The sequence below is a fragment of the Pseudophryne corroboree genome, chromosome 3, assembly GCF_028390025.1.
Source record: "Pseudophryne corroboree isolate aPseCor3 chromosome 3, aPseCor3.hap2, whole genome shotgun sequence".
NCBI classification, from domain to species: Eukaryota; Metazoa; Chordata; class Amphibia; order Anura; family Myobatrachidae; genus Pseudophryne; species Pseudophryne corroboree.
The window spans coordinates 271,729,603-271,801,691 of NC_086446.1; the positions used below are offsets into that span (position 1 = coordinate 271,729,603).

At 47.3% G+C, this 72,089-nt stretch overlaps 1 protein-coding gene across 1 annotated transcript; it reads left to right on the plus strand.

Annotated features, from left to right (window-relative positions):
• The first annotated feature begins 7,817 nt into the window (after positions 1-7,817).
• REM1 (RRAD and GEM like GTPase 1) lies at positions 7,818-30,345 on the plus strand. Its single transcript, XM_063959093.1, has 5 exons — positions 7,818-8,085; positions 17,360-17,639; positions 26,373-26,446; positions 27,115-27,316; positions 27,650-30,345. The coding sequence occupies exons 2-5, from the start codon at positions 17,360-17,362 to the stop codon at positions 27,922-27,924; spliced, it is 831 nt and encodes a 276-aa protein (XP_063815163.1). The 5' UTR covers positions 7,818-8,085; the 3' UTR covers positions 27,925-30,345.
• Positions 30,346-72,089: the final 41,744 nt, after the last annotated feature.

Consider the following 72,089-nt stretch of genomic DNA (forward strand, 5'->3'; position numbering starts at 1 on the left):
GCGGAATGTCTCGGATGGATGAGCGGCACATGTGACAGCCGACTACCCAACTATGACAGGGAGCAGGAGACTGGCCCTGCTGGGATCGGGTGGGGAGTAATGACACGTGCAATGATTCCGTCGCTCCGGGACCCAGCCGCAGCTGGGGGAGGGCGTGATGTGCATACGGAGGTGATTGCTGATGATAAGGAGCGATGGGGTACGGAGGGGCATGTACTGAGTGCATGGGCGTGTGGGGACCATAGGCAGGGGGTGATTAGAGCCACACTGGGTTAAGGGGGGGTGACGGCCTCAAGATGGAGATGATGGGAGCCCCACTTGGAAAACAACTGTGTGTGAGGGCCACAGGCTGGGGGTAATGGGGGCGACAGTGGGTGAAGGGTTGTAAGAACTACACTGGGTTAGGGTGTATGTGTGAGGGCCACAGTGGGTGAAATGAGAACACACTGAGTGCAGGGTCTGTGTGTGAGGGCCACTAACAGGAGAGTGGGCTGATTGGAACTTATGGTGGGGACACGGAGTACAGGGGTGTGTAATGGTGCTGTGGTTGATATCATGTGGGTGCAGACTTCGTACAGGTTTTGTGTGACTGCAAGAAGTCTGAACGGCGATGGGTGGCATAGGTATATGGGGGCCTCATATTAGGGCGAGTAGTGATGGGGATGTTTGTGGGGCTCAGTAATGGTGTTGTTTGCCCTTTATTTTGGTAATTAGATACGCTCTGTGGGACTCGTGTCAGCCGGTACTTATAGCCATGATTGTGCTGGCTCAGGGCGACACTCTGTACATCTCACACTCTATATGGCAGACACGGACAGTAGTTAAATACTGTAACTCACCCGGTAGCTGACTCCAGCCAGCAGTAAAATAAGTTGGGATGGATGGGCCATATGGTTCTTACCAGCCATCACACTCTATATTTATGTGTCCTCCAGTACAGCCAACACTCCTAACATCCGTTTGCCAGCAGGAACTTCCCCACCACAGAGGCAGCCTGTACTTTGTTTACCCCTAAGATGCAAAATATTTGTGGTTGTTGTGTGCCACCTCCACAAACCTCTCACAGCTAGGGGATATCCACTGCCAGCTCCCCCTAAAAGAAAAGTATAGATCCACCACTGCTTGCACTGTTATTCGGGGACAGTTCTGCTCATCTCAGCCTCCGGCTATTGGGAGAGCTGCTGCTGGTGGCGGAGGCTGGGGATGAGCAGAATCGGTGCCCACGCTGCCCAAGGGGAGACTCAGGGATCTGCCCCCACTGGAGGAGTGCAGGTATTACCTGTACTGCTGTTGTTGCCGCCTCATGGATGTGCGATGCAAGGAGACACAAACACAGCAGACACATCCAGGGGAGGTGATGACAGGATATAGGGCTATGGATTGTTTTAGGAAGGAGGGCCCCAAATTGGTTTCTTGCTTAGGGCCCTATGAGGTCTAAATCCGCCTCTACTGCTAATAGTCCTTCATAGAGTGGGACAGTAAACAATCGGAAGCTGCTTTAAGTACCTTGGGCCCTAGTCATGTAGGGCTTTGAAAGTGAGTAAGCCAATCTTGAAAAGGATTCACCATCTTACAGACAGCCAGTGAAGGCAGTGTAACGTGTAAAGAATTATTAAGTCATTCAAGACAAATGCATAACCTTGTAACAATATCATGGATTTCTTTCCAAACCTTTAAACACATCAGAGGTACTTAGAATAAATGTACATAGTTTAAGGGGTACTTGAGATTAATGTTCACATGACAAGAGATACTTGGTGGCCATTTACCATCACGACAGGTACATAATACTAAGAAATATCTGGATTTAGAGCGCAAGGATGACTTTTCTATGTTTCAACACTGGAGTGTGCTGCGATGTGATAATCAACACCATATTTTCTCTGACGTCCTAGTGGATGCTGGGGACTCCGAAAGGACCATGGGGAATAGCGGCTCCGCAGGAGACTGGGCACAAAAGTAAAAGCTTTAAGACTACCTGGTGTGCACTGGCTCCTCCCCCTATGACCCTCCTCCAAGCCTCAGTTAGATTTTTGTGCCCGAACGAGAAGGGTGCAGTCTAGGTGGCTCTCCTGAGCTGCTTGGAAAAAAGTTTAGTTTTAGTTTTTTTATTTTCAGTGAGACCTGCTGGCAACAGGCTCACTGCATCGAGGGACTAAGGGGAGAAGAAGCGAACTCACCTGCGTGCAGAGTGGATTGGGCTTCTTAGGCTACTGGACATTAGCTCCAGAGGGACGATCACAGGCCCAGCCATGGATGGGTCCCAGAGCCGCGCCGCCGTCCCCCTTACAGAGCCAGAAGAGCAGAAGAGGTCCGGAAAAATCGGCGGCAGAAGACGTCCTGTCTTCAATAAGGTAGCGCACAGCACCGCAGCTGTGCGCCATTGCTCTCAGCACACTTCACACTCCGGTCACTGAGGGTGCAGGGCGCTGGGTGGGGGCGCCCTGAGACGCAATATAAACACCTTAGGGGGCAAAAAATGCATCACATATAGCTCCTGGGCTATATGGATGCATTTAACTCATGCCTGTTTTTCCATAAAAAAGCGGGAGAACGGCCGCCGATAAGGGGGCGGAGCCTATCTCCTCAGCACACTGGCGCCATTTTTCCTCACAGCTCCGTTGGAGGGAAGCTCCCTGACTCTCCCCTGCAGTCCTGCACTACAGAAACAGGGTAAAACAAGAGAGGGGGGGCACTAAATTGGCAGATAAATCTATACAGCAGCTATATAAGGGAAAAACACTTATATAAGGTTATCCCTGTATATATATAGCGCTCTGGTGTGTGCTGGCAAACTCTCCCTCTGTCTCCCCAAAGGGCTAGTGGGGTCCTGTCCTCTATCAGAGCATTCGCTGTGTGTCGGTACGTTGTGTCGACATGTATGAGGAGGAAAATGGTATGGAGGCGGAGCAATTGCCTGTATTAGTGATGTCACCCCCTAGGGAGTCGACACCTGACTGGATGGTCTTATGGAAGGAATTACGTGATAGTGTCAGCACTTTACAAAAGACTGTTGACGTCATGAGACAGCCGGCAAATCAGTTAATACCTGTACAGGCGTCTCAAACACCGTCAGGGGCTCTAAAGCGCCCGTTACCTCAGGTGGTCGACACAGACCCAGACACGGACACTGACTCCAGTGTCGACGGTGAGGAAACAAACGTATTTTCCAGTAGGGCCACACGTTACATGATCACGGCAATGAAGGAGGTTTTGAACATTTCTGATACTACAAGTACCACAAAAAAGGGTATTATGTGGGGTGTGAAAAAACTACCCGTAGTTTTTCCTGAATCAGATGAATTAAATGAGGTGTGTGATGAAGCGTGGGTTTCCCCCGATAAAAAACTGCTAATTTCTAAAAAATTATTGGCATTATACCCTTTCCCGCCAGAGGTTAGGGCGCGTTGGGAAACACCCCCTAGGGTGGATAAGGCGCTCACACGCTTATCTAAACAAGTGGCGTTACCGTCTCCTGATACGGCCGCCCTCAAGGAACCAGCTGATAGGAAGCTGGAAAATATCCTAAAAAGTATATACACACATACTGGTATTATACTGCGACCAGCAATCGCCTCAGCCTGGATGTGCAGTGCTGGGGTGGCTTGGTCGGATTCCCTGACTGAAAATATTGATACCCTGGACAGGGACAATATATTATTGACTATAGAGCATTTAAAGGATGCATTTCTATATATGAGAGATGCACAGAGGGATATTTGCACTCTGGCATCAAGAGTAAGTGCGCTGTCCATTTCTGCCAGAAGAGGGTTATGGACGCGACAGTGGTCAGGTGATGCGGATTCCAAACGGCATATGGAAGTATTGCCGTATAAAGGGGAGGAGTTATTTGGGGTCGGTCTATCGGACCTGGTGGCCACGGCAACGGCTGGGAAATCCACCTTTTTACCCCAGGTCACCTCTCAGCAGAAAAAGACACCGTCTTTTCAGGCTCAGTCCTTTCGTCCCCATAAGGGCAAGCGGGCAAAAGGCCACTCGTATCAGCCCCGGGGCAGAGGAAGGGGAAAAAGACTGCAGCAGACAGCCTCTTCCCAGGAACAGAAGCCCTCCCCCGCTTCTGCCAAGTCCTCAGCATGACGCTGGGGCCTTACAAGCGGACTCAGGCACGGTGGGGGCCCGTCTCAAGAATTTCAGCGCGCAGTGGGCTCACTCGCAAGTGGACCCCTGGATCCTGCAGGTAGTATCTCAGGGGTACAAATTGGAATTCGAGACGTCTCCCCCTCGCCGGTTCCTGAAGTCTGCTTTACCAACGTCTCCCCCCGACAGGGAGGCGGTATTGGAAGCCATTCACAAGCTGTATTCCCAGCAGGTGATAATCAAGGTACCCCTCCTACAACAGGGAAAGGGGTATTATTCCACGCTGTTTGTGGTACCGAAGCCGGACGGCTCGGTGAGACCTATTTTAAATCTGAAATCCTTGAACACTTACATACAAAGGTTCAAATTCAAGATGGAATCACTCAGAGCAGTGATAGCGAACCTGGAAGAAGGGGACTATATGGTGTCTCTGGATATCAAGGATGCTTACCTCCATGTCCCAATTTGCCCTTCTCACCAAGGGTACCTCAGGTTTGTGGTACAGAACTGTCACTATCAGTTTCAGACGCTGCCGTTTGGATTGTCCACGGCACCCCGGGTCTTTACCAAGGTAATGGCCGAAATGATGATTCTTCTTCGAAGAAAAGGCGTCTTAATTATCCCTTACTTGGACGATCTCCTGATAAGGGCAAGGTCCAGAGAACAGTTAGAGGTCGGAGTAGCACTATCTCAAGTAGTACTACGACAGCACGGATGGATTCTAAATATTCCAAAATCGCAGCTGATTCCGACGACACGTCTGCTGTTCCTAGGGATGATTCTGGACACAGTACAGAAAAAGGTGTTTCTCCCGGAGGAGAAAGCCAGGGAGTTATTCGACCTAGTCAGGAACCTCCTAAAACCAGGCCATGTGTCAGTGCATCAATGCACAAGGGTCCTGGGAAAAATGGTGGCTTCTTACGAAGCGATTCCATTTGGCAGATTCCACGCAAGAACTTTTCAGTGGGATCTGCTGGACAAATGGTCCGGATCGCATCTTCAAATGCATCAGCGGATAACCCTGTCTCCAAGGACAAGGGTGTCTCTCCTGTGGTGGTTGCAGAGTGCTCATCTTCTAGAGGGCCGCAGATTCGGCATTCAGGACTGGGTCCTGGTGACCACGGATGCCAGCCTGAGAGGCTGGGGAGCAGTCACACAGGGAAAAAATTTCCAGGGCTTGTGGTCAAGCATGGAAACGTCACTTCACATAAATATCCTGGAACTAAGGGCCATTTACAATGCCCTAAGTCAGGCAAGGCCTCTGCTTCAGGGTCAGCCGGTGCTGATCCAGTCGGACAACATCACGGCAGTCGCCCACGTAAACAGACAGGGCGGCACAAGAAGCAGGAGGGCAATGACGGAAGTTGCAAGGATTCTTCGCTGGGCGGAAAATCATGTGATAGCACTGTCAGCAGTGTTCATTCCGGGAGTGGACAACTGGGAAGCAGACTTCCTCAGCAGACACGATCTCCACCCGGGGGAGTGGGGACTTCACCCAGAAGTCTTCCACATGATTGTGAACCGTTGGGAAAAACCAAAGGTGGACATGATTGCGTCCCGCCTCAACAAAAAACTGGACAGATATTGCGCCAGGTCAAGGGACCCTCAGGCAATAGCTGTGGACGCTCTGGTAACACCGTGGGTGAAGTGTATGTGTTCCCTCCTCTGCCTCTCATACCCAAGGTACTGAGAATCATAAGAAGGAGAGGAGTAAGGACTATACTCGTGGCTCCGGATTGGCCAAGAAGGACTTGGTACCCGGAACTTCAAGAGATGCTCACGGAAGACTCTACCTCTAAGAAAGGACCTGCTCCAGCAGGGACCATGTCTGTTCCAAGACTTACCGCGGCTGCGTTTGACGGCATGGCGGTTGAACGCCGGATCCTGAAGGAAAAAGGCATTCCGGATGAAGTCATCCCTACCCTGATGAAAGCCAGGAAGGATGTAACTGTGCAACATTATCACCGTATTTGGCGTAAATATGTTGCGTGGTGTGAGGCCAGGAAGGCCCCTACAGAGGAATTTCAACTGGGTCGTTTCCTGCATTTCCTGCAAACAGGACTGTCTATGGGCCTAAAATTGGGGTCCATTAAGGTTCAAATTTCGGCCCTGTCAATATTCTTCCAAAAAGAACTAGCTTCAGTTCCTGAAGTCCAGACGTTTGTCAAGGGGGTACTGCATATACAGCCTCCTTTTGTGCCTCCAGTGGCACCTTGGGATCTCAATGTAGTTTTGGGGTTCCTAAAATCACATTGGTTTGAACCACTCACCACTGTGGACTTAAAATATCTCACATGGAAAGTGGTAATGCTGTTAGCCCTGGCCTCAGCCAGGCGTGTCTCATAATTGGCGGCTTTATCCTATAAAAGCCCTTACCTAATTTTTCATACGGACAGGGCAGAATTGAGGACTCGTCCTCAATTTCTCCCTAAGGTGGTTTCAGCTTTTCACTTAAACCAGCCTATTGTGGTGCCTGCGGCTACTAGGGACTTGGAGGATTCCAAGTTGCTGGACGTAGTCAGGGCCCTGAAAATATATGTTTCCAGGACGGCTGGAGTCAGGAAATCTGACTCGCTGTTTATCCTGTATGCACCCAACAAGCTGGGTGCTCCTGCTTCTAAGCAGACTATTGCTCGTTGGATTTGTAGTACAATTCAGCTTGGACATTCTGTGGCAGGCCTGCCACAGCCAAAATCTGTAAAAGCCCATTCCACACGGAAAGTGGGCTCATCTTGGGGGCTGCCCGTGGGGTCTCGGCTTTACAACTTTGCCGAGCAGCTACTTGGTCAGGGGCAAACACGTTTGCTAAATTCTACAAATTTGATACCCTGGCTGAGGAGGACCTGGAGTTCTCTCATTCGGTGCTGCAGAGTCATCCGCACTCTCCCGCCCGTTTGGGAGCTTTGGTATAATCCCCATGGTCCTTTCGGAGTCCCCAGCATCCACTAGGACGTCAGAGAAAATAATAATTTACTTACCGATAATTCTATTTCTCATAGTCCGTAGTGGATGCTGGGCGCCCATCCCAAGTGCGGATTGTCTGCAATACTTGTACATAGTTATTGTTACAAAAAATCGGGTTATTATTGTTGTGAGCCATCTTTTCAGAGGCTCCTCTGTTATCATGCTGTTAACTGGGTTCAGATCACAGGTTGTACGGTGTGATTGGTGTGGCTGGTATGAGTCTTACCCGGGATTCAAAATCCTTCCTTATTGTGTACGCTCGTCCGGGCACAGTATCCTAACTGAGGCTTGGAGGAGGGTCATAGGGGGAGGAGCCAGTGCACACCAGGTAGTCTTAAAGCTTTTACTTTTGTGCCCAGTCTCCTGCGGAGCCGCTATTCCCCATGGTCCTTTCGGAGTCCCCAGCATCCACTACGGACTATGAGAAATAGAATTATCGGTAAGTAAATTCTTATTTTTATTTCTAAACACTTTTTTTCTTTACGTAACTTGTGCATTAATTAGCATCAGGTAATAACTATAATCATTTTAGTTACTGTGGGGCAGATGTATTAAGCCAGGTGAAGTGATAAAAGTGGAAGGTGATAACGCACCAGCCAGTCAGCTCCTAACTGTCATTTTTCAAACCCAGCCTGTAACATGTAAGTTAGGAGCTGATTGGCTGATGCGTTATCACTTTCCACTTTATCACTTCACCAGGCTTAATACATCTGCCCCACAGTGTAGTTCTGTGGGTGATGCAGGAGGAGGAGTTATACTGTTGTAGCCTGTACTGTATAAAGCACAATTGGGTGACAGGATACAGTTGTCAGCACAAGAGCCAGATGCACTGGAAGACATACGCATACAGCACAGGGAGCCCAGAACCTGTCCTAGGACAAGGCTGCTTCATAAATACAATTCACGAGAGAGATTCATCAAGAAGAAAACTTGCCTGAAACACTTTAAAGTTTACAGTGACAAGTGGAGACCAATTTCAGGACACAGAAAGAAAACAGATTCAGCATACGCCACGGGGCAGAGGTAAGAGCAAATTCACTTTAAAGATTGAAAAAGTAAAATCACTAGACAGATCAGTTCTTTGCTTGACTTGTAGAATGGAGACGTGTTCTGGGGTCTGCGTTTATCCATATTGTAGTATAATTGTGCACACGGAGGGAGCATGCAGGGAACTTTATCTCTCCGTACTGTGCACAATACCTCAGCTGTTTCAGTGCTCTGCATGTTATTTCACAATTATCTGAACGTTTTGAACATTATCTATTTAGCTCAAAGCTCTCCGCTAAATTTTCAGATATCTCAAAGCTCCGCATATGTTTTCTTCTCAGCTATCTCAAAGCTCTGCAAGTTATTTCACAGATGGCTATGTGCCACATGTTATTAGAGTGCTCTGCACATTACCTCCGCTATCTCAATGCTCTGCTTACATCTGTCTCAATGTTGTGGTTGTAATTGAATGCACCACAACTTATTTCACGGCTCTACCAATGATCCACACATTTTCACGGGATGTAGTTAGGAGATCGGCGCTCGGGATCCCGGCAGTCAGCATACCAACGCCAGGATCACGTCCGCCTTAATGCCGGCAGGGAGTCGAGGGCTATTCCCACTCATGGGTGTCCACGACACCCATAGAGTGGGAATAGTACCTGTGGCGAAGCACCAAGTCCGCAGCATGGCAAGCACAGTGAGCCCGCAAGGGGCTTTGTTGCGCTCGCCCCCCCTGCCGGCATTCTGGCCGCCGGGATACCGGCCGCCAGCAAAGCATACCCAACGCACCTCGGTGCTTTGCAAATGATCTCACAACCACCGCAGTATGCTGCCATTGATCTCATGGCAACATCAGTGCTCTGCAAATAATCTCACGGCCACCTCAATGCTCTACAAATGATCTCACAGCCACCTCAGTGTTCTGCAAATGATCTCACGACCACCTCAATGCTCTACAAATGATCTCACAGCCACCTCAGTGTTCTGCAAATGATCTCACGGCCACTTCAATGCTCTGCAAATGATCTCACAGCCACCTCAGTGTTCTGCAAATGATCTCACGGCCACCTCAATGCTCTACAAATGATCTCACAGCCACCTCAGTGTTCTGCAAATGATCTCACTGCCACCTCAATGCTCTGCAAATGATCTCACAGCCACCTCAATGCTCTGCAAATCATCGGACAGCTACCTCATTGCTCTGCAAATAATCTCACAGCCCCCTCGTTGTTTACATAATCGCATTATCTGAGAATTATCTCAGTCTTCTGCACATTTGTTTACATGGCTGTGTCACTGCTCTTTGTGTATTATTTCACTATCTCCAAGCTCTGTACATCACGTCCCAGTTATCCCTTATTAATGCAGATCTATGCGGAGTTGTACGTTCTTTCTACTGCGCATGTGCCAGTCACACTGTGCATGTGCTGCCATGGTCTTGCAACAGTGGTCGTAGTGTGGATTAGGACGCAGAGTGATTGACAGGCAGTGACCGTTAGTGGGAGCTAATGGGAGGGGGAGGTGGCTACAAAAACAGGCATGTTGCAACTGTTTTGGGGGCGTGTCGCAGTTAGCATCTGTGTCTTTGGACGTAGTATCGCTGGCATCAACGTCGTCTGAGAGTTGCTCAGAAGTCCGATGGTGCAACCGATGTGCATCCAAAGCTGTGTCTTTGTACGCAAGCTGACGGATCTGAGATGGTGGTGGTGGGTGTCCCTATACAAAAGACAGTGGCTGCAACATTTGCATATCTTATCGTGCAAAGCTGCAGCAGCAACGCGATTAGCGCCCACCTCTGAATAATTATCTGTCCGCTCAGTCCAGGTGGCATTAATTTACAACGATAGCAGCGCCTCACATGTTATTTCACATATTGTGTCTGAGTCATCTACATGTTCTGCACCTTATCTCACAGCCACCACAGTGCTCTGTACATGATTTTATAGCTGCCATAAGGCTCTGCACATAAACTGACAACTATGGGGTCTATTCATGAAGCAGTGATAAGAGTGGAGAAGTGAACCTGTGGAGAAGTTGCCCATGGCAACCAATCAGCTGCTCATTGCAATTGTATAGTATGCAAATTATAAATGTTACTTCAATGCTGATTGGTTGCCGTGGGCAACTTCTCCACTGGCTCACTACTCCTCACTTTTCACTGCTTCATGAATAGACCTTTATGAGTGCACTCTGTATTATCTGTTATCTCAATGTTCTGCACAATACCTTGAAGTTATATCACAGATATCTCGGTGACCTATACATTCACACAACTATCTTAGTGCTGCGTAGATTGGGCCTGATTCATAGTTGTACGCCATGCTGATGTTTTTGCAGCGATTATCGGTGGTCTGCGCATGCGTCACTTCCACAATGTGCATGTGCAGCGATTGAATTGCAATGATGGTCGCTGTGATTGACAGGCAGTGGCCGTTTTGTGGGAGATAAAGGGCAGTGGTAGCAACCACTTATGTTGGGACTGATTTCGGGGCGTATATCAGCCGCCAACTGCGATCGTGTATGCAGGAAATGTGTCTCTGACATTTCATTTGCGGCGGCCATTCTGAATGACATAGTTTCCTGGAACTCCGTCAATGCTGTCAATGTGTACGCAATCTCAATGCACTCTGTATTTCACAGCTATAACCAGAACTAGATTAACCACTTGCCTGGCATGGTCGCATCAGATGCGACCATGCTTGCAGGTGCTCTATCTGACCTAGTCGCACAGAATGCGACCAGTCAGATAGAGAGTGTTAGCAGCGGCAGGGAAGAGAAACTTCCCTCCGCTGCTGCTGTCAGAGGGACCGGTAGGTCCCTCTGTCTCCCTGCACTCTCCCCTACTGATTGTCGTGCTGCCGATCACTGCTGATCGGTCAGCACGGCAGGATCCCCCCCTTCCAGCGGCTGCAGACTGGCAGCCGCTGGGAAGTGTAAATTAACCCTCCCAAGCCACCCCCAGACCCCCTCCTGTATACCTGGAGGCTGTCCCGTCTTTCAAAATGAAAGGCGCGATGCTCCGATGGTTGCGATGTTCCCAATCGATGTTTGGGGGGGGGTAAATATATATATCTTTCTAGCTAAAATCATTTGGGATAGGGTTAAATTCATGTTCTTCACTTAATTCATCCATTAAAAAACCCGACAATTTTGGAGCTTTTTTTGGCAAAATAAATTGTCAGTTAAGTGGTTAAAACAGGGCAGTCGGTGTGGTCACACACACAGGATGGGGTGTAGGGGGGGCATACATGACTACATAATGTCACAGTGCATGGATGGCTCTGTGGTTTCTGGGTGACAACTGTGCGGGTACTACAGTGTGTTTAACACATTTGTGGTGCTGGGAGTATTTCCACATTATACTTTTTAAAACCCAGCATATCATATTGACAATTTATTTGGTAGGACAGTGGTTTCCAAACTTTTTTGAATCACGGCGCCCTAGAATATCAGAATTTTTTTCACGGCACCCCTAGGCCAAAAATTTCTTAATGTAATATTTCTTTCTAAATTTCTCAATAAGTAGATCGCGTTTATGTGTCATCCTTAGGGTCAGTTGTGTGGTGAGGGACAAGATTTGCTTCTGTTTGGCCACATATTTTATGACTGGCAGCCACCAGCACTGGTTTTTCCTATTATATTGACCATGAATAATTTGAATTGGTCCTGGACCACCAACCCAGGGCACCCCTGCAAGTGTCTCGAGGCACCTCAGGGAGCCACGGCACACAGTTTGGGAACCTCTGTGGTAGGGGCTTCCACAAGTTAGTTGCCTTGGGGTACCACCAAACCTTAATCCAGCCCTGGCTGTCACAATGCTCCACATGCTTCTTTACAGCTGTCTCATTGCTCTGCATCTTATTGCCACCATCTAAATGCTCTGCATGTAATTTCACAACCCTTAAATGCTTTACATATTATTTGGCAACTATGGTGGTGATTCCGACTTGGTCGTAGCTGTGCTAAATTTAGCACAGCTACGATCAGGAACACAGACATGCGGGGGGACGCTCAGCACACCTGCCCCGTCGCAGAAGTGCAAAAGCATCACACAGCGGCGATGCTTTTGCACTTCAGGAGTAGCTCCCGGCCAGCGCACCTTTTGCGTGCTGGCCGGGAGCTACTCGTCACGCAGTCGCTGCGGCCCACCCCCCTCACGGTCCGGCCACGTCTGCGTTGGCCGGACCGTGCCCACAAAACGGCGGCCAAACGCCGCCATGCCGCCCCCTCTCGCCTCTGCCTGTCAGTCAGGCAGAGGCAATCGCTAGGCAACAACAGCTGTTGGCGCCGGCGCTTGCGCAGTTCTGACCTGATCGCTGCGCTGCGAAGAACTGCAGAAGTGATCAGGTCAGAATGACCCCCTATATCAATTCTCATTCCTCATCAACAATTTCCCTGCATGCTATTTAGGAAGCAGTTGTCATACCGCTAGTCGGGATCCCGGATGTCACAATGCCGACGCCGGAATCCCGACTAGCACTGAAATACAGATGCCGGAATCCCGCCGCCACAGGCTTTTCTCCCTCTATGAGGGTCGTGGACACCCATAAATGGAGAATAAATCCTGTGGTAAGCGCAGCAAGACACTCGGCCCGCAGCATGGTGAGCACAGCGAGCCTGCATGGGGCTTGCTAACGATCACCCCGCTGACGGCACACCGGTGGCCAGGCTCCTGCTGCCGGTATACTGACAGCCCGGCCGCCGGTATTACAAACTGATCCCAGCTATTTTCTAGAGATGAGCGGGTTCGGTTTTACACATTTTTACTCAGATTTACTCGGTTCTCAAAACAGCATCTTATTGGCTCACGGATGTCACGTGTTTTGGATAGCCAATAAGAAAAATCTGGATAAAACCGAACTGGTGCTAATTCTGGCGTTAAATCCAAACCCGCTCATCTCTACTATTTTCACAGCTTTCTCCATTTTCACGGTTGCAATTTCAAAATATGACAGGGAAATGTAGTGTGAACGTTTATTTGGTAGTCTTGTGGCTGATAAATAGCTCACAGCTATCTCAGTATTCTGTGCATTATATTACATCTGACTCAGGGCGGGATGTACTAAAGCAAAAATGCGGTAAAACCCCCGAAAACGGGGGTTTTACCGCATTTTCATATTTACTAAGACCCTACCGCAGCGTTTTCGGCGTCCAGGGTTTCGCCATCTCTGGATGGCGAAACCCTATAGAAGCCTATGGGCTTCTTTTCGCCGACCGCCGCAACCCGCCGACACCGTCGACCCCCGCCGCAGACGCCGACCCCCCTTCCCCCTGGCTTACCTTCCTCCAGGCTGCCCTGGACCCGGAAGGTAGTGTCCTCCTCCCCCTAGCAACGCAGCCGGACGTCCTTCCGGCTGCAGGGGGGAGGAGGAGGTGCCGGGGGCAGCCTGCTGCTGCTTCCCGGCATCTAGCCAGTGTGGGGACCCCGGGGAGGTGACGGAGACCCCCCGCAGACCACCTAACAGGTATCGCGGGGGGCCTCCGTCACCGCATCGCGATGTTAATCGCATATGTTAGTACATATGCGATCAACATCGCTGCGGTAACCGGCGAGGGGCGGCGATGTATGTTAATACATCCCGCCCCAAGTCTTCTCTTTATGGGGGCTATTCATGAAGCAGTGAAAAGTGTGGAGACGTGAGCCAGTGGAGAAGTTGCCCATGGCAACCAATCAGCTGCTCTGTATAATTTTATAAGATGCAAATTATAAATGTTACATCAAAGCTGATTGGTCGCCATGGGCAACTTCTCCACCGTCTCACTTCTCCACAGTATTCACTGCTTCATGAATAGACCCCTATATCACAGTTAACTCTGTTCCTTGCATCTGTCTCGGTGCTCTGAGAATGTTATCTTGCAGATATCTCAGTGCTCTGCACAATTTCCCATTGCTGCCTAGTGCTCTGAACACTTGGCCTGATGTTGAATTGGACAAATTGAACATAATTTATGTTTACAAAATCTGCTCAGAAGAATAATGTTTTTACGCCCATATGCTAAGTAGCATATTCGCCAGATTTACTTCCGTCATCTATCCCAAACATTTGTTTTGCTTGCATAATATGCATTCATTATTAGTCTGCTAGATCCTCTCTAATACTTTGGATATAACTCTTCATCTCATGTATGATAAAAAATTGCTTATATATGCATACAAAAAAAAAAAAAATACACGCACATGCAACAAACAAATCAAATGAAAGTCATTGTGAACCCCACATATGCTTTAGAGGCATATTTGTATCTCTGTGTCGGCCTACATCTTTTCACAATTACACAAACATGCCCTTAATATACTCTGCATAACATAGTTAAGCCGTACATTGGCTTTATTCTTTCCTTCACCTTCCAAAAAAAACAACACACTTCATATATATATAATAACGATTCAGACAACTGAACTGCAATTTAAAGAGGTCACAGCCAAATTAGAATTGGTACTCTAAAAGTGGGTGGCGAGAAAAGCAGTGCGTGCCCTCGGCTACGGCTTCATTCACATGCTTGACCTAAACACAGCATTGGGGCGGAACTGTAAATCCCGCCCCTTTGCGATTTAGCTGAGCGGTACCATACCCTCCAACTGTACCTTTTTGGCAGGTACAGTACCTTTTTTTTATGGTCTGTACCGATTTTTGGCTCTCCAAACTTCCATTGAAAGTACAGGAAAAGGGGTGTGGCCACGCCCATTTTTACCCGTGGCCACGCCGCCTTTCCTGGTTTGTACCGATTTTTATGTTTAAAATGTTGGAGGGTATGTAGTACCACTTCCCACCTAATGGCATAGCACTGGTCCACCCTTAAGATGACGACCAGGTCGGCCCTTGAGGCCATGACAAACTCGCCGCTTATCGGGGGGGAAGTGCCGCCAACCGTTGTGACGCTACTACAGACCGCTGAGGAGCACTGTTTGCTGCCCGGCTGCGCCTCGCCTGTCAGGTGATAATTTAACTCTAGATACACCTGACGATGTTTGCCACCATAATACTCATAAAACATGTAACAGATGTCTTGCACAAAAACTCATGTAATGATTCAACATCTTAATTAATATCTTCTTGGACTCCTGACCATAAAAAGAAAGCTGGCTGCCATCCCTTAACCTTTTTTATCCCCCCAGGTAATTCTCCTCCCCCCTTTCTATAGGTTGCTGCCCTGTGTTATCTCTCCTTCTACTCTCCCCCTTCTCCCCTTTCCCCTTCCTCTGGCACAGCACCATGTTTCTTTACATAAAAGCCCATTTATTCTCATACCTATTTGGTATTGAAATTCTTTTAGACTGCTTCTTCCCTTCTCCGACTCACCTCTCCAGCTGCAAGTGGTTGTGTTAGATTCATGCATATAGCGGCTTGTTTTCTGGCCATGCACGGAGCTATTTTGTGCATTTTACGTTATGCAAACTGTATTGTGTCTAATGCAGCCCATTTATGTCACAATAGTATCTGTACGCTGCACATTATGGGGGTCATTCCGACCTGATCTCTCGCTGCAGTTTATCGCAGCGCAGTGATCGGGGCGGAAGTGCACATGCTACGGTGCTGCAGTGCGCCGGCGCATGCCAGCCGTCGTTGCCTAGCGATCGCCTCCGAGGCAGAGGTGGTCGCTGGGCGCGGTCCGGCCAACACAGGCGTGGCAGGACCATTGGGGGGGAGGGCCGTGGCAGCTCCATGATGTCACATGCAGCCGCTGCGGGCCGGAAAGCTAAAGCTGCGCTGGTCGGGAGCTACTCTTGAAGTGCAAAGGCATCGGGTGCGGCACTGACATGCGGGACGGACTAGCCCTGTGCTGGGCACAGCTACGATCAACTCGGAATAACCCCCTATGTCAGAGCTAATGCAATGACATACATATTTATCAGCAATTGGGACACTCGTGGATTACACAGGTTCTGTGGCTGGCTGACTTCAAGCCTACATTTCAGCTGGTTTTAATCAGCCATGGAACCTGTGTAACCCATGAGCGTCCCAGGTAAAAGGGATAATATGGTCACTCTAATTATTCAGATGTGGAAACAAACCAAATAAGCAAGCAACTAGGCAAAACTATGTTGCACTGCAGGGGGGGCAGATGTAACATGTGCAGAAAGATTTAGATTTGGGTGGGTTATATTGTTTCTGTGCAGGGTAAATACTGGCTGCTTTATTTTTACACTGCAATTTAGATTTCAGTTTGAACACACCCCACCCAAATCTAACTCTCTCTGCACGTTACTTCTGCCCCACCTGCAGTGCAGCACAGTGTTTCCAAGTTGTGTGCAGTTTTGGTTTGCTTGCACACCTGAGTGAGGCCCTCAAAGCTATTTCATATCTCAATGACCTTATAGCTAATTCAGTGCTTTCTGATAACTATATCAATTTCTTAGCAAATTATCTCACATCTAAATGCTCTGCACACTATCTCAGGGCCGTGTAGATACTCTGCATGTGAAGTCAAAAGTATCTCAACAATTTGTGTGTGGGGGGGATCCATTTGTGGGCAAATGGTGTGAGTTGCTGCTGCAGCAGCAGCATTAAAACACAAGGAACCTGACCGCATCTTGCAGCCCGTTCGCCTCCCTTCCCCGAATTTTGTACACAGCCTTATGGGGCTACGAACAAAATTGTATAGTCTGAGCTTCTATAAAGTGCACTAACTCACAGGGGCCAAAACATTGGCCACAATTGGATATGCCCCTTTGTCTGACAGCGAAGTCTGCAGATCATCTCAGTCTTCCCGATTTCCTACCAGTATGACTTGTGACTGTAATGGGCCCTACACACTGGGCGAGAATACTGAAAGATATGACCGATCTCGTTCATTAATGAACGAGATACCGTTCATATCTTTCAGTGTGGAGGCACCAGCGATGAACGATGCGCGGCCCCGCGTTCGTTCATCGCTGGTGCCCCGTCGCTTGTGCATGCAGGCCAATATGGACGATCTCGTCCATATTTGCCTGCACTGCTCCCCCCGTCACTGCCCCCCCCCCCTCCCACCCCCGCCGTATCCGCCGTCGGGCAGCTTGGCGGCAGATCGACAAATGTGTAGGGCTCATAACACTGATATTTTACCTGTTAATATTCAGCTTGTGACATTTTTGTAATGTAGTTTAGAAAATAAAACGTGCTTGCTTTAGATTACATCTTAGTTTCTTATGCACACCAGTTGTCATAAATGTCCTGGAGGGTATCATGTCAAGGGTGCACAGGGGGAATTTTACAATGTGTTTAGAAAACAGGTCAACAACTTATTAAACAAATAGTTGTTAGTTAGTAGATGGAAATCGAGTATGCAACATGATTGATGAGTTACTCTTTTTGTGCCTATATAGATGTGTGCCACTCGTGTCCCCTTGCGAAGGAGAGCAAGCACACCCTTGCCTTGTGCACACCAGAACCGCTCACAGAACACTCATTTCGTAATGGAGGTGCCCACACCCCTGCAGCCCACACTTGAGCCTCATGGTAGTGAATCACTGGAGTCAGCAGGCTCAGATGGAACATCTGAGGGCTTCTTCAGGGTTGTCCTGCTCGGAGATCCTGGGGTTGGGAAGTCCAGTCTGATTGGTATATTCAGAAGAGAACAAGACAGAGATACACAAGAACAACAAGGTGAGAGCAGGAAGGGCCCCAGAATTTCCGCTGTTTGTCATTTTGCTGCACAGTGATCCCTGCCATTTGGGTCATATGGCACTGAGGGCCTCATTAAATGGAATACAATGAGAGGGAAGCTACAGTTTGCTTGACAGTCAGTGGCAGGAATGATGGTACTCCGCTTAGATATAGCTACTTGATCAGACCTGATAGCACAATGGTGGCTCTGCCTTGCGCTTGCCTTTGCTTGTAGTTAGACATCAGTGATCAAAACTTCCTGCCAAGCTCAAACACAGGTGTGCTGCATCATCTCTGTAATATCAGTCATAAATTCATTCACGAGTGCCTGCCCTCTATGCAGCAAGCCTAATTTATGAACCACACTCAATACGTAATACACTCTTGGGGGAGAATGTTCTAAGGGGGTAATTCCGACCCGATCGCACGCTGCAGTTGTTCACAGTGGTGCGATCGGGTCTGAACTGCGCATGCACCGCGACCGCAATGTGCAGGCGCGTCGCTGCCCGGCGACGGGAAACACCGGGTAGCGTGGGACCTTACGAAGAACGCAATTGCAGCGGCAATCGCAAGGTGATTGACAGCAAGAAGGCGTTTTTGGGTGGCAACTGGCCGTTTTGTGGGAGTGCCGTGGAAAACGCAAGCGTTTGCAGGGTGGGTGTCTGGCGTCAATTCCGAGACCTGACAGGCTGAAGTGATCGCAGCGGCTGAGTAAGTTCAGAGCTACTCAGAGATGCACAAAAACTTTTGCACAACTCCCCTGCACAAGCCATCGCACACTTGCTAAGCTAAAATACACTCCCCCATAGGCGGCGACTATCTGATCGCACTGCTGCAAAAAACTGCTACCGTGCGATCAACTTGGAATGACCCCCTAAGTCTTGGAGAGTCATAAAGTGGGGAGAGATAAAATACTAACCAATTAGTTCCTAACTGACATTTTTCAACCACAGCCTGTAACATGGCAGTTAGGAGCTGATTGTCTGGTACTTTATCTCTCTCCACTTTATTACTCTCCAAGGCTTAGGCCATCTGTCACTTGGCCTTGCACCAGTGTTGGTGCACTCAGTGCACATAAACTTTCATGCCACCTCTCTGCGCTCAGAAGTAGCCCCTGCATGCTGACAGTGCACCCTATATGCAGAGAGGTGCACCAGAATAGTGGGAACCATTTGCAATGGCTCTTGCCATCTGTACTAACAGGGTTCCCATGTACAGTGCCATGTTATAACAAATAAAAAAGGAGCAGCATGCCTCTCTCTCACCAGATCAGCAATCCCAAGTGCTAGATAGTGGGGTCTGATTTCCACTATGACAATCTGATCAATAAATGGGTCTTCTCTTCTAGAAGAAAAACCAGTTCTGCCAGGTGTATCTATGGGAACATGTGGGTTGGCATTATCTGGAAAAGAACATTACCCAAGAGCACAAACCAGCTGCTTCATTATGACATAAAGTATTTATTTTATGAAATAATGCACAGTTGGCCTGAGTCAGAGATGTACACAAATGCATTCACTGCTGCCAATTTGTACGCAGCGACTGTGCGAAAATATGCTGCAGCCGCTGTCTGGATTTATACTGAGTCGCCCACCAGCAGCTTTGGGAATCCCAGCAGCTGCATACAAAGACGCGGCCCTATGGTCATACAGCATGGCCACAGGAAGTAAGATGGCAGAGATTTTTCAGTGGTGTACGGGATCGCCGTTGCAGCCTCAAACTTGCCCCAACATTCACGACACACCTGGTTTTTGCCACCACACACCATTACCTCCCCCAAATGGTCACTGACTGTCAATCACTTATTAAATCCTCCCAGTGACCACCATGGAAAGACCATCGCTGCTCATGACCTAGGCTGGGTACACACTTGCCAATGTCAGTGACATCACGCGAGATCCCCCCACAAACAATATAGTTCATACACACTGAATATTGTTTGCGTCTCGTCAGTGACGACATGCACCCGTATCGAGGTGCATATTGTCTCATACAATACAGTATCTTTAGATTTCAAGTTGAAAACGAAAGATATTGTACCTCATTAACGACCCGTGGGAGCGCGCATTGCCAATGCATACAGTATAACATCCGATCCGCCAGTTCGGACGATATATCGGATGCACATCGGCACGTGTGTACTCAGCCTTAGATGCAAGAGAGCAGACCGCCGATAGTCGTTCAACTGCAAAACATCGGGTTTGCTTACATCTCTAAATCAGGCCCAGTGTATGGAGAATGTTTTGTGTTAAAGTAATCTACTCATATAGCAGGCATAATGCTGTATTTGTGCTTACAGGGTGTCCGATGTGACCTTCATACGGACCTCTGTAGAAGCATACATTTTGTGGGTAGATCCCAGCATTTAGCCTGTGAATTCTCCTTGACCTATATGCCTCATATGTCAACGATGTTACATTGCCGATGAATTCATAGGCAGTTTGTGATCATTGGTTCAGCTCACAAAATGACTGCCTCCACTACAATACATACAGTATGAGAGCTTGCATTGCAGCTACACTCCTCCGGAGTTTGTTTACCTTTGGGTCTAATTGCTAATGATTAGAGATAAACAAAAACATTCAATTGCCATTGAAGAGGTAGGAGGAATATTAGCGGGATCAGTACTAAATGCCGCCAGCCGGAATCCCGGCGATCGAAATACCGACGCCGGAATCCCGACCACACAATCCCGACAGGGGTGGCGAGCGGAACGCAGCCCCTTGCGGGCTCGCTTCGCTCGCCGCGCTGCGGGCACGGTGCCTCGCTACGCTCGGCACACTATTATATTCTCCCTCTATGGGTGTCGTGGACACCCACGGAGGGAGAATATGTCGGGATTGTGGCGGTCGGGATTCCGGCGTTGGTATTTCGGCCGCCGGAATTCCGGCCGGCGGCATCTTGACCGCATCCCATATCAGCATTCTAAATGAATTGCTTAATGTCTCAAATATAATTGGTTTAAAAAAAAATATATCTATATTTCTCTAACGTCCTAAGTGGATGCTGGGGACTCCGTCAGGACCATGGGGAATAGCGGCTCCGCAGGAGACAGGGCACAAAAATAAAGCTTTAGGATTAGGTGGTGTGTACTGGCTCCTCCCCCTATGACTCTCCTCCAAGCCTCAGTTAGGTTTTTGTGCCCGTCCGAGCAGGGTGCAATCTAGGTGGCTCTCCTAAAGAGCTGCTTAGAAAAAGTTTTTAGGTTTTTTATTTTCAGTGAGTCCTGCTGGCAACAGGCTCACTGCATCGAGGGACTTAGGGGAGAGAATTTCAACTCACCTGCGTGCAGGATGGATTGGATTCTTAGGCTACTGGACACCATTAGCTCCAGAGGGAGTCGGAACACAGGTCTCACCCTGGGGTTCGTCCCGGAGCCGCGCCGCCGACCCCCCTTACAGATGCTGAAGATTGAAGGTCCGGAAACAGGCGTCAGAAGGCTCTTCAGTCTTCATGAAGGTAGCGCACAGCACTGCAGCTGTGCGCCATTGTTGTCACACACTTCACACCAAGTGGTCACGGAGGGTGCAGGGCGCTGCTGGGGGCGCCCTGGGCAGCAATATTTAATACCTTTATGGCAAAAGAATACATCACATATAGCCATTGAGGCTATATGTATGTATTTAACCCATGCCAGATATCTAAAACTCCGGGAGAAAAGCCCGCCGAAATAGGGGGCGGGGCTTATTCTCCTCAGCACACAGCGCCATTTTCCTGCTCAGCTCCGCTGTGAGGAAGGCTCCCAGGACTCTCCCCTGCACTGCACTACAGAAACAGGGTAAAACAGAGAGGGGGGGCATTTTTTGGCGATATTTTGATATATTTAAGCTGCTATAAGGAACAACACGTATATAAGGTTGTTCCCATATATATTATAGCGCTTGGGTGTGTGCTGGCAAACTCTCCCTCTGTCTCCCCAAAGGGCTAGTGGGGTCCTGTCTTCGATAAGAGCATTCCCTGTGTGTCTGCTGTGTGTCGGTACGTGTGTGTCGACATGTATGAGGACGATGTTGGTGTGGAGGCAGAGCAATTGCCGATAATGGTGATGTCACCCCCCAGGGAGTCGACACCGGAATGGATGGCTTTGTTTATGGAATTACGTGATAATGTCAGCACATTACAAAAATCAGTTGACGACATGAGACGGCCGGCAAACCAGTTAGTACCTGCCCAGGCGTCTCAGACACCGTCAGGGGCTGTAAAGCGCCCTTTACCTCAGTCGGTCGACACAGACCCAGACACAGACACTGAATCTAGTGTCGACGGTGATGAAACAAACGTATTTTCAAGTAGGGCCACACGTTATATGATCACGGCAATGAAGGAGGCTTTGCATATCTCTGATACTGCAAGTACCACAAAAAGGGGTATTATGTGGGGGGTGAAAAAAACTACCTGTAGTTTTTCCTGAATCAGAGGAATTAAATGATGTATGTGATGAAGCGTGGGTTAACCCAGATAGAAAAGTGCTAATTTCAAAAAAGTTATTAGCATTATACCCTTTCCCGCCAGAGGTTAGGGCGCGCTGGGAAACACCCCCTAGGGTGGATAAGGCGCTCACACGCTTATCAAAACAAGTGGCGTTACCGTCTCCTGATACGGCCGCCCTCAGGGATCCAGCTGATAGGAGACTGGAAACTACCCTAAAAAGTATATACACACATACTGGTGTTATACTGCGACCAGCCATCGCCTCAGCCTGGATGTGCAGTGCTGGGGTCGTCTGGTTGGATTCCCTGACTGAAAATATTGATACCCTGGATAGGGACAGTATTTTATTGACTATAGAGCAATTAAAGGATGCTTTCCTTTATATGCGAGATGCTCAGAGAGATATTTGCACTCTGGCATCGAGAGTAAATGCGATGTCCATATCTGCCAGAAGGAGTTTATGGACGCGACAGTGGTCAGGTGATGCGGATTCCAAACGACATATGGAAGTATTGCCGTATAAAGGGGAGGAATTATTTGGCGTCGGTCTATCGGATCTGGTGGCCACGGCAACTGCCGGAAAATCCACCTTTTTACCTCAGACCCCCTCCCAACAGAAAAAGACACCGTCTTTTCAGCCGCAGTCCTTTCGGTCCTATAAGAACAAGCGGACAAAAGGACAGTCATATCTGCCTCGGGGCAGAGGAAGGGGTAAGAGAGGGCAGCAAGCAGCCCCTGCCCAGGAACAAAAGCCCTCTCAGGGTTCTGCAAAGCCCTCAGCATGACGCTGGGGCCTTACAAGCGGACTCAGGAGCGGTGGGGGGTCGACTCAAGAATTTCAGCGCACAGTGGGCTTGCTCACAGGTGGACCCCTGGATCCTGCAGGTAGTATCTCAGGGTTACAGGTTGGAATTCGAGAAGTCTCCCCCTCGCAGGTTCCTAAAGTCTGCTTTGCCAACGTCTCCCTCAGACAGGGCGACGGTATTGGAAGCCATTCACAAGCTGTTTTCTCAGCAGGTGATAGTCAAGGTACCCCTCCTACAACAGGGAAAGGGGTATTACTCCACGCTATTTGTGGTACCGAAGCCGGACGGCTCGGTAAGACCTATTCTAAATCTGAAATCTTTGAACCTGTACAAAAATTCAAGTTCAAGATGGAGTCACTCAGAGCAGTGATAGCGAATCTGGAAGAAGGGGACTTTATGGTGTCCCTGGACATAAAGGATGCTTACCTGCATGTCCCAATTTGCTTTTCACATCAAGGGTACCTCAGGTTCGTGGTGCAAAACTGTCATTATCAGTTTCAGACGCTGCCGTTTGGATTGTCCACGGCACCTCGGGTCTTTACCAAGGTAATGGCCGAAATGATGATTCTTCTGCGAAGAAGAGGCGTATTAATTATCCCTTACTTGGACGATCTCCTGATAAGGGCAAGGTCCAGAGAACAGCTGGAGGACGGAGTAGCACTAACCCGACTAGTGCTGCAACAACACGGGTGGATTCTGAATTTTCCAAAATCTCAGTTGACCCCGACGACACGTCTGCTGTTCCTGGGAATGATTCTGGACACGGTTCAGAAAAAGGTGTTTCTTCCGGAGGAGAAAGCCAGGGAGTTATCCGAACTTGTCAGGAACCTCCTAAAACCAGGGAAAGTGTCTGTGCATCAATGCACAAGAGTCCTGGGAAAGATGGTGGCTTCTTACGAAGCGATTCCATTCGGCAGATTCCACGCACGAACTTTTCAGTGGGATCTGCTGGACAAATGGTCCGGATCACATCTGCAGATGCATCAGCGGATAACCTTATCGCCACGGACAAGGGTGTCTCTTCTGTGGTGGTTGCAGAGTGCTCATCTGTTAGAGGGCCGCAGATTCGGCATACAGGACTGGGTCCTGGTGACCACGGATGCCAGTCTGAGAGGCTGGGGAGCGGTCACACAGGGAAGAAACTTCCAGGGAGTATGGTCAAGCCTGGAGATGTCTCTTCACATAAATATACTGGAGCTAAGAGCGATTTACAATGCTCTAAGTCTGGCAAAACCCCTGCTTCAGGGTCAGCCGGTGTTGATCCAGTCGGACAACATCACGGCAGTCGCCCACGTAAACAGACAGGGCGGCACAAGAAGCAGGACAGCAAGAAGCTGCAAGGATTCTTCGCTGGGCGGAAGATCATGTGATAGCACTGTCAGCAGTATTCATTCCGGGAGTGGACAACTGGGAAGCAGACTTCCTCAGCAGACACGATCTACACCCGGGAGAGTGGGGACTTCATCCAGAAGTCTTCCACATGATTGTGAACCGTTGGGAAAAACCAATGGTGGATATGATGGCGTCCCGCCTCAACAAAAAACTGGACAGGTATTGCGCCAGGTCAAGAGACCCTCAGGCAATAGCTGTGGACGCTCTGGTAACACCGTGGGTGTTCCAGTCAGTGTATGTGTTCCCTCCTCTGCCTCTCATACAAAAAGTACTGAGAATTATACGGCAAAAGGGAGTAAGAACGATACTAGTGGCTCCGGATTGGCCAAGAAGAACTTGGTACCCGGAACTTCAAGAGATGCTCACGGAGGATCCGTGGCCTCTACCTCTAAGACGGGACCTGCTTCAGCAGGGACCGTGTCTATTCCAAGACTTACCGCGGCTGCGTTTGACGGCATGGCGGTTGAACGCCGAATTCTAAGGGAAAAAGGCATTCCGGAAGAGGTCATTCCTACACTGGTAAAAGCCAGGAAGGAGGTGACTGCACAACATTATCACCGCATTTGGAGGAAATATGTTGCGTGGTGTGAGGCCAGGAAGGCCCCCACGGAGGAATTTCAACTGGGTCGATTCCTACATTTCCTGCAAACAGGATTGTCTATGGGCCTCAAATTGGGGTCCATTAAGGTTCAAATTTCGGCCCTGTCGATTTTCTTCCAGAAAGAATTGGCTTCAGTTCCTGAAGTCCAGACTTTTGTAAAAGGAGTACTACATATACAGCCCCCGGTTGTGCCCCCAGTGGCACCGTGGGATCTTAATGTAGTCTTGGATTTTCTCAAATCCCATTGGTTTGAGCCGCACAAATCGGTGGAGTTGAAGTATCTTACATGGAAAGTAACCATGCTACTGGCCCTGGCTTCAGCCAGGAGAGTATCAGAATTGGCGGCTTTATCATATAAGAGCCCATATCTGATTTTCCATATGGACAGGGCAGAACTGCGGACGCGTCCTCATTTTCTGCCTAAGGTGGTGTCAGCGTTTCACCTGAACCAGCCTATTGTGGTGCCTGCGGCTACTAACGATTTGGAGGATTCCAAGTTGTTGGACGTGGTCCGGGCATTGAAAATATATATTTCAAGAACGGCGGGAGTCAGAAAGTCTGACTCACTGTTTATATTGTATGCACCCAACAAGATGGGTGCTCCTGCTTCTAAGCAGACGATTGCTCGTTGGATTTGTAGCACAATTCAACTTGCACATTCTGTGGCAGGCTTGCCACAACCTAAATCTGTCAAGGCCCATTCCACAAGGAAAGTGGGCTCATCCTGGGCGGCTGCCCGGGGGGTCTCGGCATTACAACTCTGCCGAGCTGCTACTTGGTCAGGGGCAAACACATTTGCAAAATTCTACAAATTTGATACCCTGGCTGAGGAGGACCTTGAGTTCTCTCATTCGGTGCTGCAGAGTCATCCGCACTCTCCCGCCCGTTTGGGAGCTTTGGTATAATCCCCATGGTCCTGACGGAGTCCCCAGCATCCACTTAGGACGTTAGAGAAAATAAGAATTTACTTACCGATAATTCTATTTCTCGTAGTCCGTAGTGGATGCTGGGCGCCCATCCCAAGTGCGGATTGTCTGCAATACTTGTACATAGTTATTGTTACAAACAAATTCGGGTTGTTATTGTTGTGAGCCGTCTGTTCAGAGGCTCCTACGTTTGTCATACTGTTAACTGGGTTCAGATCACAAGTTATACGGTGTGATTGGTGTGGCTGGTATGAGTCTTACCCGGGATTCAATATCCTTCCTTATTGTGTACGCTCGTCCGGGCACAGTATCCTAACTGAGGCTTGGAGGAGGGTCATAGGGGGAGGAGCCAGTACACACCACCTAATCCTAAAGCTTTATTTTTGTGCCCTGTCTCCTGCGGAGCCGCTATTCCCCATGGTCCTGACGGAGTCCCCAGCATCCACTACGGACTACGAGAAATAGAATTATCGGTAAGTAAATTCTTATTATTGTAGTGGCCATTTAATGCATTTGCCATGAGGGATAAATCAATGTTCAAGTGACAAACAGTAAAATACAGTATATCTTCTTTCAGAGCTGTACCAGTGCACACTAACGGTAGATGGTGAGGATACCAATCTGCTTCTAATGGACATCTGTGAGGTTCAGGTAAACAAACCTGTATTGTTGGAAGGCTCCAGGCCTTGACGTAAGGGGGGTCATTCAGCTGTAATTGTACCTAAACCCATCTTTGCAAAGTACCGATCTTCGTTACTTTGTGCATGTGCAGGATCCTTTCTGCGCGTGTGTGCAAGGGTCCTGCAGCATAGAACGCAGGCCAGTTATTGATTGACACTCTGATGCCATTTCAGGGGCGGCAAAGGGCTCCATTTGAAAAACAGGGGGTGTTTAGGGGGAGGGTTGAGTCAGGGATCTCCATCGTAGGTTAGATCACTACTGCAGCAAGAAGAGTCTGCATGTAATAGACACCTCCTACTGCATTACCATACAGCGCTATCACTGCTGCTTCCAAGAAAGCAGCAGTGATAGCACCACCAACCACACCTGAATGACCCCCACGTTGGCATAGTGGTACTCTGCATCAGTTGCACATCTGTTTAGTATATTATAACTGGATGATTTACTTATTAAAGCTTAGATGGGATATAGTGATGGTTGGGAGAAGTATGGTGGCAATAGGATGGTAGTATGGAGCACCACTGATAAAGTGGCCAGTGGGGCGATGTAAAATGTCATTGTAGGTCTGCAGGTAAGTGGGGGCATTGGCTGTGTCTGTGCATAGCACTGAGTACTCACCACTATATATATTTTTGTAGAAGCCATTTGCTGGAATGGAGAGCGCCATGCGTGTGGGGCATGCATATATCATTGTCTATTCAATCACAGACCGCTCCAGCTTTGAAAGTGCCTCAGAGTTAAGAATCCAGCTCAGACGCACACGTCAGTATGAAAATATTCCAATAATCCTGGTAGGGAATAAGACAGACCTCGTTCGCAGCCGAGAAGTGTCTGTGGAAGGTGAGTGATTGAGAAAAAGTTAAACCTATTTACTGATGTGGCAGCTTCCCAAAGGCTCTTCCCAGTTCCAGTCATGCTCTGCCAAATACTGTTTCCTCTTATCTGCTCCCTCAGATCTGCCAGACTGCTTCCTGTATTATTTTCCATTTTCCTTGATAACCCACCTCCTGCATTGCCTCGGACTGCAGTTTCTAACCACTGCCTGTATGTTCCCGTCATATTTATTGTATATGCATTTAGTAACATTTACTTATATAGCGCCTGCATATTCCATTGCACTGTACAATTGGTCGCCTTACAGCATTTACATATTTACATGATCTTATTTGGCAGAGGGTCGTGCTTGTGCTGTGGTGTTTGACTGTAAATTCATAGAGACATCAGCTTCCCTACAGCACAATGTCCAAGAGCTGTTTGAGGGGATGGTGCGGCAGATCCGGCTTAGAAGAGATGGAGCTGATACATCTGAAAGCTGTCGGGTGCGGAGTCAGCGCAAGGAAAGCCTTAGCAAGCGGGCACGCAGGTTTCTGGACCGGCTCGTAACCCGAAACAGCAAGACCGTTCTGAGAGTACATTCACGCTCATGTCACGACCTGTCCGTACTCTGAATGATCGATTTATGGTTATTGAGGACCTGCAAACTCAGAGCATGACAAAGTTCACAGGCCACAGTATTCCTTCTCTGGCCGAGAATGAAGTAGTGTACAGCGTGATTCACTTACAGGGATGTTTAACAGGGAAATGGATATCCTGCAGGAGCAATCCCACAAAGACTGACAATCATTCATCAGTACAACCAAAATAAATAACTGCTTTCACTTGGACAATTTAATGGATGTAAATTCATTTTTGTGACTGTCCTGTTGCTCTTCTGTTGCACATTTCACTTTTTTTCTTTATTGCACTATTGTAACGTGATTAATAGGAACACTTATTGGAGACAGAAACCATTTTTTTTTCTACGTAACTATCTTCAAGACAATCGTACACCCGGACTACATCTCAGGATCTACTTTTGTAATTAGAAACAGTTTTCACTTAAATACTGTACTTAAAGAAAAGTGCAGGAATCTGTCTCTTCTTACCAGTGCCCTGTGTCTCTTCCTACCATTCTTCCATCTTTCTCTCTCCCTCTCTCCCTCCTCTCTCTCCTTTTAGGATTTCATGGAATTTCACCCAGCTCCCTCTAATCCAACGCTGACCAAACAGTGGAAAAATTGAGCTCAATGTTTATGAAGCGAGCCCAAGAGAGAGACTGTATGGATAGACAGGGGAGAGAGAGGAGGGAGGAGAATGAATTGCTTATACACTGTAAAGTTCAGTACAGTGAAGAGGATATTTCCCGTTTACTGAGGGTGTGAAATGTATTACTCAGGTGAGGAGCTCTGTGATGCAGTGAGTGGTGTGCAAGTAATGATCTCAGAGAACAGGCTGGCATCAGTGGTCTGTGTTCAATAAATGCAGGGACAGTATCCCCCAGGGGCGGATTGGCCATAGGGATCACCAGGAAGAATCCTGGTAGACCGATGTCTGTAAGGCCCTGTTTTGTGTGTTGTCATGTGGCCCTACCCCTCAAATGACAGGCAGCCCACCGCACTCAGTACACTGCATTGTCCCCGTTCATTCTGTTATTCAATCTCTGCAGTACAGCAACTCTGCCATCCAGTGATGCTGCCATGGCTACATGGTATGTTATACCTCTTGTGCTGCCCATGTCGGGGCACTTCTACAAAGTTTTACAGGGACATTTTTAGTTCCCAATCTGCCCCTGGTCTCAGAGAAAGTTTGTAATTGCATACAATCAGGCCCTATGAGGAGGGAACCCGCTCCCTCAACAGACCCCACCCCCTCATCAGACCGCACCCCCATTAGGGCTGCTTTAATAAATTTCCCGGGCTGGTTTTCCATCCCAATCCGCCCCTGGTATCCTCTGAACAAACATTGGAAAACAGTAGCCTTGGCTCTGTCATGGTGGCAGTTCAGTATTCTGAGGCTTGCTTTTAGTAACCAATAGACTGGGGTTAGCATTCTAAAATAATGGTTGCTACTGTATATGCATATAACAGATTGGAAATCAGTGTTCTACAAGTTGGAGAACATTGGAGCTAAGTACTGTATTATAAGGGGTACTTCCAACAGACAGTTTGGAGCTCACAAATTTGCAATGAAGTATGTTTCCAGCATCCTGGATGGAGCGGTGTTACATGCACCTAGTAGTTTGGGGTTTAGCATCCTAGAAGGAGGGGTAAAACAGGCATTTATTAGATGCAGATTTGGTCTTCTGAAAAGGGGTAGCGTTTCTTTGTGCCCGGTGTGACTTCTATATGGGAATCTGGGCTCACATCAGTAGTGGGGTTTCCAGACTCATATTGTAATTCTGTACATCTTATTGTTCTGCTCATGATGGTATGTGAGTTCCGTTCTTCAACCTGATTAAAGTCTTTCTCCACATTGATGTGTGCTTTGTACATGGCACTTTCAGCCACTCATTGCTTTTTATGCCTGGCAGACAGATATTGTTTTACATGGGGGGTACGATGGACAGTACAGAGAGATTCTTAAAAGGTTGGATTTACTTGAAAAGTTAGAATTCTTTGTTGAGCGAAAAGTAATTCATACATACATGTTTAAATTAATGTATATAAAATGTTTGTACCTATATTATAAATGGGCAGCAGTTCTTAAAAGAGAGGGCTATTATATTGGTCTGTATGCAAGGGCCTACAGAAACATTCCCTGCTCTTTATACAGAGGATACTATCCAATTACTTGAGTGGATGGATAAACGCAGAAGTATGCAACCTGTGTCTGTCCAGTTGTGGTGGAACTACAAATAACAGTATGCCATGTCAATGCATGTTCATATCACATTCTGGAAACATCTCTCAATTCATCATGGACACCCACCAGCTGTACATGGAGCAAAGATATAAGGTTCACAAATGATTCTGCATATTGGATAGTGGTTAAACTGTCCATTGTTCAAAGTATTGAATACGGTTTCCAATTTCTCTTGAAACCCCACCAAATGAAGACTGACAAAAACAAAATCCCTTCTATTTGTGCTTGTTGGCTGCCACAGCCAGAAAACTCTAATTCTAATAGATAATGAAAAATTGCAGGACATACAGGCTCTTCTTTTAGGCTTACATTATTCTGTGTTTTCCTAAAGATTGCCACACCTTTGAGTTACAAAGCTATTAAAAGGGTTATTATTCATGTTAGATGTTCTTGTTTTCTACATCTGCTGTAGTGACTAATGGTCCCCATACATCAACGACCCATAGTCACCACCGATCCGTCGGCCAGTGATGATCGCCGATCAATCGAGGAATTGGGGAAATTACATTTGCCAATCCCAGTCATTTTCAGTTGGGATCGGGGTGTTGGGAATATTAAACATGTTTAATATTTCTGATTCTCTGAACCAGCTGTCAAGGGAACAAGACATTGCCAAAATACATTTGTGATGTATGGGGGCCAATAACTGTGCTACATCTGTGGGGGAATATATCAGTGTGGTTTATAACGGCCATTCAGTTGCTGGCTTTGAAAACAAACAACATTTGGGCAGATGTATTAAGCCTGGAGAAGAGATAAAGCAGTGATAAGCGCAAGGTGATAACTCACCAGCCAATTATTACGTATTTAAAAAATGACAGGAGCTGATTGGCTGGTGCGTTATCACCTTGCACTTATCACACTTTGGCCCTCATTCCGAGTTGTTCGCTCGCAAGGCGAATGTAGCAGAGTTACACACGCTAAGCCGCCGCCTACTGGGAGTGAATCTTAGCTTCTTAAAATTGCGACCGACGTACGCGCAATATTGCGATTACAAACGAGTTAGCAGTTTCAGAGTAGCTCCAGACTTACTCTGCCTGTGCGATCATTTCAGTGCTTGTCGTTCCTGGTTGACGTCACAAACACACCCAGCGTTCGCCCAGGCACTCCCACCGTTTCCCCGGCCACTCCTGCGTTTTTTCCGGAAACGGTAGCGTTTTCAGCCACACGCCCCTGAAACGCCGTGTATCCGCCCAGTAACACCCATTTCCTGTCAATCACATTACGATCGCCGGAGCGAAGAAAAAGCCGTGAGTAAAAATACTTTCTTCATAGTAAAGTTACTTGGCGCAGTCGCAGTGCGAACATTGCGCATGCGTACTAAGCGGATTTTCACTGCGATGCGATGAAAAATACCGAGCGAACAACTCGGAATGAGGGCCTTTATCCCTTCTCCAGGCTTAATACATCTGCCCCATTATTTGAAATATTACTGTTATATTTAGAGCAAACAGCATTCAGTTTATAGCAAGCCAATTGTTTCAAACCAAGCATCAGACACAAAAAGTCTGCTTCCAATTTAACCCATCCAATAATTATTGTACGTTAAATACATGTACGTTTTTGTATTTAAAAAAATAACAATTCTGAATTAACCCTTTGGGATGCATTCTAATTTTGCCTTAAATGTATCTTTACAATTCTATTTTAGTAATTTTTTTGCAGGTACTTTGTGGACATATTTTAGCAATAAACTGTAGATAAGCTTCAAACTCAAAACCTGTTCCATTTGTCCCAGCTTGTAGTCAGACCCCTGTGGTAGACTTATACCACTTTTACACTCGCACTCCCGGGTCACTCCCGGGATGCTTCCCGGGACTGACCCCTTTCACACTGCATTAAGACCTGGGATCGACCCGGGACAGCCCCATTTACACTGATCCCGGGATATCCCTGCAAATGCATTAGTATGTCATTAGAAATGGCCTTGGGCTCAGAAAAGATGACATCAGCTTTTCTGAGCCCAAGAAAGCTCCAATCCAAGTCCTTTTAACAGTCCCGGGATAGTGAATCCCGGGACGGACCCTTTCACACTACACAGCTTCCCGGGACGGTCCCGGGTTCAACCCTGCTTTTGACCTGGGATGAAATCCCGGGATGCTCGTCCCGGGAAATTGTCCATGTACCCATTTACACTGAGAAGAATCCCGGGATGATGCGCGTTCACGTGCAATATCCCGGGATTTTCCTGCGAGTGTAAAAGGGGTATTACAGAAACTTCTACACAGGGAGAATGGAGGTGCTGCCCATAACAACCAATTAGATTGTAGTTATCATTTATCTAATATACTCTAGAAAATAATAGCCAGAATCTGATTAGTTGCTATTAGCAACATCTCCACTGTTCATTTTTAGAAGTTTCATCAAATGTATCCCCAACATGTCTAAAAAAATATATGCTTTTAGTGTCATTTTGCAAACCACCACTTCATATACTGTATTGCAAAGGTTACATGAGAACCCAGGTCACATAATAGACATTGCGGTTAGGTACAGTACTCTATATGATCATATTGTACTGTACTCCATATCCACAATAGGATTATTCTGTATTCTAGGATGATGCTATACTCTATCTCCAGCATATCCTCTATAATATTATGCTTTACTCCATCTTGATCCTCTTTTATATCATTCTTTAGTCCATTTATAGTATATCCACCATATGATTGTTCTGTACTCCATGTTGTATTGTCCGAATCCTCGAGTAGATCATGTTATTATCCATCTATAGCCACAAAATAATTATGCTGTACTCCATCTGAATCCACCATACGATCATGGCGTACTACATCTGTGTCTTCCATATTTCATCTGTCTTCCATATTCAATCTGTGTCTTCCGTACTCCACCTGTCTTCCATATTCCATCTGTGTCTTACATACTCCACCTGTCTTCCATATTCCATCTGTGTCTTCCATACTCCACCTGTCTTCCATATTCCACCTGTGTCTTCCATACTCCACCTGTCTTCCATAATCCATCTGTGTCTTCCGTATTTCACCTGTCTTCCATATTCCATCTTTGTCTTTCATATTCCATCTGTGTCATCCGTACTCCATACTTGTCTTCCACAGGACAAAATTATAAGCCTCCTACAGTATATCTTCTGTAAGACAATACTATACTCCATCTATAACGTCTTCTGTAGGACAATAATATATTCCTCCTAAAAATCATGGTTTGGGGATGCATGTCAGCCACTGGTGTTAGACGTCTTCAAATATTATAAGGAATGATGAATGCAGTAAAATACTGTGTATCAAAACATTTGAGACAAGGATGATTCCATCTGTGAAAGTTAGTTTTCCGGACTAAGATTTTGTCTTTCAAGATGACAGTGCACCATGTCATGGAGCAAAAGTTGTGACAAATTGGTTTGCTTCGTGTAACATCAGGTTGAAGAATTAGCCTGGACAGTCCCCCTTATCTTAACCAAATCAAAAATTTGTGGCACAGGTTTGAGATGTCAAAGAAGAAGCCCACAACAAAAAGGAGCTATCTGCTACTCTTATCACAGACTGGAAACAAATCATCTCTCAGGTTCTTTCAGAGAACCTGCTTTTGTCAATGTATAAGTGCTGTGCGACTGTGCTGATGTCCAAGGGCTGGCTAACCAAATACTAATCATTGGTGAGATAGACTTACCCTTCTAGTATATACTCTGCAAAATAATAATTCTGTACTGCCCAAAACAAGTATTAAATATGTAGAATAAAAATGTGTTTCATAGAAAACAAATTCATGGATTTTTGTATTGTTCTCACTTTAAGGGAAAAATTAAGATGCATATCATTCATATAAAAATAGTAGCCAGATAACTTCCCTAAATAACAGTATACAGTATAACGTGCACATAACTCAATACAAACTGTCATAAGTACAGAGAAAGCATGTTGCACTAATGATACAAGACATTTGGCTGCCATAGTATATTTTGTGTGTATCTTCCATACATTTGCATGCCTCATCTGTACCTTCCATAGCACAATGCTGTACTCCAGCTGTACCTTCCATAGAACAATGCTTTATTCCACCTGTACCTTCCATAGAACAATGCTTTATTCCACCTGTACCTTTCATAGAACAATGCTTTATTCCATCTGTACCTTCCATAGGACAATGCTTTATTCCATCTGTACCTTCCATAGGACAATGCTTTATTCCATCTGTACCTTCCATAGGACAATGCTTTATTCCATCTGTACCTTCCATAGGACAATGCTTTATTCCATCTGTACCTTCCTTAGAACAATGCTTTATTCCATCTGTACCTTCCATAGGACAATGCTTTATTCCATCTGTACCTTCCATAGGACAATGCTTTATTCCATCTGTACCTTCCATAGGACAATGCTTTATTCCATCTGTACCTTCCTTAGAACAATGCTTTATTCCATCTGTACCTTCCATAGGACAATGCTTTATTCCATCTGTACCTTCCATAGGACAATGCTTTATTCCATCTGTACCTTCCATAGGACAATGCTTTATTCCATCTGTACCTTCCATAGGACAATGCTTTATTCCATCTGTACCTTCCTTAGAACAATGCTTTATTCCATCTGTACCTTCCATAAGTCAACACTGTACTCCCATCTGTACCTTCCATAGAACAATGCTTTATTCCATCTGTACCTTCCATAGGACAATGCTTTATTCCATCTGTACCTTCCATAGGACAATGCTGTACTCCATCTGCACCGTCCTTCCATAGGACAATGCTGTACTCAATCTGTACCTTCCATAGGACAATGCTGTACTCCACCTGTACCTTCCATAGCACAATGTTGTACTCCACCTGTACCTTCCATAGCACAATGCTTTATTCCACATGTACCTTCCATAGAACAATGCTTTATTCCATCTGTACCTTCCATAAGTCAATGCTTTATTCCATCTGTACCTTCCATAGGTCAACACTGTACTTCATCTGTACCTTCCATAGGACAATGCTTTATTCCACATGTACTTTCCATAGAACAATGCTTTATTCCATCTGTACCTTCCATAGAACAATGCTTTATTCCATCTGTAACTTCCATAAGTCAATGCTTTATTCCACCTGTACCTTTCATAGAACAATGCTTTATTCCACCTGTACCTTTCATAGAACAATGCTTTATTCCATCTGTACCTTCCATAGGACAATGCTTTATTCCATCTGTACCTTCCATAGGACAATGCTTTATTCGATCTGTACCTTCCTTAGAACAATGCTTTATTCCATCTGTACCTTCCATAAGTCAACACTGTACTCCCGTCTGTACCTTCCATAGAACAATGCTTTATTCCATCTGTACCTTCCATAGGACAATGCTTTATTCCATCTGTACCTTCCATAGGATAATGCTGTACTCCATCTGCACCGTCCTTCCATAGGACAATGCTGTACTCAATCTGTACCTTCCATAGGACAATGCTGTACTCCACCTGTACCTTCCATAGCACAATGTTGTACTCCACCTGTACCTTCCATAGCACAATGCTTTATTCCACATGTACCTTCCATAGAACAATGCTTTATTCCATCTGTACCTTCCATAAGTCAATGCTTTATTCCATCTGTACCTTCCATAGGTCAACACTGTACTTCATCTGTACCTTCCATAGGACAATGCTTTATTCCACATGTACTTTCCATAGAACAATGCTTTATTCCATCTGTACCTTCCATAGAACAATGCTTTATTCCATCTGTAACTTCCATAAGTCAATGCTTTATTCCACCTGTACCTTTCATAGAACAATGCTTTATTCCACCTGTACCTTTCATAGAACAATGCTTTATTCCATCTGTACCTTCCATAGGACAATGCTTTATTCCATCTGTACCTTCCATAGGACAATGCTTTATTCCATCTGTACCTTCCTTAGAACAATGCTTTATTCCATCTGTACCTTCCATAAGTCAACACTGTACTCCCATCTGTACCTTCCATAGAACAATGCTTTATTCCATCTGTACCTTCCATAGGACAATGCTTTATTCCATCTGTACCTTCCATAGGACAATGCTGTACTCCATCTGCACCGTCCTTCCATAGGACAATGCTGTACTCAATCTGTACCTTCCATAGGACAATGCTGTACTCCACCTGTACCTTCCATAGCACAATGTTGTACTCCACCTGTACCTTCCATAGCATAATGCTTTATTCCACATGTACCTTCCATAGAACAATGCTTTATTCCATCTGTACCTTCCATAAGTCAATGCTTTATTCCATCTGTACCTTCCATAGGTCAACACTGTACTTCATCTGTACCTTCCATAGGACAATGCTTTATTCCACATGTACCTTCCATAGAACAATGCTTTATTCCATCTGTACCTTCCATAGAACAATGCTTTATTCCATCTGTAACTTCCATAAGTCAATGCTTTATTCCATCTGTACCTTCCATAGGTCAACACTGTACTCCATCTGTACCTTCCATAGGACAATGCTTTATTCCACATGTACCTTCCATAGAACAATGATTTAGTCCATCTGTACCTTCCATAGAACAATGCTTTATTCCATCTGTACCTTCCATAGAACAATGCTTTATTCCATCTGTACCTTCCATAAGTCAATGCTTTATTCCATCTGCACCTTCCATAGGTCAACATTGTACTTCATCTGTACCTTCCATAGGACAATGCTGTACTCAATCTGTACCTTCCATAGGACAATGCTGTACTCCATCTGCACCGTCCTTCCATAGGACAATGCTACTCTATCTGTACGCATCATGGACTCTTGCGTAGTGACAAAATGTCCTTTCACTTTCACAGAAAGTACAGTTTTGTGTCAGGTTTAAGATGTCCTGCTTTAAATAAACACATACAACACCCCTTGTATATTGCATGACACTTAAATGCATTATGTAATGCACCTTTTTTATTAGGTGTAAATATGCTACTTTTCTTCCATAGAAGCAACGTTCTCCGATTTACACATCTATAATCAGATTCAATGCTTTGACCATTAGTTGTCCCCTTTCATTTTATAATTTTTTTCCCCCCAAAATTACGGCACAGTTTATCCTCAGTTATGGCTTCATTTACCATGAAAGTGAAGGGACACTGGGAATGCATATTACGTGTCACTTTTTATTACATTGCTCTGAATGCTTCTAGAGATGTCCTTCTAAACCACAGTGCAACATGTAGGGGCAGTCCCAGTAAAAGTACAGGATGAGACGTGAGGATTGCTCTTCTGGCCTTTCTGCTCCTGTGTAGAGCTTCTGCTAGATGGGCCTGACATTTGAGCAAATGTCACCATAGCTGTGATTTAGAACATAGCGGCTGTGCAATAATATGCAAATGTCGCTGCCGCTGGGATTCAGATTGAGACGCCTACTGGAGGCATCCGAGAACCGCCGCTTGTGTGCCAAGACACAGATATTGGTAGCACATCAGTCTATAATCAAGCTTCTGGGTATCACTATGGTCGCGCAGCATGGCTGTCAGAAGTAAGACGACGGAGCCATTGCAACGGCGTATGGGATCCTAATCCCAAATCGGTTGCAACACGCCTGCATTTTAGTAGCCACCCTTCATTTCCACCCATAAACGGTCCCTGACTGTCAGTCACTTTTTCGAATAAATCCTCGATGCGACTGCTGTGGCTAGAGCATCACAGTGCATGTGCAGTGCCCATTTCTGCATAAGGTCCAATGTTCTCTACAAGTAGTTTGCAGAACATGGGGGGTCATTCCGAGTTGATCGCACGTAGCAACTTTTTGCTGCCCATGCGATCAACTCGCTGCCGCCTATGGGGGAAGGCTTTTTTTGCATAGCAAGGCTGCGAATGCATGTGCAAAAAACGTTTTGTGTAGAACTAGACCAGGGTAAGAGTTACTTACCCTGTGCGATCGACCCAGCGACGCAGGTCCCGGAATTGACGTTAGACATCCGCCCTCCAAATGCCTAGACACGCCTGCGTTCGCCGAACCACTCCCTGAAAACAGTCAGTTGATGCCCCGGAACGCCTTCCTAATATCAATCTTCTTGCGGTTGCCGGTGTAACCGCTTTCTTCGTTTGCGGCGTCGCTGCTCGTCGGGCAACAACACGCCTGCGCAATGTGGCCGCCACGCATGCGCAGTTCCGACCCGATCGCACGGCTACGAAGAAGTGCAGCGTGCGATCGGGTCGGAATGACCCCCATTGCCCTGTCCCAGCTACAGAGATAGATTTCAGACAATAATATACTGGGTATACAGATATTGCCAAAGAAAACTTCCTGGACAACTTCCCACACAAAACAAATGTAAAATTAGCTAAGAAAAATAATCATGCTTTACACTGAATGTCACTCTATGTCAAAGACATAGGGGCCCATTTGTAAAGCAATATTTGCGGCTATTTCTGTTTTCAGGGGCTAGCTGCAAATATTAAGTATCACCTGGATGTATCAAGGAGGAACCACAGCAGATATCTCCAATACCTGCTGTGATCCCTCCATTCCAGCCAGCAGCCGCATCTCCCATAGGTACGTCTTTATCTAGATCTCTGCAGGTTCATCCTTTGTAGCATGACAGCTTACACCATGAGAAGCCAAAGATAAAAACAAGGCCAAAAGCTTTGGAAAGCTTGCGGCAACCTAGTTTCACTCCCGGGAAATACACTCTTCAAGGAGTTATCACATTTGATGAATCATAAAAATGGACTCAAAAGCGATAAGTTCCACTGTCCTGTAACTGGCTAAAAAGTGCCACAGATCCTTTTTTTTTTTTTTCTAGATCCACCAATAAAAGAAGCAATGTACTGTTTAACCTATAAGCAAGAACACCGGAGGCCAAATGTAATAGAGTGAGAGTTTCAAAAAGTGAGAGATTTGGTAAGGTTTTGCATTTTTTTTAATTGGCAATCATTTACACAGCAAGATCAACCTGGTTTTGCAGTGTAAATGATTGCCACTTTAAAAAGAATTTGAAAACCTTACCAAATCTCTCACTTCTGAAACTCTCACTCTATTACATTTGGCCCCATATGTTCTGTATTTAGCAAATGTATTAGTAGTCTTCAGGAATAACAGAAGATCTGCTTAATGTCCCAAACTTTTCTTTACAGATTGAAATCTGTTGCAGACCCTCATTTAAGCTGGGTACACTTGCCCCCTGACATTGCCTATCGTTATCTGTATGGGTCCTGTCTCACTGCTCTCAGGGCAACGCCTCTCTGTGTAGCAGGAGAGACAGAGACGCGTGATGATGTCACTGCATCATCTCATTTCCGCCACCAACGCCATGAGAAAGGAACTTAGGAAGGCGGGCTAGGTGAGTATTTCACTGTATAGCACTGCTCGCACGCCACACCTATTGATGTGGGCGGCACGGCAACGGGCAACACAGCACACAGTGGGGCAGTCCTGCAGTTTCCTTCAATCAGACAGCCACAGCATTGCCTGTACAGAGTGATGTGGCCTGGTAAGGTGGGCCGTTGGAGGTGAAACGCGTTCTGTCTCCAACTACAACTGACGAAAGCAATTCTGCCCTGTTGAAGCCTACTTTAACCCCTGGTCACAGTCTAACTGCGGGTGAACCTGCAGACTTGCAGGATTGCGGGGGTGCCTGTCTGATTTGGGAGTGCCTGACATGCACACGCCTATGATGGTCACAGCGCATTGGGCATGGTATGACGGCGGCCGGGATCCCGACGGTTAGCATACCGACGTCAGGATCCCGGCCACTAGAGTGCCAGCAGGAGGTCGAGCGCAACGAAGCTCGCTGCGCTCGCCATGCTGCGGGCTCAGTGGCTCTCTGCACTCGCCACAGGTTCTATTCCCATAAATCTTGCTAAGAGTATGAATTCTCTACAGGTGGTCTAAACGTATTTGACATGTTTCACTGAAATTATCTTTTAAGGGGAACTGTTTAATCAAAAGATCTCTTACAGGAACGGCTATACTGCCCATTGGTGCTGGCATACCACCGTATCCTCATGACATATGGTAAATGGGCCCATTAGTACATGGATGCGGTAGAATGAAGCTGTTCTCTCGTTATCCTACATCTTCGGTGACAGAGCTCAGAGAAAGTGTACGTGTTCTGCTGCATTAATGTATATTTTGTATATAAATCACTGTCCCACAGTGTTTATAGGGTATTTCTCAGTGTGTTAATGTAGTGTATAAATATCTCATGTATAAGGTGTCCTTAGTAACAAAATGTCAAGTAGGTCTTAGGGAGGACTCTGTTTTCCAAGAAAACCTTACCGTATGCATACAAACACAGGGGCCTGAGATGGGGCTATGGAAAATAATCTGTAGGGGAATCGGCTGTATTGTTCATCCCTCTTATGTCTGGGTGCTGTGTGGCTGGATTCCTGCTATGTGTTTAATGACCTGGCACACATCTGATAAACACAGGGCGCTGCGTGTACTGTTAGATACAGCCTGTTATTGATTTTCTGGGACAAAGCAAGGAGACTTGGAGCCTGGGGCCCATCTCTGCACCTCCCCCTGCCGGGGCCTGGTGGTGGTGGTTGGGGGAAGGGGGTGATTGCTGCTGCAGAGTGCTACTAGAAAACACTATGGTGGAAGAACAGATTTATAGAGAGGTAGCCTGTAGATAGCAGTGCTGCAAAGTGATACATACAGTAACAACTGCTTGTGCATATGATCCATGCGTGCTTAATAAGATTTACATTTCCAGCAGATGGCACACGACAAACTTACCTCACTATAGATACATATCATAGCATGATAGCAGCACATGGTAATGCCATACATTTGTTGCTTCTAAAATACAACTCTTTAAAACCTTAAGGTGGGTACACACTTGCCGATAAAAGAAACAATGTGGCTCATTTTTGCCCCTCCTGAACGACGTTGTTTACCATATCGACTAGTGTGTACGCTGCCGAACGATGAGCGACCCGCAGCCTTGCTGTCGGCCGTGCATGCAGCTCAATTTGGACTGTCATCCGAAAGCTACATGCACAGCCCGGCTGCAGTATGACGTCACTGAGCGATATCGTTTGCATATCGCTAAGTGTGTACGCACTGCTAACGACCGCCCCTGGCAGGAAAGGGAACACTCTAGGTGACGTCGCTCATAGAGAACATCGCCTACTGCATACCTACCCTAATCTTTCACTGTATACTGTAGACTAAAAACAGACTCAAAAGACTGCATCCAGTATATATACAAGAGAAATCCCACCGCGTGATTGGCCAGCATTACAGGCTAGAAGTAAATCTTTACACACTGGACTGTTTATATAAATTGGATACACAGATGCATTGACCTACATTGAATTGATCCTTCTACACACTGTTAAACATGGTATTCAAGGCCCAACTGTAAATCTAATTAACAGACAGCTGTACATTTATTCTGATTCATTGCTGTCTGTGAATTAAAGGCAGGTCACAACCGGTGTCACTGTCAGAGTCTGCCTAACCGAGTGCCAAACTGAGGAAAGAACAAGGGGCGGGTCCCTGTCACAGACAGAGCAAAGGCCGCTGTGTTGCTGCCCCCACTATGGTACATGCCCCTAGTTCTAGTCATCCACTGTCTCGCCCTGTCACCCTCTGCCTCCCCTTGCCTTATGCTATTACCCTTTGCCTCTTCCTGTCACCCATTGCCGTGTGGCATATTGTGAACTAGGGTTGGGGTGGATTTGGGGGGTCAAATTCAATTTTTGTACCTGGGCCCACCACTTACAAGTTCAGCCACTGAGTGCCCTGGCCCCCTCTCTCACAGCCAACCACCACACACACACACACACCCCCCCCCCCTTCCCCCCGTGCAGGGTCACTGCACAACGGCATTGTACAAGCACTACCACTACCACTACCAGATTAAGCACAGTTACATGGCGGCTCAACAAGCTCTATTCTCTGCACTCTTATAAGCCTGAATTCATCTAGGTATTTTTCTATCTGGGTATACTTGCCTACTTTTGGGACTTTCTCCCTTGCACTTGTCTCCAAGATGGGTCATTAAGACAGGAGATCCGTGTCATTATGTCACTGTACATCACTGAGCAATACCGTGATTGTGTCATAAAGCTCCCACCTTATGTCGGCCTGGGGCTTAAGATGGTCACGGGCATATTGTGAGAAGTGGAGGGGGTGTGGCTAGTGATGTGTAGGTGTGGCCAGTGTACATCCCCTACACCAAGGGCAATTTGGATATTTATAAAATCCTTTGGGGGCCATACAAATATGATCAACTTAAAAATTAGCCCGCCCCCAGTAGTTATGCCCCCAGTCAGTAGTTATGCCCCCAGTAGATATGCCCCCAGTCAGTTGTTATGCCCCAGTAGATATGCCCCCAGTCACTTGTTATGCCCCATTAGATATGCCCCCAGTCACTTGTTATGCCCCATTAGATATGCCCCCAGTCACTTGTTTTTGTTTTTTTCAATAACAATTTCTTTTATTGAAGAAAAGGCACATGTGAACTTACAGACATCATTGGTGAACACATATTGTACACAAAGATATGCTGCAGATCTGCTTTGTACAAACCCGTCAAGACAGTTCAATGAGATGTATTGTGCTAGATAAATGAGAATAGAGCAATACATGACAGTCGTGAGGTACACGTGGACTCATTTAACTAGGGAGCGCATTCTGCATAATTGGTCATAATCATTTTAGTAAAAGAACATGAGGGGACCGAATGAGAATAAATAATCGACCATATGCCATCGTGTCGGACGAGGTGAGCGCGGAACAGCAATAGATCAACCAACATTAGATAATTATAGAAAGGTAGCTCGTCCTTCAATATTCATTTTCTATTTTATGAAAGTGGTATGTTAAATAACAATTGTAACAATAAATTTTGCAACATAGAAGAAAAAGGGGGGAGGAAAAAGAAATAGGAGGGAGAGAGAATGGAAGAGGAGGGGGGTACACAAAACCAAAACAGTATGCATCACTAGTCCTGAGAGGAGTGAGAATCCTACATAACCCCAGTCACTTGTTATGCCCCATTAGATATGCCCCCAGTCACTTACTATGCCCCATTAGATATGCCCCCTCTAATAGCGCCGCTTACACACACACATTTAAAAAAAAAACCCTCCACAATACTCACCAGTCCTGCTCCATGTTCCAGACCGCTGCACTCTGCCTGGCCGTCCGCTCCTCGGAACTATGGGAGAGACATCAAGACATTTCTCCCATGGCGCACAGCTGCACACTGTCACACTCCTGAGCTCCACCTCCCTTGGTTAGGCGAGCCTGGCCGGGCCAGATCAAGTGGCTTTGTGGGCCTTATATGGCCCGCAGGCCGGATGTTCCCCACCCCTGCCCTACACTATCAGCACCAATGTCTTCCTAAATATGTAAAAATAGAAGAAATGCATCATTTTGTGAGGTCAATAGAAATACATCATGGTGTCAAGATGATGGTCCTATTTTTATGTGGAGGCCTGAAGCTGTAGTCCCATCCGCCCATTGTTAATCTGACCCTGCCCTCTACATCTTCTAGTCAGGAGGTATGAAAATTAGGCAAGTACGCTTTATACACTGTATACACTGCCAAGTGATTATTAATTGTATTCAATTCTATATTTCTCTGACGTCCTAGTGGATGCTGGGAACTCCGTAAGGACCATGGGGAATAGCGGCTCCGCAGGAGACAGGGCACATCTAAAGAAAGCTTTAGGATCACCTGGTGTGCACTGGCTCCTCCCCCTATGACCCTCCTCCAAGCCTCAGTTAGATTTTCTGTGCCCGACGAGAAGGGTGCACACTAGGGGCTCTCCTGAGCTCTTTGTGAAAGTTTTAGTTTAGGTTTATTATTTTCAGTGAGACCTGCTGGCAACAGGCTCACTGCATCGAGGGACTAAGGGGAGAAGAAGCGAACTCACCTGCGTGCAGAGTGGATTGGGCTTCTTAGGCTACTGGACATTAGCTCCAGAGGGACGATCACAGGTTCAGCCTGGATGGGTCACCGGAGCCGCGCCGCCGGCCCCCTTACAGAGCCAGAAGAGCGAAGAGGTCCGGAAAAATCGGCGGCAGAAGACTTTCCTGTCTTCAGATAAAGGTAGGCGCACAGCACCGCAGCTGTGCGCCATTGCTCTCAGCACACTTCACACTCCGGTCACTGAGGGTGCAGGGCGCTGGGGGGGCAGCGCCCTGAGACGCAATAAATCGATAGAAAACCTTTTATGGCTAAAATAAATGCATCACATATAACTCCTGGGCTATATGGATGCATTTAACCCCTGCCAAAACATACAAGAAAACGGATGATAAGGACGCCGAGAAAGGGGCGGAGCCTATCTCCTCAGCACACTGGCGCCATTTTCCCTCACAGCTCAGTTGGAGGGAAGCTCCCTGGCTCTCCCCTGCAGTCACTACACTACAGAAAGGGGTTAAAAAAGAGAGGGGGGCACAAATTAGGCGCAGTATAAACAATACAGCAGCTATAAAGGGAAAAACACTTATATAAGGTTATCCCTGTATATATATACAGCGCTCTGGTGTGTGCTGGCAAACTCTCCCTCTGTCTCCCCAAAGGGCTAGTGGGGTCCTGTCCTCTATCAGAGCATTCCCTGTGTGTGTGCTGTGTGTCGGTACGTTTGTGTCGACATGTATGAGGAGAAAAATGATGAGGAGACGGAGTAGAGTGTCTGTAATAGTGTTGTCACCCCCTGGGGGGTCGACACCTGAGTGGATGTACTGTTGAAATGGCGTGACAGTGTCAGCTTTGTATAAAAGACAGTGGTTGACATGAGACAGCCGGCTACTCAGCTTGTGCATGTCCAGACGTCTCATACAGGGGCTCTAAAGCGCCCGTTACCTCAGATACAGACGCCGACACGGATACTGACTCCTGTGTCGACGGTGAAGAGACAACCGTGATTTCCAATAGGGCCACACATTGCATGATTGAGGCAATGGAAAAAGTTTACACTCTTCTGATAATATAAATACCACCAAAAAAAGGGGTATTATGTTTGGTGAGGAAAAACTTCCTGTAGTTTTCCTGAATCTGAGAAATAAAATGAGGTGTGTGATGATGCGTGGGTTTCCCCCCGATAACAATTGATAATTTCTAAAAAGTTATTGGCAGTATACCTTTTCCCGCCAGAGGTTAGGGTGCGTTGGGAAACACCCCCTAGGGGGGATAAGGCGCTCACACGCTTGTAAGAACAAGGGCTCTACCCTCTCTGGAGATGGCCGCCCTTAGGGATCCTGCTGATAGAAAGCAGGAGGGTATCCTAAAATGTATTTACACACATATTGGTGTTATACTGCGACCAGCAATCGCCTCAGCCTGGATGTGCAGTGCTGGGTTGGCGTGGTCGGATTCCCTGACTGGAAATTTGATATCCTAGATAAGGACAGTATATTATTGCCTATAGAGCAATTAAAAGATGCATTTCTATATATGCATGATGCACAGCGGAATATTTGCCGACTGGCATCAAGTATAAGTGCGTTGTCCAATTATACCAGTAAAGTGGTCAGGTGATGCGGATTCCAAACGGCATTTGGAAGTATTGCCTTAACAAAAAAGGGGATGTACCCCAGGTCGCCTCTCAAAATAAGACGCCGTATTATCAGGCGCAGTCCTGGTTGGCAAGCGGACAAAAGGGTTCCTCTTTTCTGCTCGTGACAGAGGGAGAGGAAAATGGCTGCAGAGATCAGCCAGTTCCAAGGAACAGAAACTCTTTTCCGCCTCTGCCAAGCCCTCAGTATGACGCTAGGGCTTTACAAGTTCAGGCACGGTGGGGTCCCATTCTCAATGAATTTCAGTGCGCAGTGGGCTCACTCGCAAGTAGACCCCTGGATCCTTCAGGTAATATTTCAGGGGTACAAATTGGAATTCGAGACGTATCCCCCTCGCCGTTTCCAAAGGTCTGTTTTACCGACGTCTCCCGCTGACAGGGAGACAGTTTTGGAAACCATTCACAAGCTGTATTCCCAGCAGGTGATAATCAAGATACCCCTCCTGCAACAGGGAACGGGGTATTATTCCACACTATTGTGGTACCGAAGCCAGACGGCTCGGTGAGACCGATTTTAAAATCTAAAATCTAAAATCTTTGAACACTTACATACAGAGGTTCAAATTCAAAATTGAGTCACTCAGAGCAGTGATTGCAAACCTGGAAGAAGGGGACTACATGATGTCTCGGGACATCAAGGATGCTTACCTTCATGTCAAAATTTACCCTTCTCACCAAGGGTATTTCAGGTTATGGTACAGAACTGTCACTATCAGTTCGGACGCTGCCGTAGGGATGGTCCACGGCACCCCGGGTCTTTACCAAGGTAATGGCCGAAATGATATCCCTTCGAAGGAAGGAAATTTTAGTTATCCCTTACTTGGACGATTCCCTGATAAGGGTAAGATCCAGGGAACACTTGGAAGTCGGTGTAGCACTATCTCAGGTAGTGTTGCGGCAGCACGATTGGATTCTCAATATTCCAAAATCGCAGCTGGTTCCGACGACTTGTCTTCTGTTCCTAGGGATGATCCTGGACACAGTCCAGAAAGAAGGTGTTTCTCCCGGAAGAGAAAGCCAGGGAGTTATCCGAGCTAGTCAGGAACCTCCTAAAACCGAACCAAGTCTCAGTGCATCAATGCACAAGGGTTCTGGGTAAAAATGGTGGCTTCCTACGAAGCAATCCCATTCGGCAGATTCCACGCAAGACTTTCCAGTGGAACCTACTGGACAAATGGTCCGGGTCGCATCTTCAGATGCTTCAGCGGATAACCCTGTCACCGGGGACAAGGGTATCCCTCCTGTGGTGGTTGCAGAGTGCTCATCTTCTAGAGGGCCGCAGATTCGGCATTCGGGACTGGGTCCTGGTGGCCACGGATGCCAGCCTGCGAGGCTGGGGAGCAGTCACACAGGGAAGGAATTTCCAGGGCTTATGGTCAAGCCTGGAGACATCTCTTCATATAAACATTCTGGAACTAAGGGCCATTTACAATGCCCTAAGTCAAGCGAAACCCCTGCTTCAGGGTCAGGCGGTATTGATCCAATCGGACAACATCACGTCAGTCGCCCACGTAAACAGACAGGGCGGCACGGGAAGCAGGGGGGCAATGGCAGAAGCTGCAAGGATTCTTCGCTGGGCGGAAGATCATGTGATAGCACTGTCAGCAGTGTTCATTCCGGGAGTGGACAACTGGGAAGCAGACTTCCTCAGCAGACACGATCTACACCCGGGAGAGTGGGGACTTCATCCAGAAGTCTTCCACATGATTGTGAACCGTTGGGAAAAACCAAAGGTGGATATGATGGCGTCCCGCCTCAACAAAAAACTGGACAGGTATTGCGCCAGGTCAAGAGAACCTCAGGCAATAGCTGTGGACGCTCTGGTAACACCGTGGGTGTTCCAGTCAGTGTATGTGTTCCCTCCTCTGCCTCTCATACCAAAAGTACTGAGAATTATACGGCAAAGGGGAGTAAGAACGATACTCGTGGCTCCGGATTGGCCAAGAAGAACTTGGTATCCGGAACTTCAAGAGATGCTCACGGACGAACCGTGGCCTCTACCTCTAAGAAAGGACCTGCTCCAGCAGGGGCCTTGTTTGTTCCAAGACTTACCGCGGCTGCGTTTGACGGCTTGGTGGTTGAACGCCGGATCCTGAAGGAAAAAGGCATTCCAGATGAAGTCATCCCTACCCTGGTCAAGGCCAGGAAGGACGTAACCGCAAAACATTATCACCGCATTTGGCGAAAATATGTTGCGTGGTGGGAGGCCAAGAAGGCCCCTACAGAGAAATTTCAACTGGGTCGTTTCCTCCATTTCCTGCAAACAGGACTGTCTATGGGCCTAAAATTAGGGTCCATTAAGGTTAAATTTTCGGCCCTGTCGATTTTCTTCCAAAAGGAACTGGCTTCAGTGCCTGAAGTTCAGACATTTGTAAAAGGGGTACTGCATATACAGCCTCCTTTTGTGCCTCCAGTGGCACCTTGGGATCTCAATGTTGTGTTGAGTTTCCTAAAGTCACATTGGTTTGAACCACTCACCACTGTGGACTTAAAATATCTCACATGGAAGGTGGCGATGCTGTTAGCCCTGGCTTCAGCCAGGCGTGTGTCAGAATTGGCGGCTTTATCATATAAAAGCCCTTATTTAATATTTCATTCTGACAGGGCAGAATTGAGGACTTGTCCTCAATTTCTACCTAAGGTGGTTTCTGCATTTCACATGAAGCAACCTATTGTGGTACCTGCGGCTACTAAGGACTTGGAGGATTCCAAGTTGCTTGACGTGGTCAGGGCCCTGTAAATATATGTTTCCAGGACGGCTGGAGTCAGAAAATCTGACTCGCTGTTTATCCTGTATGCACCCAACAAACTGGGTGCTCCTGCTTCTAAGCAGACGATTGCTCGTTGGATTTGTAGTACAATTCAGCTTGCACATTCTGTGGCAGGCCTGCCACAGCCAAAAATCTTAAAATGCCCACTCCACAAGGAAGGTGGGCTCATCTTGGGCAGCTGCCCGAGGGGTCTCGGCTTTACAACTTTGCCGAGCAGTTACTTGGTCAGGAGCAAATACGTTTGTAAAATTCTACAAATTTGATACCCTGGCTGAGGAGGACCTGGAGTTCTCTCATTCGGTGCTGCAGAGTCATCCGCACTCTCCCGCCCGTTTGGGAGCTTTGGTATAATCCCCATGGTCCTTACGGAGTTCCCAGCATCCACTAGGACGTCAGAGAAAATAAGAATTTACTTACCGATAATTCTATTTCTCGTAGTCCGTAGTGGATGCTGGGCGCCCATCCCAAGTGCGGATTGTCTGCAATACTGGTACATAATTATTGTTACCCAAAAATTTGGGTTATTGTTGTAGTGAGCCATCTTTTATAGAGGCTTCTCTATTATCATGCTGTTAACTGGGTTCAGATCACAAGTTGTACAGTGTGATTGGTGTGGCTGGTATGAGTCTTACCCGGGATTCAAAATCCTTCCTTGTTGTGTACGCTCGTCCGGGCACAGTATCCTAACTGAGGCTTGGAGGAGGGTCATAGGGGGAGGAGCCAGTGCACACCAGGTGATCCTAAAGCTTTCTTTAGATGTGCCCTGTCTCCTGCGGAGCCGCTATTCCCCATGGTCCTTACGGAGTTCCCAGCATCCACTACGGACTACGAGAAATAGAATTATCGGTAAGTAAATTCTTATTTTTTTCTTTCTAATTTTTTTAGTTCACTCGTATGTCTTAATATCTTCCAGTTATTTATTTGAGTAATATTTATCTTAGCAAAGAAAATACCGTTGAAAAATAAAAACATATTTTAACAAAAGTGCAAAGATGTCGTAATATGAAAATGCTTAAAGATCACATGGACACGCCCGATGCATAAGGAGCTGTTCACAGAGTGCCCGTGCGACTGGCAGCGCTATAAACGCAGACTTGTGTTTGTCTCACACACGTTTCATCTTTATCGGGTGTGTGGTGGTAGTGACGCAGAAACAACATATGCATGTTAGGATGTTTTTTATTTTATTCATGTGCCAGCACGAGTCAGGGACATGAAGGCAATGGAAAAACTGTATCAGTTCTCCATCCCACTACACCGACTAGCGCCCCCTTGCCCCCCTCATAACGGTATGCGCCTTTGCACACTATGTTGATGCACTTGAATACAATTATATTTAAAGTTTCCTAAATAAAAGAGGGAACCCCATTGTTATGTGCCCCATTACCCATGTGTGCCTCATATCCCCCCCCCCCCCCATTACCCATGTGTTGCTCTGACCCATGCATCACCTGCTTTGTGGCATGACGATTCGATGCATTGATTATTTTGCTTATTAGCCAATCAACATGATAGCGAGATGATGTATAGCCTAATACTCGGATGATCTCAAGGAACATTTCAGTGAAAACCCCATCAAAATCGGTTCAGTAGTCCTTGAGTTTATCGCAATCTATCTATCTATCTATCTATCTATCTATCTATCTATCTATCTATCTATCTATCTATCTATCTATCTAGTTAATGATCCACTGCACTCACTTCTCCTATATCTGGGATGCATGTGGTAAGTGACCACATTGTTTAAAAAGTATTCAATAAAAAAAATGTGAATGTCTAATTTTTTTTCTCATTTGTTTGATTTGGATCTTTTTATCTACTTTTGGGACTTGTGTGAAAATCTGAGGTAGTTTTAGACTAAATTTCAGCAGAAAATAGGATTTTGATAACCTACCGGTAAATCCTTTTCTCCTAGTCCGTAGAGGATGCTGGGGACGACATCAAGACCATGGGGTATAAACGGGATCCGCAGGAGACATGGGCACTCTAAAGACTTTTCATTGGGTGTGAACTGGCTCCTCCCTCTATGCCCCTCCTCCAGACCTCAGTTGTAGGAACTGTGCCCAGGGAAACTGACATTTTGAGGAAAGGAATTACTTAACTAGTGGTGAGATATCTACCAACTCACACCCTCAACCATGCCGCACACATGGCATTCAACATAACACACGCCAACAGGCATGAACTAATTGCAGCAACATGCTGAAACCAAGATAACACAACTTGTGTAACTGTAATAACTAAACTGCAGGTAAAGTACGCACTGGGACGGGCGCCCAGCATCCTCTACGGACTAGGAGAAAAGGATTTACCGGTAGGTTATCAAAATCCTATTTTCTCATACATCCTAGAAGATGCTGGGGACGACATCAAGACCATGGGGTCTATACCAAAGCTCCAGTACGGGCGGGAGAGTGCGGATGACCCTGCAGCACCGATTGACCAAACTTTAGGTCCTCATCGGCCAAGGTGTCAAATTTGTAGAACTTAGCAAATGTGTTTGACCCTGACCAAGTAGTTACTCGGCAAAGTTGTAATGCTGAGACCCCCTGGGCAGCCGCCCAGGATGAGCCCACCTTTCAGGTGGAGTGGGCCTTTTCCGACGTCGGTAACGGCAATCCAGCCATAGTATGAGCTTGCTGAATCGTATTTCTAATCCAACGTGCAATAGTCTGCTTGGAAGCAGGACAGGCAATCTTGTTGTGATCATACAGGACAAACTGAGCCTCTGTTTTCCGTATACGAGCTGTTCTAGCAACATAGATTTTCAAAGCTCTAACCACATCTAGAGACTTTGAATCAGTGAATGTGTCAGTAACTACTGGCACCACAATAGGTTGGTTTATGTGAAAAGCAGAAACCACCTTTGGAAGAAAATGTTGGCGAGTCCGCAACTCCGCCCTTTCTTCATGGAAAATCAGGTAAGGGCTCTTGTGAGACAAGGCCCCCAATTCAGACACCCACCTTGCGGATGCCAATGCCAAAAGCATCACCACTTTCCAAGTGAGAAACTTCAACTCTATCTTTTGTAGAGGCTCAAACCAATCCGATTGAAGGAACTGCACTACCACGTTAAAGTCCCATGGTGCCACTGGAGGCACGAATGGAGGCTGGATGTGCAGAACCCCTTTCACGAAGGTCTGAACCTCTGGAAGAGAGGCCAATTGCTTTTGGAAGAACACTGACAAGGCCGAAATTTGGACCTTGATTGATCCCAATTGTAGGCCCGTCTCCACACCATCCTGCAAAAAATGGAGAAAACGTCCTAAGTGAAACTCTTCCGTAGGAGCTTTCTTGGATTCACACCAAGACATATATTTTCTCCAAATACGGTGGTAATGTTTTGATGTTACTCCCTTTCTGGCCTGAATAAGGGTCGGGATGACCTCCTTAGGAATACCCTTCCTGGCTAGGATACGGCGCTCAACAGCCATGCCGTCAAACGTAGCCACGGTAAGTCTTGGTACACACACAGTCCCTGCTGCAGCAGGTCCTCCCGAGGAGGAAGAGGCCGAGGATCTCCTATGAATAACTGCCAGTGATCGCGCAGAGCGAAAATATTTGTGGGTCCCAGGGACCCCTCACTTGAAAAAATTGGGGTCCTATTCCACTATTTCTGGGTCCCGTCACATATTATGGGGGCATGAGGGCAGAAAACAGATGGGACAGTGCTGGGCGACAAGGAGAGTTTTAGGGGCAAGTAGTGCTGGGGGTAGGGGCTGATACCAGTTGGGGCAGTGCAGCGGCGAGGGGTTAGGGGCAGGCAATAAAGGGGGTTGTGATGGAGGTAGGGAGGGGGTAAAGGTAGATAGCAGTCGGGCCAGTACTCAGTGCAAGAGGAGGTTAGGGGCAAAATGTGCTGGGGGTAAGGGTAGAAAGCAGTTTGGGTAGTACTCGTGGGTAAGGAGGTGATTAACAGGGGATATGGCCACTGAGGAATGACCAGGTGCTGCGTTACACCCTGTGAGTCAGAGTCCTGTGTGCAACTCATCCAGTACCATTCCTCAGAACTCTGACTCACAGCATGTCCTGCAGGACCCAGTCTGTTGTCCTCTAATTATTGTAGAGCTATAAATAAATGATAATAATGCAATGGCCAGCATGCCGACAGTAAAAGGCGTTCTCTATTCTAACATCCAGAATTACCTGAGGTACTATCTATAGAAAAACCCCACATAGTACTGTAGGTGTGATGCGGTGAAGATGTCGGAATCCCGACACCCGTTAGAATTTGGAGGCTGGAACTCTACAGGGGCAGGAGACCAACGCTGGAATACTGACCTTAATCACAGCCTGTGGGTTAGGTTTAGGAAAAGGAAGGGGGGATTAGGGTCAGGCAGTAAAGGGGGAGGTTAGGCTGTGGGAACAGATTGTTAGCGTGAGGGGGTAGGGAGCAGGGGGAAATACTCATCCCTGTTGGGATTTTATACATCGAGATCGTGGCATTTGTAGCATGAATGCCGGGATCCCATGTGCTGGCATTACATACTAATTGCCTGAGAGAGCCACAGGGTGCCTCCTGCTGTACAGGACAGAGAGGAAGAGAACAGAGCAGCATTGAAAAGGAACCAGGGACAGCTGTATGCATGTATGTGTGCCCCGTGGTCACATGAATGGGTGACAGTGTCGCCATACCCCCTGTTACCAGGCCCTTCTGTTCACGTTGCAGTGGTGAGATAGACACACTACACAGCGCTACAGAATCGGTTGATGCTAAATTCAAGTGGCCTAAGAGACCTTTTACGTCAGGGAGAGGAGCCACGACACAAGGGGGAGGAGCTAGGCCAGCGGGATAGTTCCTCTACTATCCACGCCACTAACTATTACCTTTAGTAATCAGGTGGCGAGCGAAGCAAGCCCGCAAGGGTACTTTTCGGGTACCCTGCTCAGCCGTAGCTCCTCCCCCTGGTGACGTGTCTCCTCCCCTAGTGACATCAGAAGATCCCTTCTCCCACTCTGATTTAGAAACAAACCTACAGAATCCGCACAGCGCACCACAAATACCGCTCCCCGCCTGCTGTCAGCTACTGCAGGGTCAACTAACGGTTGGTTCTAAATCTGAGTGGGAGAAGAGACCTTCTGATGTCACTAGGGGAGGAGACACATCACCAGGGGGAGGAGCTACGGCTGAACAGGGTACCCGAAATGTACCCTCGCAGGCTCTGTGGCGAGCGATTGTTGGTGGCGTGGATAGTAGAGGAACTATCCCGGTGTGATAGCTCCTCCCCCTTGTGTCGTGGCTCCTCCCCTGACGTAAAAGGTCCCTTAGGCCACTTGCATCTAGCATCTACTGTCAACCAACGGCCTGGACCAATCCAGGTTCCCACCCTGATATGATACACACATGATCACGCAGCCTGTATATGGCAGAGGCAGATACATACAGCACAGTGTTTGCCAATATCTGCTCATGCGGACCTGCGTGCAGCTCTGAACCAGCCAGCTGCCCATGCTGATGCCAGTCAGCGCCCAGCCAGAATCACACCACCCAACTGCCAGGGCCCGTACTCACCAGTGCACGTCTTCCAGGACGTAGACCACGCGGTGCAGCCGCTACACTCTCCCCCACGGTGGGCACAGCAGCATGTCATTACGCCTGCTGGACTCAGCCCCGCCGGCAGCCGGAGCAGTGGAATGGTCTCAGGAGCTGGGCACATCCCCGCACACACGCTCATCACCCCGGCCACAGCAACCCGGAGCAGTAGACGGCGGGTGGAGCGCAGGGCTGGACCAGAATGAGGAGCGTGTGTGCGGGGATGTGCTATTGGTTTCACACACACGGGCCCGCCCCCTCATCTTCGTTACAATAAGGACGGATGGGGCATGTTGCCGGCGGCGCGTGACAGGGAGGACGGCTACTGAGGAATAAGCAGGTCCTGCAGGACGCGCTGTGAGTCCTGTGCGCGCCTCAGCCAATAGCATTTCAGTATTGGTTGAGGCGCACACAGGACTCTGCATCATAGCGCGTCCTGCAGGACCCGCTCATATTTAAAAAGTGAGTCCCTCTTCTTCTGTAGCGCGTAAAAACGCGCTATAACGCGTATTTTGCGATCACTGAACTGCTGAAGATCTGGGTACCAAGCCCTCCTTGGCCAGTCTGGGGCAATGAAGATTGCTCGAACCCTTATCTTTCTTATGATCCTGAGTACTTTTGGGATCAGCGGAAGTGGAGAGAAAACACACACTGACGGAAACACCCACTGGGTCACCAGTGCATCCACTGCTACTGCTTGAGGGTCTCTCGACCTGGAACAGTATCTCTGAAGCTTCTTGTTGAGACGAGATGCCATCATGTCTATTTGAGGAACTCCCCAAAGACTTGTCACCTCTGTGAAGACTTCTTGGTAAAGGCCCCACTCTCCTGGATGGAGATCGTGTCTGCTGAGGAAGTCTGCTTCCCAGTTGTCTACTCCCGGAATGAATATTGCCGACAGAGCTTGTAGATGTTTTTCTGTCCAGCGGAGGATTTTTGTCGCCTCTGCCATTAACGCTCTGCTTTTAATTCCGCCCTGCCTGTTTATGTATGCGACTGCTGTTACATTGTCCTCCTGGATCTGCAAGGGACGGTCTTGAAGAAGACGTACCGCTTGTTGAAGGCCGTTGTAAATGGCTCTTAGCTCCAGCACGTTTATGTGAAGGCAGGCTTCCTGATGTGACCAACGTCCCTGGAAGTTTTCTCCCTGAGAGACTGCTCCCCAGCCTTGGAGACTTGCATCCGTGGTTACTAGGACCCAGTCCTGAATGCCGAATCTGCGTCCCTCTAGCAGGCGAGACCTGTGCAATCACCACAGGAGCGAAATCCCGGTTTTTGACGACAGGATTTTCTTTCTGTGCATGTGTAGGTGTGACCCCGACCACTTGTCCAACAGGTCCCACTGGAATACTCTGGCATGGAACCTGCCAAACTGTATGGCCTCGTAGGCCGCCACCATCTTCCCCAACAACCGAATGCACTGATGGATCGACACACTTGATGGTTTCAATATCTGTTTTACCATTTTCTGGATTGCCAGAGCCTTTTCCAGCGGAAGAAATACTCTCTGAACTTCTGTGTCCAGAATCATCCTGAGGAAAGACAACCTTGTCATCGGTTCCAACTGTGACTTTGGGTAATTTATGATCCACCCGTGTTGTTGAAGTATTGACAGGGAGAGGGATATGTTTTGTAATAACTGCTCCCTGGATCTCGCCTTTATCAGGAGGTCGTCCAGATAAGGGATTATATTGACTCCTTTCTGACGAAGGAGGACCATCATCTCCGCCATCACCTTGGTGAATACCCTCCGCGCCGTGGAGAGACCGAAAGGTAACGTCTGGAATTGGTAATGGCAATCCTGAATCGCGAATCTCAGATAAGCCTGGTGAGGAGGATAAATGGTAACATGCAGGTAAGCATCCTTTATGTCCACCGACACCAAGTAGTCCCCCTCCTCCAGACTGGCAATCACCGCCCGAAGTGATTCCATCTTGAACTTGAACCTTTTCAGGAAGAAATTCAGATTTTTTAGATTTAGGATCGGTCTGACCGAGCCGTCCGGCTTCGGAACAACAAAAAGGCTTGAATAAAAACCCCGCCCTTGTTGTGACAACGGTACCAGGACTATGACCTAGTCTTGACATAATTTTTTGGATTGCCGCTGTTACTGCTTCTCTCTCTGGCGGAGAAGCTGGCAAGGTCGATTTGAAAAATCGGCATGGGGGAACATCTTGAAACTCTAGTTTGTATCCCTGGGATACTATTTGCAACACCCAGGGTCCAGGCCAGACAGAATCCAATCCTGGCTGAAGAGTTTGAGACATGCCCCCACCGAGCGGCCTCCCGCAAGGGAGTTCCAGCGTCATGCTGGGGATTTGGCAGAATTAGGGGTAGACTTTTGCTCTTGGGAACCTGGAGCCGGTGTGGGCTTCTTTCCCCTTCCCCTTCCTGCAAAGAAGGGGGAACCTCTCATCTTTTTGTATTTATTGGGCCGAAAGGACTGCATTTGTGGGTGATAGGTCTTTTTTGCCGGTGCAGGCGCAGAGGGCAAAAATGTTGACTTACCTGCGGTAGCCGCCGAGACTAACGCATACAGGCCATCGCCAAATAAGGCCTCACCTTTATATGGGAGAGCCTCCATGTTTCTTTTGGAATCTGCATCCGCGTTCCACTGGCAAATCCATAACGCCCGCCTAGCCGATACTGCCATGGTAGCGGCTTGTGAACTCAAGAATCCAATATCCTTCATTGCTTCCAGCATGTAGGCGGCAGCGTCCTTGATATTCCCTAACTTAAGGAGTATCTCATCTTTATCAATCGTGTCAATTTCTGATGACACGCTTTCTGACCATTTTTCAATAGCGCGACTCACCCATGCGCAGGCAATAGTGGGCCTGAGCAGTGTACCATTGGTAACATAAATGGATTTCAATGTCGTTTCCATTTTGCGGTCTGCCGGCTCTTTAAGAGAAGCCGTGCCAGGAGCAGGGAGAATTACCTTCTTTGTCAACCTGGAAAGTGCACTGTCTAACACAGGGGGTGACTCCCATTTTTTCCTGTCTTCAACCGGGAAAGGATAAGCTATGTGAATCCTTTTGGGATTACGAAATTTTTTATCAGGATTCACCCACATCCCTTCAAACAGAGCATTTAGTTCGTGTGAAGGAGGGAACGTGACTTTGGATTTATTTTCCTTACATAAATAAGCTTTCTCCTGAGGTACAGGAGTGCTTTCTGTAACCTCCAACACGTCCCTTATAGCCACAATCATATATTGTATACTTTTTGCCAATTTATGATCTATCTCTCTGGATTCACTAATGGCGACACAAGAATCAGAATCCGTGTCGGTATAAGTGTTTACAACATTTGCAAATGGTCTCTTATGTGACCCAGAGGGGCCGCCCGCATAAGGAATAACAGCATCCTGAAAAATCACATCTTCCACAGATTTTCTCCAGCATGCAGCCTTAGATTCAGACTTATCCAATCTACGGTTAATCAGATGCATACTGTCACGTAGCTCTTTCACCCATGCAGGCTCTTGGTGTGCCGGTAGCGCCACATTACAACTCTGTGTCCCTAAAATGGCTTCCTCCAGGGAGGAACTCCCTGCCTCAGACATGCCTCACACGTGCACTGTACACCACACTCACAGACACACTGGGACTTTGGGGACAGACCCACAGTAAAATCTGTCAGAGGGACACAGGATAGGAGAAGCCAGTTCACAAACCCAGCGCCATTATTGCCTGTGAACACAGTATGTCCACAGCCCAAAAGCGTTTTAAATAGTAATATACACTATCAAATGCACCACAATCGCTTTGTGCACCCCCTTTATAGCACCCTGTACTTGTCAGAAGTGGAGGAGAGGACCAGCGTGTTCTCTGCAGCCTGAGGAGAGAGAGAAAATGGCGCTGAGTAGTGTGCTGGCTGCCTGAGGAAGAAGCTCCGCCCTTTTTACCTCAGAAACTTTTCATAATATTTATACTGGTGGGGGTAGGGCTGTGCCTGGGCATCTTATGCCCCCTTTTAGCCAGTTTGAGGTATTTTTCTTGCTGCCCAGGGCGCCCCCCCCCCCCCCCCCCCCCCCCCCGCGCCCTGCACCCTGCAGTGTGTGTGGGCAGCAATGGTGCGCTGCATTCCCGCCAGCCGCGCCGCACCTCAGCCGTCACTTACTTGATTGAAGATCATTCTTCTCATACTCACCTGTCTTCTGGCTCTGTGAGGGGGGTTACGGCGTGCTGTGGGAATGAGCATCTAGACACGGCTAGCGTTCAGTTCCCTTCAGGAGCTAATGGTGTCCTGTCATGTCAGCCAGAAACAGTGCTATGAAACTCTGAGGAAGTTGGTTCTGCTTCTGCCCCCTCAGTCCCATGAAGCAGGGAGTCTTGATGCCAGCAGATCTCCCTGAAAATAAAAAACCTAACATAAGTCTTTTCAGAGAAACTCAGTAGAGCTCCTCAGAGTGTATCCAGTCGACCTGGGCACATTTCTAAAACTGAGGTCTGGAGGAGGGGCATAGAGGGAGGAGCCAGTTCACACCCAATGAAAAGTCTTTAGAGTGCCCATGTCTCCTGCGGATCCCGTCTATACCCCATGGTCTTGATGTCGTCCCTAGCATCCTCTAGGATGTATGAGAAATATAGAAAATTCTGAAGTGTTCACAAACTTTCAAGCACCACCATATGCAAGTCCACCATGTGCAGTGATAACTGCAGACACCCTTCTTCGCAAACTGTCCACAAGTTCCTGGACAAAAGCAGGCGGTACGTTTTGCCATTCTACCTTAAGTAAAGTGACCAACCCAGTCTGTCCACCGTTGCCCTGGAAACATGACAGGTGGCATTGTCGTCCTGATAAAAATACATTTGTCATTTCAGTAGAACTGCCACAATGTAGGGAGCACAGAGTTATTGAGAACTTCGCTATACTTCTCAGAGTTAATGTGACTGTGAAGATACCGGGTTCCAAATCACTCAAGCACAGTGGTAGATGAAAAACCAACAGTGGTTAATTGAACAGAATGGGTTATAAACAGCTCAGCACACCTCTGTAATCCAATTCCACATGAAAATTCCCACCACAAACTCCTGACAGAACATTACTTTTTAGTCAAGGAGCATAGAATCTCGCTTCAGCTCTCTGGGTACTGTAGCTCTACTTATACCTCCAGAAGCTTCATATTGCTGGGGTGTGTGTGACCTCTGTGTTTTAGGATCTTACAGCATTGGAATACAATACATATTCTAATCAAGGTGATTACATCAGTCAGAGAGCCACCATGTCTGGTCAGCTCAATGTTGGACAATAGGGAGTAAACAAAAAGAGACAATGGTACCTTATATGACTCACCCTTTGAGTGTCCACTGTGGTGTTATTAAACAATAGAAAACTAGGTCTAACCTGAATACATTATCTAAAGGGTAACAGATAACATAACACAGTTGCATATATTAACAATATTAAGATTGATATAAACACAATGGTGGTCATTCCGAGTTGTTCGCTCGGTAAATTTCTTCGCATCGCAGCGATTTTCTGCTTATTGCGCATGCGCAATGTTCGCACTGCGACTGCGCCAAGTAAATTTGCTATGCAGTTAGAAATTTTACTCACGGCATTACAAGGTTTTTTCTTCGTTCTGGTGATCGTAATGTGATTGACAGGAAGTGGGTGTTTCTGGGCGGAAACTGGCCGTTTTATGGGAGTGTGTGAAAAAACGCTACTGTTTCTGGGAAAAACGCGGGAGTGGCTGGAGAAACGGAGGAGTGTCTGGGCGAACGCTGGGTATGTTTGTGACGTCAAACCAGGAACGACAAGCACTGAACTGATCGCACTGGCAGAGTAAGTCTCGAGCTACTCAGAAACTGCACAGAGAAGTCTTTTCGCAATATTGTGAATCTTTCGTTCGCAATTTTGATAGGCTAAGATTCACTCCCAGTAGGCGGCGGCTTAGCGTGTGCAAAGCTGCTAAAAGCAGCTTGCGAGCGAACAACTCGGAATGAGGGCCAATATTGGGTGAGCAGCATGTTATGGAGAATGAACAAACAGACGAATTGAACGTATACGGATATGGGTATAAAAAGTCCATATTTGACATGGTTAATGAGGCATAGCTATATTAATTGTCACATACAGTACCTCTCATTTCCTCACTGTGACCATGCATTATTTACAACTAGTGGACCCATGCCAAACCAGCTGAAACAGGTCAACAGCATAACGCCACCACCTCCATACTTTACTGTAAGTACTGTACACTCTGGCATCAGACATTCTCCTGGCAATCGCCAAGCCCAAACATGTCCATCTGATCTGCAAAATGTAAATTGTGATTCTTCACTCCATGACACTCTACGCCAGACATGTCCAAAGTCCGGCCAGAGGTCCAATTGTGGCCTGTGCTCAGCCTCTGTGAAAGCTATTTTAGGGGCGTGGCCTGGCATCTGAAGGCTAGAGAGTCGTGTCTCTGTTGAGCTCCTACAAGGGCTACCCATAAACAGCTAAATCAGACATCTTCTCCCGCTAAGCCCACTCTACTGCTCACCTGAGATTGAGGAGACCAGAGGGGGCTGAGCAGCGGAGCCGAGGAGTGTATAAACTTGCTCCTGCGGGCTGCGGCCTTCCCCTCCACCTTAAGCCAGGATCCGCAGCACAACGCACCCAGTCTGCGGGTATCCCGGACTACACGGAGAGACCCAGTGAGACGTGAAGCAGCTAGCTGTGTCCTCCGCTGGACGTCCCCGCTCTGCTGGACCCCTGCTTCTGCCGTGGATTGGCGGCGAATGGCCGGCTAGTTTACTGTGCTCCCCTGGGACTCTGCAGTGCGACTGGGATGGCACACATGCGGCGGTGGCCATCTTGAAAAGGTCTGTGATCCTAATTTTATGCTGTCCCCCAACTAAACAATATATACATTAAGGTGCACTATTACTTAGAGATGAGCGGGTTCGGTTTCTCTGAATCCGAACCCGCACGAACTTCATGTTTTTTTCACGGGTCCGAGCAGACTCGGATCCTCCCGCCTTGCTCGGTTAACCCGAGCGCGCCCGAACGTCATCATGACGCTGTCGGATTCTCGCGAGACTCGGATTCTATATAAGGAGCCGCGCGTCGCCGCCATTTTCACACGTGCATTGAGATTGATAGGGAGAGGACGTGGCTGGCGTCCTCTCCATTTAGATTAGGGTTGAGAGAGAGAGAGAGAGATTGACCTGAGGCTGTGATACTGTAGAAGAGAGTGCAGAGTTTAGTGACTGACGACCACAGTGACCACCAGACAGTGCAGTTGTTTGTTTTATTTAATATATCCGTTCTCTGCCTGAAAAAAACGATACACACAGTGACTCAGTCACATACCATATCTGTGTGCACTGCTCAGCCCAGTGTGCTGCATCAATGTATATATATATCTGACTGTGCTCAGCTCACACAGCTTATAATTGTGGGGGAGACTGGGGAGCACTGCAGTGCCAGTTATAGGTTATAGCAGGAGCCAGGAGTACATAATATTATATTAAAATTAAACAGTGCACACTTTTGCTGCAGGAGTGCCACTGCCAGTGTGACTAGTGACCAGTGACCTGACCACCAGTATATATAATATTAGTAGTATACTATCTCTTTATCAACCAGTCTATATTAGCAGCAGACACAGTACAGTGCGGTAGTTCACGGCTGTGGCTACCTCTGTGTCGGCACTCGGCAGCCCGTCCATAATTGTATATACCACCTAACCGTGTTTTTTTTTTCTTTCTTTATAGTCATACTAGTTACGAGTATACTATCTCTTTATCAACCAGTCTATATTAGCAGCAGACACAGTACAGTGCGGTAGTTCACGGCTGTGGCTACCTCTGTGTCGGCACTCGGCAGCCCGTCCATAATTGTATATACCACCTAACTGTGGTTTTTTTTTCTTTCTTTATACATACATACTAGTTACGAGTATACTATCTCTTTATCAACCAGTCTATATTAGCAGCAGACACAGTATAGTGCGGTAGTTCACGGCTGTGGCTACCTCTGTGTCGGCACTCGGCAGCCCGTCCATAATTGTATATACCACCTAACCGTGGTTTTTTTTTCTTTCTTTATACATACATACTAGTTACGAGTATACTATCTCTTTATCAACCAGTCTATATATTAGCAGCAGACACAGTGCAGTGCGGTAGTTCACGGCTGTGGCTACCTCTGTGTCGGCACTCGGCAGCCCGTCCATAATTGTATATACCACCTAACCGTGGTTTTTTTTTCTTTCTTTATACATACATACTAGTTACGAGTATACTATCTCTTTATCAACCAGTCTATATATTAGCAGCAGACACAGTACAGTGCGGTAGTTCACGGCTGTGGCTACCTCTGTGTCGGCACTCGGCAGCCCGTCCATAATTGTATATACCACCTAACCGTGGTTTTTTTTTCTTTCTTTATACATACATACTAGTTACGAGTATACTATCTCTTTATCAACCAGTCTATATTAGCAGCAGACACAGTACAGTGCGGTAGTTCACGGCTGTGGCTACCTCTGTGTCGGCACTCGGCAGCCCGTCCATAATTGTATATACCACCTAACCGTGGTTTTTTTTTCTTTCTTTATACATACATACTAGTTACGAGTATACTATCTCTTTATCAACCAGTCTATATATTAGCAGCAGACACAGTACAGTGCGGTAGTTCACGGCTGTGGCTACCTCTGTGTCGGCACTCGGCAGCCCGTCCATAATTGTATATACCACCTAACCGTGGGTTTTTTTTTCTTTCTTTATACATACATACTAGTTACGAGTATACTATCTCTTTATCAACCAGTCTATATATTAGCAGCAGACACAGTACAGTGCGGTAGTTCACGGCTGTGGCTACCTCTGTGTCGGCACTCGGCAGCCCGTCCATAATTGTATATACCACCTAACCGTGGTTTTTATTTCTTTCTTTATACATACATACTAGTTACGAGTATACTATCTCTTTATCAACCAGTCTATATTAGCAGCAGACACAGTACAGTGCGGTAGTTCACGGCTGTGGCTACCTCTGTGTCGGCACTCGGCAGCCCGTCCATAATTGTATATACCACCTAACCGTGGTTTTTTTTTCTTTCTTTATACATACATACTAGTTACGAGTATACTATCTCTTTATCAACCAGTCTATATATTAGCAGCAGACACAGTACAGTGCGGTAGTTCACGGCTGTGGCTACCTCTGTGTCGGCACTCGGCAGCCCGTCCATAATTGTATATACCACCTAACCGTGTTTTTTTTTTCTTTCTTTATAGTCATACTAGTTACGAGTATACTATCTCTTTATCAACCAGTCTATATTAGCAGCAGACACAGTACAGTGCGGTAGTTCACGGCTGTGGCTACCTCTGTGTCGGCACTCGGCAGCCCGTCCATAATTGTATATACCACCTAACCGTGGTTTTTTTTTCTTTCTTTATACATACATACTAGTTACGAGTATACTATCTCTTTATCAACCAGTCTATATTAGCAGCAGACACAGTACAGTGCGGTAGTTCACGGCTGTGGCTACCTCTGTGTCGGCACTCGGCAGCCCGTCCATAATTGTATATACCACCTAACCGTGGTTTTTTTTTCTTTCTTTATACATACATACTAGTTACGAGTATACTATCTCTTTATCAACCAGTCTATATATTAGCAGCAGACACAGTACAGTGCGGTAGTTCACGGCTGTGGCTACCTCTGTGTCGGCACTCGGCAGCCCGTCCATAATTGTATATACCACCTAACCGTGGTTTTTTTTTCTTCTTTATACATACATACTACTACGACATCTCTTTATCAACCAGTCTATATTAGCAGCAGACACAGTACAGTACGGTAGTTCACGGCTGTGGCTACCTCTGTGTCTGCACTCGGCAGGCAGTCCGTCCATAATTGTATACCACCTAACCGTGGTTTTTTTTTCTTTCTTCTTTATACATACATAGTTACATAGACATCTCTTTATCAACCAGTCTATATTAGCAGCAGACACAGTACAGTACAGTACGGTAGTTCACGGCTGTGGCTACCTCTGTGTCTGCACTCGGCAGGCAGTCCGTCCATAATTGTATACCACCTAACCGTGGTTTTTTTTTCTTTCTTCTTTATACATACATAGTTACATAGACATCTCTTTATCAACCAGTCTATATTAGCAGCAGACACAGTACAGTACGGTAGTTCACGGCTGTGGCTACCTCTGTGTCTGCACTCGGCAGGCAGTCCATAATTGTATACTAGTATCCATCTCCATTGTTTACCTGAGGTGCCTTTTAGTTGTGCCTATTAAAATATGGAGAACAAAAATGTTGAGGTTCCAAAATTAGGGAAAGATCAAGATCCACTTCCACCTCGTGCTGAAGCTGCTGCCACTAGTCATGGCCGAGACGATGAAATGCCAGCAACGTCGTCTGCCAAGGCCGATGCCCAATGTCATAGTACAGAGCATGTCAAATCCCAAACACCAAATATCAGAAAAAAAAGGACTCCAAAACCTAAAATAAAATTGTCGGAGGAGAAGCGTAAACTTGCCAATATGCCATTTACGACACGGAGTGGCAAGGAACGGCTGAGGCCCTGGCCTATGTTCATGGCTAGTGGTTCAGCTTCACATGAGGATGGAAGCACTCAGCCTCTCGCTAGAAAAATGAAAAGACTCAAGCTGGCAAAAGCAGCACAGCAAAGAACTGTGCATTCTTCGAAATCCCAAATCCACAAGGAGAGTCCAATTGTGTCGGTTGCGATGCCTGACCTTCCCAACACTGGACGTGAAGAGCATGCGCCTTCCACCATTTGCACGCCCCCTGCAAGTGCTGGAAGGAGCACCCGCAGTCCAGTTCCTGATAGTCAGATTGAAGATGTCAGTGTTGAAGTACACCAGGATGAGGAGGATATGGGTGTTGCTGGCGCTGGGGAGGAAATTGACCAGGAGGATTCTGATGGTGAGGTGGTTTGTTTAAGTCAGGCACCCGGGGAGACACCTGTTGTCCGTGGGAGGAATATGGCCGTTGACATGCCAGGTGAAAATACCAAAAAAATCAGCTCTTCGGTGTGGAGGTATTTCACCAGAAATGCGGACAACAGGTGTCAAGCCGTGTGTTCCCTTTGTCAAGCTGTAATAAGTAGGGGTAAGGACGTTAACCACCTCGGAACATCCTCCCTTATACGTCACCTGCAGCGCATTCATAATAAGTCAGTGACAAGTTCAAAAACTTTGGGTGACAGCGGAAGCAGTCCACTGACCAGTAAATCCCTTCCTCTTGTAACCAAGCTCACGCAAACCACCCCACCAACTCCCTCAGTGTCAATTTCCTCCTTCCCCAGGAATGCCAATAGTCCTGCAGGCCATGTCACTGGCAATTCTGACGATTCCTCTCCTGCCTGGGATTCCTCCGATGCATCCTTGCGTGTAACGCCTACTGCTGCTGGCGCTGCTGTTGTTGCTGCTGGGAGTCGATGGTCATCCCAGAGGGGAAGTCGTAAGCCCACTTGTACTACTTCCAGTAAGCAATTGACTGTTCAACAGTCCTTTGCGAGGAAGATGAAATATCACAGCAGTCATCCTGCTGCAAAGCGGATAACTGAGGCCTTGACAACTATGTTGGTGTTAGACGTGCGTCCGGTATCCGCCGTTAGTTCACAGGGAACTAGACAATTTATTGAGGCAGTGTTCCCCCGTTACCAAATACCATCTAGGTTCCACTTCTCTAGGCAGGCGATACCGAGAATGTACACGGACGTCAGAAAAAGACTCACCAGTGTCCTAAAAAATGCAGTTGTACCCAATGTCCACTTAACCACGGACATGTGGACAAGTGGAGCAGGGCAGGGTCAGGACTATATGACTGTGACAGCCCACTGGGTAGATGTATGGACTCCCGCCGCAAGAACAGCAGCGGCGGCACCAGTAGCAGCATCTCGCAAACGCCAACTCTTTCCTAGGCAGGCTACGCTTTGTATCACCGCTTTCCAGAATACGCACACAGCTGAAAACCTCTTACGGCAACTGAGGAAGATCATCGCGGAATGGCTTACCCCAATTGGACTCTCCTGTGGATTTGTGGCATCGGACAACGCCAGCAATATTGTGTGTGCATTAAATATGGGCAAATTCCAGCACGTCCCATGTTTTGCACATACCTTGAATTTGGTGGTGCAGAATTTTTTAAAAAACGACAGGGGCGTGCAAGAGATGCTGTCGGTGGCCAGAAGAATTGCGGGACACTTTCAGCGTACAGGCACCACGTACAGAAGACTGGAGCACCACCAAAAACTACTGAACCTGCCCTGCCATCATCTGAAGCAAGAAGTGGTAACGAGGTGGAATTCAACCCTCTATATGCTTCAGAGGTTGGAGGAGCAGCAAAAGGCCATTCAAGCCTATACAATTGAGCACGATATAGTAGGTGGAATGCACCTGTCTCAGGCGCAGTGGAGAATGATTTCAACGTTGTGCAAGGTTCTGATGCCCTTTGAACTTGCCACACGTGAAGTCAGTTCAGACACTGCCAGCCTGAGTCAGGTCATTCCCCTCATCAGGCTTTTGCAGAAGAAGCTGGAGACATTGAAGGAGGAGCTAACACGGAGCGATTCCGCTAGGCATGTGGGACTTGTGGATGGAGCCCTTAATTCGCTTAACAAGGATTCACGGGTGGTCAATCTGTTGAAATCAGAGCACTACATTTTGGCCACCGTGCTCGATCCTAGATTTAAAGCCTACCTTGGATCTCTCTTTCCGGCAGACACAAGTCTGCTGGGGTTGAAAGACCTGCTGGTGACAAAATTGTCAAGTCAAGCGGAACGCGACCTGTCAACATCTCCTCCTTCACATTCTCCCGCAACTGGGGGTGCGAGGAAAAGGCTCAGAATTCCGAGCCCACCCGCTGGCGGTGATGCAGGGCAGTCTGGAGCGACTGCTGATGCTGACATCTGGTCCGGACTGAAGGACCTGACAACGATTACGGACATGTCGTCTACTGTCACTGCATATGATTCTCTCAACATTGATAGAATGGTGGAGGATTATATGAGTGACCGCATCCAAGTAGGCACGTCACACAGTCCGTACTTATACTGGCAGGAAAAAGAGGCAATTTGGAGGCCCTTGCACAAACTGGCTTTATTCTACCTAAGTTGCCCTCCCACAAGTGTGTACTCCGAAAGAGTGTTTAGTGCCGCCGCTCACCTTGTCAGCAATCGGCGTACGAGGTTACATCCAGAAAATGTGGAGAAGATGATGTTCATTAAAATGAATTATAATCAATTCCTCCGCGGAGACATTGACCAGCAGCAATTGCCTCCACAAAGTACACAGGGAGCTGAGATGGTGGATTCCAGTGGGGACGAATTGATAATCTGTGAGGAGGGGGATGTACACGGTGATATATCGGAGGGTGATGATGAGGTGGACATCTTGCCTCTGTAGAGCCAGTTTGTGCAAGGAGAGATTAATTGCTTCTTTTTTGGGGGGGGGTCCAAACCAACCCGTCATATCAGTCACAGTCGTGTGGCAGACCCTGTCACTGAAATGATGGGTTGGTTAAAGTGTGCATGTCCTGTTTTGTTTATACAACATAAGGGTGGGTGGGAGGGCCCAAGGACAATTCCATCTTGCACCTCTTTTTTCTTTTCTTTTTCTTTGCATCATGTGCTGATTGGGGAGGGTTTTTTGGAAGGGACATCCTGCGTGACACTGCAGTGCCACTCCTAAATGGGCCCGGTGTTTGTGTCGGCCACTAGGGTCGCTAATCTTACTCACACAGTCAGCTACCTCATTGCGCCTCTTTTTTTCTTTGCGTCATGTGCTGTTTGGGGAGGGTTTTTTGGAAGGGACATCCTGCGTGACACTGCAGTGCCACTCCTAGATGGGCCCGGTGTTTGTGTCGGCCACTAGGGTCGCTAATCTTACTCACACAGCTACCTCATTGCGCCTCTTTTTTTCTTTGCGTCATGTGCTGTTTGGGGAGGGTTTTTTGGAAGGGACATCCTGCGTGACACTGCAGTGCCACTCCTAGATGGGCCCGGTGTTTGTGTCGGCCACTAGGGTCGCTAATCTTACTCACACAGCTACCTCATTGCGCCTCTTTTTTTCTTTGCGTCATGTGCTGTTTGGGGAGGGTTTTTTGGAAGGGCCATCCTGCGTGACACTGCAGTGCCACTCCTAGATGGGCCCGGTGTTTGTGTCGGCCACTAGGGTCGCTAATCTTACTCACACAGCTACCTCATTGCGCCTCTTTTTTTCTTTGCGTCATGTGCTGTTTGGGGAGGGTTTTTTGGAAGGGACATCCTGCGTGACACTGCAGTGCCACTCCTAGATGGGCCCGGTGTTTGTGTCGGCCACTAGGGTCGCTTATCTTACTCACACAGCGACCTCGGTGCAAATTTTAGGACTAAAAATAATATTGTGAGGTGTGAGGTATTCAGAATAGACTGAAAATGAGTGTAAATTATGGTTTTTGAGGTTAATAATACTTTGGGATCAAAATGACCCCCAAATTCTATGATTTAAGCTGTTTTTCAGTGTTTTTTGAAAAAAACACCCGAATCCAAAACACACCCGAATCCGACAAAAAAAATTCGGTGAGGTTTTTCCATAACGCGTTCGAACCCAAAACACGGCCGCGGAACCGAACCCAAAACCAAAACACAAAACCCGAAAAATTTCAGGCGCTCATCTCTACTATTACTGTTACCCCATCTCTATATCTGGATAGGTGTGTGCTATATCTGTATTCTTTATAACTGAACAGTGCCAGCCCTTATTTACATGTATTCTCACATCAAAGCCTCTGGGACTAAGCTGCAACTTTTCCAAGGACACCTGTCACAAATGCAGCCCAATACCACACATTTCCCATCACTGCAGGAAATAATGACCAGTTTTCCAGAGAACAATATCAGTGGACAAATGAGGAGGTATGCAGCAGACATCTCATCTCTGGCTGAGGAGTTTCAACAGCGCTTTCAGGATTTTGCAGCTATTGAAAAGGAGATCACACTTTTTCCTTTCCTTTCTCTGTGGTTCCTGATAACGCTCCAGACCACCTGCAGCTGGAGCTCATTGAGCTGCAGTGTGACGCCGAGTGTTGCAGTCGGTACCAAAAGCTCCCTCTTGTCAACTTTTACTGCCAGCTGGATAATGGTAGGTTCCAAGAGACTCGAACATTTTCTAAGAAAATGCTGAACTTGTTTGGCTCGACATACTTGTGCGAGAAGACATTCTCAATTATGAACCATAACAAAAACCGCGTGAGGACAAGACTAAGTGACTGCGTGACATCTTGTGCATCAAAACCACTGTCTTTGAGCCAGACCTGGCCTATTTACTGCAGTCAAGATCTCAGTATCACCCTTCACATTAGAGCAGGTAAGACAAGTTATTTGTTTAGTCTTCTGAGGTGATTAATGGTTCAAAGAATGTCAGGCTGAATGGTCGGCACTCTTTGCAAGAAATTTGGACACCCCTGCTCCACGCCATTGTTCCACTGTCCAGTTTTGCGCTCTTTACACCATTATAAGCACTGGAATGCATTCTTCTTTGTGATTAGAGGTTTATGAGAATCTGCTTGCGCATAATGGGGGTCATTCCGAGTTGTTCGCTCGTTATTTTTTTCTCGCAACGGAGCGATTAGTCGCTAATGCGCATGCGCAATGTCCGCAGTGCGACTGCGCCAAGTAAATTTGCTATGCAGTTAGGTATTTTACTCACGGCATTACAAGGTTTTTTCTTCGTTCTGGTGATCGTAATGTGATTGACAGGAAGTGGGTGTTTCTGGGCGGAAACTGGCCGTTTTATGGGAGTGTGTGAAAAAACGCTACCGTTTCTGGGAAAAACGCGGGAGTGGCTGGAGAAACGGAGGAGTGTCTGGGCGAACGCTGGGTGTGTTTGTGACATCAAACCAGGAACGACAAGCACTGAACTGATCGCAGATGCCGAGTAAGTCTGGAGCTACTCAGAAACTGCTAAGAAGTGTCTATTCGCAATTCTGCTAATCTTTCGTTCGCAATTTTGATAAGCTAAGATTCACTCCCAGTAGGCGGCGGCTTAGCGTGTGCAAAGCTGATAAAACCAGCTTGCGAGCGAACAACTCGGAATGACCCCCAATATCCAAGTGCTTGGGCCCCCCCACAAAGTGTTCTTGTTGAAAATAAGATTTTACTTACCGGTAAATCTATTTCTCGTAGTCCGTAGTGGATGCTGGGAACTCCGTAAGGACCATGGGGAATAGACGGGCTCCGCAGGAGACAGGGCACTTTAAGAAAGAATTTGGATACTGGTGTGCTCTGGCTCCTCCCTCTATGTACCTACTCCAGACCTCAGTTAGAGAAACTGTGCCCGGAAGAGCTGACAGTACAAGGAAAGGATTTTGGAATCCAGGGCAAGACTCATACCAGTCACACCAATCACACCGTATAACTTGTGATAAACTTACCCAGTCAACAGTATGAACAACAACGGAGCATCAGATCAACCCTGATGCAACCACAACATAACCCTTATTTAAGCAATAACTATATACAAGTATTGCAGAAGAAGTCCGCACTTGGGACGGGCGCCCAGCATCCACTACGGACTACGAGAAATAGATTTACCGGTAAGTAAAATCTTATTTTAACTTACGTCCTAGTGGATGCAGGGGACTCCGTAAGGACCATGAAGATTATACCAAAGCTCCCAAACGGGCGGGAGAGTGCGGATGACTCTGCAGCACCGAATGAGCAAACACAAGGTCCTCCTTAGGACCTGTAAAACTTTACAAGTGTGTTTGAACCTGACCAAGTAGCTGCTCGGCAAAGCTGTAATGCCGAGACCCCTCGGGCAGCCGCCCAAGAAGAGCCCACCTTCCTTGTGGAGTGGGCTTTTACTGATTTTGGAAGCGGCAAACCAGCCGCAGAATGAGCCTGCTGAATCGTGTTACAGATCCAGCGAGCAATAGTTTGCTTTGAAGCAGGAGCACCCAGCTTGTTGGATGCATACAGGATAAGCAGCGACTCAGTTTTCCTGACTCTAGCCGTTCTGGCTACATAAACCTTCAAAGCCCTGACCACATCCAGCAACTCGGAATCCTCCAAGTCACGAGTAGCCACAGGCACCACAATAGGTTGGTTCATATGAAAAGATGACACCACTTTTGGCAGAAATTGTGGACGGGTCCGCAATTCTGTCCTGTCCATATGGAAAACCAGATAGGGGCTTTTATGTGACAAAGCCGCTAATTCTGACACACGCCTAGCTGAAGCCAAGGCTAATAGCATGACCACCTTCCACGTGAGAAATTTTAACTACACGGTTTTGAGTGGCTAAAACTTGCGAAGCAGGGTCTCCGCTTGACTTAGGGCGTTGTATATGGCCCTTAGTTCCAGGATATTGATGTGAAGGCAAGTCTCCTGCCTTGACCACAGCCCTTGGAAATTTCTTCCCTGTGTGACTGCCCCCCACCCTCGGAGGCTTGCATCCGTGGTCACCAGGACCCAGTCCTGAATGCCGAATCTGCGACCTTCGAGAAGGTGAGCACTCTGCAGCCACCACAGGAGAGACACCCTGGCCCTGGGGGATAGGGTGATTAATCTGAAGATGTGATCCGGACCACTTGTCTAGTAAGTCCCATTGGAAGGTCCTCGCATGGAACCTGCCGAAGGGAATGGCCTCGTATGATGCCACCCTCCTTCCCAGGACTCGAGTGCAGTGATGCACTGACACCTGTTTTGGTTTTAATAGATTCCTGACCAGTGTCACGAGCTCCTGAGCTCTCTCTATCGGGAGATAAACCCTTTTCTGGTCTGTGTCTAGGATCATGCCTAGGAGAGGCAGATGAGCTGTAGGAACCAACTGCAACTTTGGAATATATAGAATCCAGCCGTGTTGCCGTTACACTTCCAGAGAAAGTGATACGCTGTTCAGCAACTGCTCTCTTGATCTTGCTTTTATGAGGAGATCGTCCAAGTACGTGATAATAGTGACACCTTGCTTCCGCAGGAGCACCATCATTTCCGCCATTACCTTGGCGAATATTCTCAAGGCGTGGAGAGACCAAATGGCAACGTCTGAAATTGGTAATGACAATCCCGTACCGCAATTCTGAGGTACGCCTGATGAGGTGGATAAATGGGGACATGAAGGTATGCATCCTTTATGTCCCAAGTCACCATAAAATCTCCCCCTTTCAGGCTTGCAATGACCGCTC

Excerpts from the sequence above, each read along its gene's own strand:
- REM1 (XM_063959093.1), top strand. The coding sequence starts at position 17,360 with ATGTGTGCCACTCGTGTCCCCTTGCGAAGGAGAGCAAGCACACCCTTG. Across the intron at positions 26,447-27,114 it reads TGGACATCTGTGAGGTTCAG|AAGCCATTTGCTGGAATGGA; the intron begins GTAAACAAACCT and ends ATATTTTTGTAG. Across the intron at positions 27,317-27,649 it reads CCGAGAAGTGTCTGTGGAAG|AGGGTCGTGCTTGTGCTGTG; the intron begins GTGAGTGATTGA and ends CTTATTTGGCAG.